General features: G+C 42.4%; 1 protein-coding gene and 1 long non-coding RNA gene across 2 annotated transcripts; both read right to left on the bottom strand.

The window, feature by feature from the left end:
• Positions 1–8,514: 8,514 nt before the first annotated feature.
• LOC109897210 (pituitary adenylate cyclase-activating polypeptide type I receptor-like) lies at positions 8,515–60,806 on the bottom strand. Its single transcript, XM_031834967.1, has 13 exons — positions 60,603–60,806; positions 58,947–59,055; positions 37,990–38,094; positions 18,705–18,805; positions 13,654–13,751; positions 13,377–13,509; positions 12,180–12,333; positions 11,930–11,990; positions 11,736–11,805; positions 11,480–11,571; positions 11,151–11,280; positions 9,687–9,728; positions 8,515–9,368 (listed from the first exon to the last, which is right to left on the bottom strand). The coding sequence occupies exons 1-13, from the start codon at positions 60,804–60,806 to the stop codon at positions 9,081–9,083; spliced, it is 1,587 nt and encodes a 528-aa protein (XP_031690827.1). The 3' UTR covers positions 8,515–9,080.
• LOC109897531 (uncharacterized) lies at positions 52,549–53,583 on the bottom strand. The gene is made up of 2 exons (XR_002256216.2): positions 53,539–53,583; positions 52,549–53,398 (listed from the first exon to the last, which is right to left on the bottom strand). It is a non-coding gene; the product is annotated as an uncharacterized LOC109897531 (long non-coding RNA).
• Positions 60,807–62,337: the final 1,531 nt, after the last annotated feature.

Genomic DNA, 62,337 nt, shown 5'->3' with positions numbered 1-62,337 from the left:
TTGTGACTTGATTGAATTTGAATTATTTGAATAATAATAATGATGATGATGGTGAGCCCTAAACCCTTTAATCATAGGCTATTGTTTCTTTTTGTCTCTAAAGTCACATTGTTTTCGTTGCTTTAATCATGTGACAAATAGTCTGTTTTAACTGAAACGTCGAAATATCAGCCATTTATAGGATATTTTATTTTCCACATGAAATGTTTATTTTCATAACTGATCAAAATTCGGTATGCTATAGCCTACATATAATTTTCTGCCAATATGTACAAATACATTTTAGGCCATATAACGAACAGCTATGCATGATTTAATGAAAAGCAGCAAACAGACACATTGTTTCACATTATTTAATAAAAGACTCATTAACAGAAACAGGCCATGTGATATATAGCTGTCTTCACAGTTTCCCGTCAAATAGGCTTACAAGGGAACTCTGTATCTCTACGAAGTTGATTGCGTGAGGGGGTCTGTGCTCATCAAAAAGACATGTAAGCTCAAAAACTGTGTTGGGAGTGTGTGGACACCAAGGAACTTGAAGCTCTCGACCTGCTCCACTACAGGCCCATCAAGGTGGATGGGGGCGTGCTTGCCTCTCCGTATCCTGTAGTCCATGATCAGGTCCTTTGTTTTGCTAAAGTTGAGTTGAGATCAACTTTAGCAAGGGTTCTGATCTTGGTGATGAGCTTGGAGGGGACTATGGTGTTGAATGCTACACTGTAGTCAATGAGCAGTATCTTTCCATAGTTATTTATTTTGTCCATGTGGGTGAGGGCAGTGTAGAATACAATAGAGATTGCATCATCTCTGGATCTGTTGGGGCGGTATGCAAATTGGAGTGGGTCCAGGGTGTCTGGAATGATGGTGTTGATGTGAGGCCTGACCAGCCTTTCAAAGCATTTAATGGCTATAGATGTGAGTGCTATGGGACGATAGTCATTTAAGCAGGTTACCTTGGCGTTCTTGGGCATGGGGACTATGGTGGTCTGCTTGAAGCAAGTTTGTATTACAGACCGGGTCAGGGATAGGTTGAAAATGTCAGTGAAGACACTTGCCAACTGGTCAACGCATGCTCTGAGTACGCGTCCTGGTATTCCGTCTGGCCCTGCGGCCCTGCGAATGTTAACCTGTTTAAAGTTCTTACTCATATCGGCTACAGAGAGCGAGATCACACAGCTGGTGCTCTCATGCATGATTCAGTGTTGCTTGCTTAGATGGCATTTATCTCCTCTGGTAGGTTTGCATCGCTGGGCAGCTCACGGCTGGGATTCCCTTTGTAATCCGTGATAGTTTGCAAATCCTGCCACATCTGTCAAGCATCAGAGCCAGCATAGTAGGATTCGATATTCGTCCTGTATTTAGACTTTGCTTGTTTGATGGCTTGTCGGAGGTCTTTGAGTTTTTTTTTATAAGCGTCCAGATTAGTGTATGGGCTCCTTGAAAGCAGCAGCCTTTACCTCAGTGTGGATGTTGCCTGTAATCCATGGCTTCTGGTTGGGGTATGTATTTACGGTCACTGTGGGGACGATGTCGTCAATGCACTTATGAATAAAACCAGTGACTGATGTGTTAAACTCCTCAATGTTATCAGATGAATCCGAGAATATATTCCAGTCTGTGCTAGCGAAACAGTCATGTACCTTAGCATCTGCTTCATCGGACCACTTCCATAATGAGTGTGTCACTAGTACTTCCTGTTTTAGTTTTTGCTTGTAAGCCGGAAGCAGGAGGATAGAGTTATCTTGTGATTTTCCAAAGGTAGGGCGAGGTAGGGCCTTGTACAGTATGTATCTTTGTGTGTGAAGTAAAGGCGATCTATGAGTTTTTTACCTCTAGTTGCAAAGGTGGCATGCTGGTAAAAAAATGAGTTTTTTCCCCCTGCATTACATTTCCCTGCATTAAAATCACTGGTCACGAGAAATGCCACCTCTGGATGTGCATTTTATTGTTTGCTTATGGCCGTATACAACTCGTTGAGTGCGGTCTTAGTGCCAGCATTGGTTTGTTGTGGTAAATAGACAGGTACGAATAATGTAGATGAAAACTCTCTTGGTAAATAGTATGGTCTGCAGCTTATCATGAGGTATTCTAACTCAAGTGAGCAAAAACTCGAGACATCCTTAACATTAGAGATCGCGCACCAGTTGTTGTTAACAAAGAGACACAAACCTCAGGTAACTTCACTGTTAAAAATGTCCTATAATTTTATGGTACACTACCAGCTACTGGTTGCCGTGAAAATACGATAAATATACAATAAATGACAGTGTTTTTTTCTGCTAAATTAAGGTGTTTTTGCTGTATGCTAATTCATTGGGATTTGAACTCAAAACCTGTTGGTTATTAACTACTTGAATTTCCTGCTGTGCCAACAGGTCAGTGAGAATCCAATATAAAAATGATATTCAAATACTCTTTGAAGAGGTAGTGTTTCAGATGTTTTCGAAAGATGGAACGGGACTCTGCTGTCCTAGCTTCAGCAGGAAGCTGCTAATCTCGCTACTCCATAGGCATGTACCATGGTCTTGTAGTGGATTCAGTGGATTGTGCGGAGCAAGATGACATTAGAGACCTTGGGAAGCTTGAGCCCCAGGAGGACGACAGCATACTGGATAAATTGCAGGGGTTTTATGGCACAAGCGAGGAGCCTAGTCTGCAGCAAGTTGCAGTAGTCCAGACGGGAGAGGACAAGTGCCTGGATTAGGACCTGCGCCACTCGTCAGTGAACTTCAGGTCGGAAGGTCGAAGCTCTAGAAAGATGCCCGACATGGAATTCTGAGTTGGATGACTGATTAAAATGACTGATTAAAATGGATTTTTCCCAGTCGGAGCTCGTTTTTCCCCTAAATTCCCAGTTGTCTTGAACATACTGACATCAGAAGTTCTGAGATCCCAGTTGTTTTGAACGCAGAATTATTTTGAGGAAGACAGGTGACAGGAGTTAAACCAGTATTTAAGTTATATTTTCTACAGTTAACTTATGCAGCAGCCAGTATTTAAGTTATATTTTCTACAGTTAACTTATGCAGCAGCATACAAGACATGTTTGGACTCACCTTGCTGTGCTCACTTGAACAGGAAGGTGGCACGACGGTCCTCCGTGGGCCAATTTTGTCATCAAAGTCTGGCATTCTCTGTGCTTTCAAGACGACAGGGAACTCGTAAAAAAACGAGGTTGAATCATGATGACGTCATTAATCTTCAGGTCATACTGTAGCTCTAGAAAGAGGCCCGAGTTCCTGACTTCGGAGAATTCGGAGTTGGATGACCGTTCACAACGTATTTCCCAGTTGGAGCTAGTTTTTTTCCCAGAATTCCCAGTTGTCGTTCCGAGTCCGTTAAGAGTTGTTTTGAGTATGGCACAAATCATGCTTCATTGACATCATGGCCATTGTTTAATGTTTATCATTTTAAACTTGGAAAAGAGACACTTAATCCCAGATTTGGGACCACACAGCCACTCCACTGAATAGCAGGCTAGTGATTGCTTTACAATGCTTGCATTTAGCTACTGCCAATGATTGTTTCCAAACCACTCATTGTTGAATTTGCGAATTCCAACTTGTTGTGTAATGTTTATGTCCAATGAGCACCGATACATTTGGTCTATAATTTCTCTTCATACGACAAGGATTAAAAAGGATTTGCCAGTAGATTGTTGACTTGATTCATGATGATGACTGCTAGCTTGCTAGCTAAGATTTTGAAAGTATGATGTTGACATGATCAGTCCAATCAAAGCTACAATAGATATAACGTGATTTGACATCATTTTATCTGTGGCCAATGACCTTGAGCCTTCTTGGATGGGCACTTCTAATTTAACTCTATGGCAGAACCCAAGGGGCTTGAATTTTCAAAGTATACCGTTAGACTTGACAGTGACGTACTCTCCCCATGATTGACAGAACACTGAGCTAATCATGGCGCAACTGCAGCTTTATTAACTCAACGGTTATTATAGCTTTTTTTTTTTTTTTACATTGTTTGCAAACTCATATGTGACATGTATTAATGCCAAAATAACATACAAAACTGTTTTAGTTTGTTTAGTTTTTTTTTAGCAAAGAAAGTGGGGCTCAATACAGGTGGGGCTCTGCCTTGAATGATGGTTCGCCACTGATCGTAATAATGTAGCTAACCAGATAGTATAACAGGCAAAAATGCTAACAATTCTTTGTGGCTATCCGGCTAGCTAACAGTAGTAGCTAGCCAGTTAGCTCTATTTACTTACTATGGGATTGCGACCTACGCACACTACAGTGGGTATAGTAGGCAGGTAACCATGTCAAAATGAACACAGCATGCATTTATTAACATATCAAGATACAATACTGTAGTCAGGCAATACATGAGATGTGAATAGTGTAAGACACAGAATTAAGCTACTATTGCAGTATCTTGTAAATGTCATACTCGTTTGAACCAGACAGCATCAGATAGTTGGCCTACATGTAGAGAGAAAGAGGGGTGCTGTTTTGCGCGCTCGGATGCTTTCTCCTTCTGAGATACATTCAGCCTCTTGCGAATTGAAGGACAATTCTGCAACACATTTTTAAGGGAAGCCTGGCTTCCTTTGACATCCATGAATACATGCCACTGCTTTCACAGCTGCAGTGTTTACGTGTCTTCTTGTTTTGATGTACATATTTAAGAGGTGTTGTATAATATTATTGCATTATTGACTTGAAATGTTTAGGACATACGTAAATGTTTCTGCATTCTTACCAATTTATGGCCACTCTCTCGCCTAAGATGAACATGCCAATAGAAGTTGGTAAGACAGCACAAACAGATCTGGCACAAGGCTAGCCCTCTATCCCTCATCCCAAATCTCACCAGATCCATTCAGAAATATTATACAATTTAAACTCCTAAATAACAAAAAAGCTGTTTACACAGGAGCTCAAGTTCAAGTGATAAATCCATTGAGCCTTTCAAGAGGTAACAATTTCTCAGTCAATCAGATCAGTTCTATTTTCTTGTCACATTTTACAGTACCAATACTTCTGACTTTGTTCTTGTTCAGAAAATGTACAAATGTACAAAAGTATGTGGACACCTGCTCGTCGAACATCTCATTCCAAAATCATGGGCATTAATATGAAGCTGGTCCCCCTTTTGCTGCTATAACAGCCTCCACTCTTCTGGGAATGTTTTCCACTAGATGTTGAAACATTGCTGCAGGGACATTCAGCCACAAGAGCATTAGTGAGGTTGGGCACTGATGTTGGGCCATTAAGCCTGGTTCCAATTCATTCCGAAGGTGTTCGATGGGGTTGAGGTCAGGGCTCTGTACAGGCCAGTCAAGTTTTTCCACACCAATCTCGACAAACCATTTCTGTATGGACCTTGCTTTGTGCACGGGGGCATTGTTATGCTGAAACAGGAAAGGGCCTTCCCTAAACTTTTGCCACAATGTTGGAAGCACAGAATTGTCTAGAATTTGTTGTATGCTGTAGAGTTAAGGGGCTTAGCCATCAAACTTTACAGTTGGCACTATGCATTTGGGCAGGACACGTTCTCCTGGCATCCCAGATTTGTCCTTTGGACTGCCAGATGGTGAAGTGTGATTCATCACTCCAGAGAATGCGTTTCCACTGCTCCAGAGTCTAATGGCGGTGAGCTTTACACCACTCCAGCCAACGCTTGGCATTGCGCTTAGTGATCTTAGGCTTGTTGTGCGGCTGCTCGGCCATGAAAACCCTCATGAAGCTTCCTGTCACGTTCTGACCCTAGTTCTTGTGTTATTTCTTTGTTTTAGTTGGTCAGGAGGTGAGTTGGATGGGTATTCTATGTTTTTTGTTTCTAGGTTGGGTTTCTTGTTTGGCCTGATATGGTTCTCAATCAGAGGCAGGTGTTAGTCATTGTCTCTGATTGGGAAAGCATACTTAGGTAGCCTGTTTTGTCATCGTGGGTTGTGGGTGATTGTCTATGTTAGTTGCTTGTGTCAGCACAGTTCTTAGTATAGCGTCACGGTCGTTTATTGGTTTGTATAGTTTGTTCAAGTGTTCTCTGTTCATTAAATTCACGATGAGCACATACCACGCTGCATTTTGGTCCACCGATCCTTCCAACTACTCCTCCTCAGACGAGGACGATCGTGACACTCCCGACAAACAGTTGTTGTGCTGATGTTACTTCCAGAGGTAGTTTGGAACTCGGGAGTGAGTTTTGCAACCGAGGATAGACGATTTTCACGCATTACGCGTTTCAGCACTCACCGGTCCCGTTCTGTGAGCTTGTGTGGCCTACCACTTCGCGGCTGAGCCGTTGTTGCTCCTAGACATTTCCACTTCACAATAACAGCGCTTACAGATGATCGGGGCAGCTCTAGCAGGGCAGAAATTTGACGAATTGACTTGTTGGAAAGGTGGCATCCTATGACGGTGCCATGTTGAATGTCACTGAGCTCTTCAGTAAGGCCATTCTACTGCTAATGTTTGTTTATGGAGATTGCATGGCTGTGTGATCAATTTTATACACCTGTCAGCTAAGGGTGTGGCTGAAATAGCCGAATCCATTAATTTGAAGGGGTGTCCACATACTTTTGTATATATATTTCATTGACAAAAATAAAATATGGCTCTACAGTGCTCCCTTGTGAGGAAATGCAATTATTGACAGCAAGAAATAAACGTTAATCGTTAAACGTTAATCCAAAGAACTCCCAACTACACAATACAAATATCTGAAAACATATGCATACTGTACAGTTTTAACGTATAGTCAAATAAATATGTTAATACAATAACCATTCTCTCAAATGTAATGATAACAAAGTATGTAACACATCTTTGCAATTGTTTAAATATAAAATGTATATATTTCTATTTCAAGTATGTCATATTTGATTTGATTAACCTACTCATTTAATTATATAAACCTATTACCTACAGTACAGTTACATATATGATACAAAAATATTTGATTGATCACAATGAAATCATTAAGATGTGTTGTCTAGGTATATACAGCGCCATGAAAAAGAATTTGCCCCATATTTGTGATACTGAATCAGAACTTCAACCAAACCTAATATTAGATCAAGGGAACCTGAGTGAACAATAACACGACAATTACATATTTATTTCATAAACAAAGTTATGCAACACTCAAGAAGTAATTGTGAAAAAGTAATTGCCCCCTTACACTCAATAGCTTTTTGCGTCACCTTATCTGCACTTCCTGTAGTTGTTGATCAGTCTCTCAAATTGCTGTGGAGGTATTTTGGCCCACTGTTCCATGCAGAACTGCTGTAACTCACTGACATTTGTGAGTTTTCAAGCATGAACTGCTCGTTTCAAGTCCTGCCACAACATCTCAATTGGGATTAGGTCTGGATTTTGACTAGGCCATTCCAAAATTTGAAATGTGTTGCTTTTTAGGCATTTTCATGTTGACTCCGTATAGGAGTTGCAGCGATGAGACAAGACTGTAACTACCAATTGGATACCACAAAAAAGGGGTAAAACTTTTTTTTAATGATAATAACAAGTATACCATTTTTTAAAACTCAGGTTCCCTTTATTTAATATTTGTTTTTGGTTGAAGATCTGATAACATTCAGTATTAAAAAAAAAATCTAAAATGTAGAAAGGGGGCAAATACTTTTTCATGGCACTGTATTGTATAGATTGCTCAAATATGATATTTTATATAAATAAGTTGAAATTGGTATTTATAAAATCTGGTTCTGTATCTCTAAATAAATGCAATGTAATCCAAGAAAACAGGAGTGCACCGTTTCAAAAACACAACCCATACTAGACTATATAATTCATTCATTCATGGCGATTTACACATCTATTGTTGATCACAAAAAACAAGAGGGTCTAAATAAATAATTGTACAGTGTAGTGCTCCAGATGTGCTAGTGCACTGTGCAACATGTTGCAATTACAATCCATAAGGTAGAAGTGGCAGTGGTGTAATGTACTTAAGTAAATATACTTGAAAGTACTACTTAATTCATTTTTTTGGGCATCTGTACTTTACTGTACCATTTATATTTTTCCACATCTTTTACTTTACTGCATTCCTACAGAAAATGATGTACTTTTTACTCCATGCATTTTCCCTGACACCCAAAAGTACTCGTTACATTTTTTATGCTTTGCAGGACAGGAAAATTGTCTAATTCACACACTTATCAAGAGAACATCCCTGGTCATCCCTACTGCCTCTGATCTGGCGGACTCACTAAACACATGCTTCGTTTGTAAATGATGTCTGAGTTTTGGAGCATGCCCCTGACTATCAGTAAATTTAAAAAAACAAATAAATGATGCTGTCTTGTTTGCTTTATATAAGGAATTTGAAATAATTTATACTTTTACTTTTGATACTTAAGTATATTTTAGCAATTACATTTACTTTTGATACTTAAGTATATTTAAAACCAAATACTTTTAGACTTTTACTCAAGTATTATTTTACTGGGTGACTTTCAAATTTACTTTAGTACTTTTCTGTTAAGGTATCGTTTACTTTACTCAAGTATGACAACTGGGTACTTTTTCCACCACTGATAAGTGGTTGTTCTTCTCTGTACACTTCAGGTTGATGAGGGGAGAGAGGTCAGTTGAACATGGATGATATAGGGAATAATTTGCCATTTCAGATGCAGGCACTGTTTGATTTCTTACTACTCTGGATACAAGCACAGTCCACTAGAGTCTACTGTAGTGACTAGAGCACACAGCCAGCAAAGCCCATGTCTGGCAAAAATACCAGCAAACAACCCAAACACAGTACAGTTCGAAATGCCCTGACACACAAGGCTGTGTATATCATTGTACTATGAAATATACTGTATATTGTAGATACTATAAGGGTTGCTTCAGTTGGGAATCTGGTCAAACTGTGGCAATTGCGATTTAGGGACTCAAGGATTTTCCTGTAGAGTTCTTCGTCAGTCTATGGAACCCCCCAGCCAAGTCAATCAGTCAACACAACAGATACCACAATCTATGGAACAACATTCAAAGAGAGACCTCTCTAGAGACAGTTCTATCTGATATTTGGGGATTGCAGGAGAAGGAGAAGGAAAAGAGAGACATTTAATTATTGTTCACTCAGACAGTGTGTGTGAGTGTGTCAGTGCAGGTGGAATCAGAGTTGTGTGTTAGGGTGTGTGTGTCATCACAGATTGAGACAGAGCTGTGTGTGAGTGTGTGTGTGTCGGTGTGTGAGAGTGTGTATGTGTCACTGATGCAGGGCATTTCCTTGGGGGAGGACTTCTCCAGCACAGAGATCTGTGTGACGGTGGAGCTCTCTGTGAATAGAGTGCGTCTTCTCCTACTGTAGCTCATATAGCCCTGGGTCTGCCACTTCCACAGACGCTTCTTCAGCTCCGCCTGCACCTAGACACACACACACGCGCACACACACACACACACACACACACACACATAGAGAGAGTGATATAGTAGTTGGGGGGAGAGAATTGATGGGGGGGGAGAGAGAGAGCGAGAGAGAAAAGCTCTCATTTAAAAGCACATTGAGAGGTCTGTACATGGCGTACAGTACTTAAAATAATCTGGACATTAGAGACTTGAGAAAGCAGTCTATTATAAGAATTTTTGATTTTCATCTTCGTCTTCACAGTAAGAACACTGAGTGTTATTCAATCAAAGTTCTAATTCTGTCATTCTAATTATGTTGGTAACCCCCTTGCTTACTTCTCCATTCAGGAAACAGTAGAGCAGAGCCACAAAAAAGCCCTAAGAAGAAGGAATAGAAAGTGAGTTGTACTGTACATCAGGCCATTTTGACTAGCTACGTCATTACAAGATCATATACAGCTGAAGTCGGAAGTTTACATACACCTCAGCCAAATACATTTAAACTCAGTTTTTCACAATTCCTGACATTTAATCCATCCAAGTAAAAATTCCCTGTCTTAGGTCGGCTAGGATCACCACTTCATTTTAAGAATGTGAAATGTCAGAATAATAGTAGAGACTGATTTATTTCAACTTTTATTTCTTTCATCACATTCCCAGTGGGTCAGAAGTTTACATACACTCAATTAGTATTTGGGTAGCAGTGACTTTCAATTGTTTAACTTGAGTCAAACGTTTCAGGTAGCCTTCCACAAGCTTCCCACAATAAGTTGTGTGAATTTTGGCCCATTCCTCCCGACAGAGCTGGTGTAACTGAGTCAGGTTTGTAGGCCTCCTTGCTCGCAAACGCTTTTTCAGTTCTTCCCACAAATGTTCTATAGGATTGAGGTCAGGGCTTTGTGATGGCCACTCCAATACCTTGACTTTGTTGTCCTTAAGCCATTTTGCCACAAGTTTGGAAGTATGCTTGGGGTCATTGTCCATTTGGAAGATTAATTTGCGACCAAGCTTTAACTTCCTGACTGATGTTTTGAGATGTGGCTTCAATCTATCCACATAATTTTCCGCCTCATGATGCCATCTATTTTGTGAAGTGCACCAGTCTCTCCTGCAACAAAGCACCCCCACAACATGATGCAGCCACCCCCGTGTTTCACGGTTGGGATGATGTTCTTCGGCTTGCAAGCCTCCCCTTTGTTCCTCCAAACATAACGATGGTCATTATGGCCAAACAGTTCTATTTTTGTTTCATCAGACTAGAGGACATTTCTCCAAAAAGTACCATCTTTGTCCCCATGTGCAGTTGCAAACTGTAGTCTGGCTTTTTTATGGCGGTTTTGGAGCAGTGGCTTCTTCCTTGCTGAGCGGCCTTTCAGGTTATGTCAATAAAGGACTTGTTTTACTGTGGATATAGATACTTTTGTACCTGTTTCCTCCAGTATCTTCACAAGGTCCTTTGCTGTTGTTCTGGGATTGATTTGCACTTTTTGCACCAAAGTACATTCATTTCTAGGAGACAGAACACGTCTCCTTCCTGAGCGGTATGACGGCTGCATGGCCCCATGGCTCCATGGTGTTTATACTTGGGTACTATTGTTTGTACAGATGAACGTTGCTCCCATTGATGAAAAACTAGCTTTAATGACTCCAACCTAAGTTTATGTAAACTTCCGACTTCAACTGTATTGCGTCAAAATACACTTATTCAGACACACGTTGCACGTCATATTCTGTATGTTGCATAAACACACACACGTGAGCAGGCACGCGATACGGGCACTCACGCACACACACATCTACCTGGAAGGATCCCAGACCCAGCTCTATGAAGATGCGTGCCTCCTCTCCTGTGTTCTCTGGTAGGAAGGCAAACACCATGTAATGCATCCCAAACAGAGGGATCAGGAACAGGGTGGACTTAGCCAGCCTCCTGCGCACACACACACACGCGGACACACAAACAGCAATTAACACTCTAGGCCAATGCGTAGGCATTTGTTGATGCGAGCCATTACAACTGTTCTGGTCTGAGATTTACTCATCACGCAAGCGTGGTTACTGAACCATCATCGTTATATGTGTGTGTGTGTATGTGAGTGTGTGTGTGAGAGGAGGAGGGGGGGGCTCACATGAAGTGGCCTGTGTTGTGTCCCCTGACACCGGGAGATTTTAGCTTCTGGACCAGAATACGGATCACATTAATGAAGATGATGAAGTTGACCTTAAGCAGTGGAGAAAGAGGATGAGTTAGGGCTGAATAATTTACAACACAGGGTGGGTTAGGTTTGGAGTTGAGGCTAAGGGTAGGTTTAGGGTGGAGACCACGGTCAGAGTTAGATTTGAGGTTAGGGTTAGGTAAGTTTAGGTGAGTGTTAGGCTATTCACCAGCAGTGATGCAGTTATAGGCCCTTTGATAATCCACCAAATGAAGGCCACATCGGTGTCGTCCCAGCAACTACATTGGGACAGAACAAGATGATATCAGACAGTACCGTATTATAACCAATCTCCAATTTTTAGGCTACATGACCATATCAATTCAGAGTAAATTCAAAGCAAATGCTAGTTTCCATACTTACCCTCTGTTATCATAGAAGTTTCGTGTCAGAACCCACACCACCAATACTGTGGTTGGGAGACCTAACAGACACAGAGAATGAACAAACATCAGCAAGATGCTGTAACAAAGCCATGCCTCTGAGTTGTTGAGGAGAGAGGGAGAAGGAAAGAGAGAGAGTGAGTGTGAAAAGAGAGATAGGTGTGTGTGCGAAAGACAGAAAGAGGGAGAGAGATAGAAAGAAAGAGGACAGATTGAGAAAGGTCACCTACCCCAGCCGATGAGTGTGTACCACCAGAAGTACTTATTGTGTGAGACAAAGGTGAGGGCAAGGAGCGTCTGGAGGTACATGCCCTCGACCAGCAACCAGAAGTAGTTAGCCAGGATGCTGAACTGGAAGAACGCCACTGCTGATTTACACGCCGTCTGCAGGAGAACACAATATACACACACAAAAAAAAATGCTGTGTTGTTTGGCTGCCCCAATTGCTGGGTAACAGGCATTGGGTCACTTAGTTGTTGAATTGTTTTCTTTAAAAAGGAAAATGTTGTGTTGTTGATGCTGGGCTATTGAGATATGACCCAGTGAGTCAGATCAGAAGACTGGAGGTGTGGCTTAGTAGGGGCGTGGCTGCCACATAGTTATTTTTGGCCAGCCGTGAGAGTAAATGTCATTCCGGTTCATCTGTTCCGGTTCACTGACACTTTTGTAGTTTTAATGAGGCTTACACAAGTGTATGAGTTCCCCAAAAACCCATGCGTATCCCAATTTCGGTATAGTTAGCACTTTGTTACAATATGTAAATAATAATGTTATTAACTTTATATTAGAATACGCAATGTGCAACAATATTCAAGGAAATTTTAAATGAGCAAATTACCTGCACACTGCCACCCCTCCCCTTCACCCTCGGGTTCCCCATCCACCATGCCAATGACTCCCTGAGACACAATCACACTTTCACACCTTTCTATAGTTGACTCTCTATTGCCTCGATTTACTTTCTAAGTATAGAATACCCCATCGCCTTGTCTGTACACACAGCCCTTTTCTCTCATCTGGACGACTCGCTCTGTTTAGAAGCATGTATCAGCATAAAATATACTGAGGAGAAATTCTCGACTCGCTCTCTCACAGACTCGTTTCAATAACTTAAAATGTGTTCCAGTGAGATTGTGTTCACCATCTCACACTGTTCCCATACAACAAGATGAGTCATACACTCTGAAGGCAATGACATTCAAAGGAGGAAAGTGCAAGGATGAAGACTTATAAAGTTTCAGGAACTTAGTATAGATCGATGGAATACTCTATGAACTTACATGAAGTTAATGTAGATACGGTATAGAATATCTAAATACTGTATATGGTGGTGTAAGAGGTAGAAGTCACAGGGAGTTAGAGACAGTTTTGGGACATTAAATCCTGTGTAGTAAGTGTCCTTTGTTGATGACATCATGGCACTCACAGTGGACATGAAGCAGTGGTCGAAGTTCTCATCAGCAAAAAGAACCCCATCCTTGATGAAGACGGCACTGGCTCTCAGGATGAACGAGGAGAAGAGGTTGATGTGGATGTAGTTCCTGGTACAGTGGAACTTCCTGTATGGGTGAGTTAACTTCTTATTAAACTGACCTCATTTCCTGTCAGGCGAGTTTAGAGGGTCCATGTTTGCAAATGTATTCCCACACAATATATAATGTACCATTATAAACTATAATACCTATATGAATGCATAGTGTTACCTGAACACAGCGAAGACAAAAATGGCTGATATGAGGGAGATGAGGGAGGTGGCGTATCCAGCAGTGTACACCTGACTGATGGTCAAAAAGTATGTTGTCTGGAAATCAACAGGAGAAAGGTCAATAAGAAACATGAAGTACTGGTTTTAGTATTGGGGGGGTCATTTATTTGCACCAAATAAAACTAGTGAAAGACAAAACAGTACAGATAGAAAAATGGTGAAAATGGTGTCCAAGAGAAGTTGGAAACCAAAAAGGGCTTACGGTGCATTTGGAAAGTATTCAGACCCCTTGACTTCATCCACATTTTGTTACGTTACAGCCTTATTCTAAAATGGATTAACTTCTTATGGGCAGGACGGTAGTGTCCCACCTGGCCAACATCCGGTGAAATTGCAGAGCGCGAAATTCAAACTACAGAATTATAAATATTTACCTTTCATAAAATCACAAGTGTAATACATAAAAATAAAGCTTAACTTCTTGTTAATCCAGCCGCTGTGTCAGATTTCAAAAAGGCTTTACGGTGAAAGCACGCCCTGCGATTATCTGAGGACAGCGCGCCGCATACAAAAGCATGAAAAACACATCCAGGCAGGTGCACCACGAAAATACTGCCCCCTACCCAAGAGGTAAAAAAAAAAAATCCCTCATCAATTTATACACAATACGCCATAATGACAAATAAAAACAGGTTTAAGAAATATCATATTTACATAAGTATTCAGAATCTTTACTCAATACATTATTGAAGGACCTTTTGCAGCGATTACAGTCTTGAGTCTTCATGGGTATGACGTTACAAACTTGGCATACCTGTATTTGGGGAGTTTCTCCCATTCTTCTCTGCAGATCCTCTAAAGTTCTGTCAGGTTGGATGGGGAGCGTCGCTGCACAGCCATTTTCAGGTCTCTCCAGAGATGTTAAATCGGGTTCAAGTCCGGGCTCTGGCTGGGCCACTCAAGGACATTCAGAGACTTACCTCGAAGCCACTCCTGTGTTGTCTTGGCTGTATGCTTAGGGTCATTGTCCTGTTGGAAGGTGAACCTTCGCACCAGTCTGAGGTCCTGATCGCTCTGGAGCAGGTTTTCATCAAGTATCTCTCTGTAAATTGCTCCGTTCATCTTTCCCTCGATCCTGACTAGTCTCCCAGTCCATGCCGCTGAAAAACATCCCCACAGCATGATGCTTCCACCACCATGCTTCACCATAGGGATGGTGCCAGGTTTCCTCCAGATGTGACACTTTGCATTCAGGCGAACGTGGTTTCATCAGACCAGAGAATCTTTTTTTTCATGATCTGAGAGTCCTTTAGGTGCTTTTTGGCAAACTCCAAACGGGTTGTCATGTGCCTTTTACTAAGAAGTGGCTTCCGTCTGGCCACTTTAAAATACAGGCCTGATTGGTAGAGTGCTGCAGAGAAGGTTGTCCTTCTGGAAGGTTCTCTCATCTCCACAGAGGAACTCTGGAGCTCTGTCAGAGTGACCATCGGGATCTTGGTCCCCTCGCTGACCAAGGCTCTTCTCCCCCAATTGCTCAGTTTGGCCGGGTGGCCAGCTCTAGGAAGAGTCTTGGTTGTTCCATGCTTCTTCTATTTAAGAATGATGGCGTCTACTGTGTTCTTGGGGACCTTCAAGCCTGCATAAATATTTTGGTACCCATCCCCAGATCTGTGCCTCAACACAATCCTGTCTCGGAGCTCTAGGACAATTTCTTCGACCTCATGGCTTGGTTTTTTGCTCTAACATGCACTGTCAACTGTGGAACCTTATATAGACAGGTGTGTGCCTTTCCAAATCATGTGCAATCAATAGAATTTACCACAGGTGGACTCCAATCAAGTTGTATAAAGAGTTAAAGGATGATCAATGGAAACAGGATGCACCTGAGCTCCATTTTTGAGTCTCATAGCAAAAGGTCTGAATACTTATGTAAATAAGGTTTTTCTGTTTGAAGTTTTTTCACATGCATGGCACGATCACACACCTTTGTCATGGCCTTGGCAAGTGTGTGTGCGTGTGTCTGGGTCTTCTATTATGTAGATGACAGAGGGTGTGTGGAGCAGTGGAGGCTCCTCAGAGGAGGAAGGGGAGGATCAACCTACTCAGTGAATTTCATAAAAGTTTAAATAGTGACACATTAAAAAAGTTAATCGTTTTTAGATAAAACAATACTAAATATATTCACATGTCACGACATAGCTGATTAAAACACTTTTTTGCAATGGTCTACAGGAGCCCCGGGAGCACTCTCTAACGTAACACAATGGAGCAGCCTGAGGACAGCTTTTTTCCCATCTGTGTAGCGGTTAGCAGTTATGGTATGAAGGTTTGGCTTGGAGAGTTTTTTTGCCTGGTCACAGACAGCAGTTGTGTTGTGCACAGATGTCCACAATTGACGGGAAAACATTCAAATTTTGTTGTGTTACAGCCTGAATTTAAAATGGATTAAATTGAGATTTTGTGTCACTGATCAACACACAATACCCCATAACGTCAAAGTGGAAATATGTTTTAGAAAACAGTAAATTTTTTCTAATTCATAAAAAAATGAAAAGCCAAAATGTCTTGAGACAATACGAATTCAACTATTTTGTTATGGCAAGCCTAAACAAGTTCAGGAGTAAAAATGCCGTTAACAAGTCACATACAGTGCATTCAAAAAATATTCAGACCCCTTGAAATGCAAACATTTCTAAAAACCTGTTTTCACTTTGTCATTATGGGGTATTGTGTGTAGGTTGATAAGGGGAAAAAACGAACTAATCTATTTTAGAATAAGGCAGTAACGTAACAAAATGTGGAAAAAGTAAAGGGGTCTGTATACTTTCCAAATGCACTGTAATAAGTTGCATGGACTCACTCTGAGTGCAATAATAGTGTTTAACATTTTAAATGACTACCCCATCTCTGTACTCCACACATACAACTATCTGTAAGGTCCCTGCACCGAGCAGTGAATTTCAAGCAATGATTCAACCACAAAGATGAGGGAACTTTCCTATGGATCGCAAAGAAGGGCACCTATTGGTTGATGGGTAAATAAAGCAGCCATTGTATATCCCTTTGAACATAATGCAGTTATTCATCTTACACTTTGGATGGTGTATTAATACATCCAGTCACTACAAAGATAGAGGAGCCCTTCCTAAATAAGTTGCCGGAGAGGAAGGAAACCACTCAGCGATTTCACAAAGAGGCCAGTGGGGATTTTAAAACAGTTACACAGTTTAATGTTTGTGATAGGAGATAACTGAGGATGGATCAACAACATTGCAGTTACTCCACAATACTAACATAAATGAATGCTGCAAAGTAAACCTTGTGTCCTGAATACAAAGCGTTATGTTTGTACACAACATTGTTCCAACACAACATTTTCAAGAATGATGGTGGTTGCATCATATTATGGGTATGCTTGTCATCGGCAAGGGATTTTTTTAGGATAAAAAAAAAGGAATAGAGCTAATCACAGGGAAAAACTGATTCAGTCATATCAATATATATTTGTGTTTTATTTTCCATGAATTAAAACAATAAATATAATTGTTCCTCCATTTTTAAAATACAGAGTATTTTGTGTAGATAGATCATTGACAAAAATTTAATAAATTTTATCCCACTTTGTAACAACAACATGTGGAAAAAAGTCAAGGGTTGTTAATACTTTCAAAAGGCACTGTAGCTATACACTGATCTCTGGAACTGGAAAAACTTTGCAGAGAATGAATGATGACAGAGGAAAACACACAAGGCTGATTGCTATAGCTTGCTCAACAAGTATATTATTCTTCTGGCTTTATCTAGCACTTTTTGTAATACTTTACCTTGCCTCGCTGGCTTGTTTAGCGTCCTAGGTGGGTTGTCCCACGAAAAGCCATCCGTTAAAGTTTTAAGTAGAACTTGTGCACCGATATTTAATTTAAAATCCTGTTATATTAAATGAATTGTGCTTTAATATAGACCACAGAGAATTCAATAAAACATTTTTGATATGAATAAAGGATTGCTTAAAGTGCCAAAATTCATTATTTTGACATGTTCCTCTGTCATCCCTGTGTCACTTCGAGGAAGATTTTAACCCACTTAATCCCAACATTTATCCACGTTTCACCATCATTGTAAAGGCTAAGTTATTTTGTTAGTTGACAGTAATTTCTTTGATTAGTGATTCATGTATGTCTGTCCCTCATTTTAAGGTCAAGACTGTTACATGAACTGTACATGAACTCTCGTTACGGTGAGACAATTCCCATTTTTCAAAGAAAAAGAAACATTGTACATCTAATAGTCTAATCATAGAGTGAAAGCAGGTGAGCTGGTTCTAACTTTTTGGACATTTTCTGGTGTTTTGTGGTGGAAAACTGAGCAGGTCGAGCATTACACGTCAACCCTGTTACCCGTAGATAGACAGGCTAGAAATGTTTTAATTTCATTTATTTTGTGAATTAGCATTCAGTTTCAACACCCTGTTGCACACAAGCTTTCATTCCCCTTGTCACAAGAGGATGTATGGCTCATTTATGAAGAAATCGTCAACCCTGGTATGGTCAACCCTGTTACTTAATAGTAATATTTTTCTCCCCTCTCTCTCACTTCTTTTACACTTTTCTAAAGGCACCGAATCGGTGGAACGACCCAGGTAATCAATGACATCTGCAATTGTTGTTAGACGATATCCATTGGATTACGTGTTTGCTTACTTGCACGAGCTGCATCTGAAGTCGGACTTGATCGCATTTACTTATATGGAAACAGACCGGTTTCTGATTCTGAACTGCAAGCGTAACTTAGTTCATGATGCGCCTGGGAAATGGGTCTGTTACAATGAGAGTACAGTACAGCCCAGATAATTCAAACAAGCACATGACTGAATAGTTCATTAGAGGTTTCCTCGTTCAATTTGTTTCTAATGGCAGAATCAACGTCCTCAACCAATCACATTCCTTCTCCCACAGAACAAAATTGAAAGTGGAACATTTCAATGAGTGACTGAATAACAGAGTGATTAAAAGAGAATGTACAGTATGTGAGTGATGTGATATCTCTAACCTCTGATCCTGTCTCTGACTCCTCTGCGAACTCACAGGCCTCCTCATATGTAGGGTACAGCTCTGTCCAGCCACCCATCGTACAGTTCCTGAAGATGTAACCTGAGAAACAGATCAACCAATCATAGGCCAGCCCTGAGGGTGTGAAGGAGGAGCCACCAGAGCTGGTAGCCTGCAGGTATTTTCTCAACTAGATTTGCTCACCTCCTGCGTCCTCTCTCCTCCGTCATCTCTCGCCTCCTTTTGAAAAGGATCAAAGGGAATCGAGGAGAGGGAACGTGGACGGAAATGCACTTGTTTGAAATGAGACGATCCTTCTCCACACGCACTCTGTCAGGCAAATTACATTTACAGGGGTGGAATCCCAAAATAACTGTGTACAGTGATAAAAACAAATTAAGAACATTTTATAGATAAAACCATATGTAGCATATTGCTCTCTGACAATACAAAAGCTGAATCAAAGAGGGTGTGGGAGATATCAAAACTCTTCCGCAGTATGATACACTGGTGCTTCCAAGCCAAAAGGAGGCTATCGAGGAGGGGAGGACCGTATTCTGTTTGCCTACTAACGATATGACAGTCCTCGACCACTCAACCACTTATTTTTCCGGGTCATGGAGGAGAGAGGAGAGACTTTTACCCAAATTCCTTATCCCAGGCAGAACTCAGGAGGGTCGCCAGTTCATTCTCCCCTCACATACAGTAGAATAATCAGACAGAACTACAGCATTGCAAAATTGCAGAATTCCTTCAGTTCTCCAGATCAGAGGCATCAGTCCCATATGGGGCACAGGGGCACTTTCCCCCTCAGAATCGTCCTGTTTTTATTTTGAACAAAAAAATGTGTTTGTTTGTTTTTTCTCTGTAATACCACTAGCCACTTAGCAATTTTATGAAGTTGGCAATAGCTAGCCCAGATTGGTTCGCAATCTCCTAACCTCATAACTAGCTACCAAGGAGCCATTTCAGGCTATCAATCAAGTTAGAGTAGCTAGCTTGTCTAACTATTTTAGCTGACATTCCTGCTGGCCAGGTTGGTAGACTTTAGAAAAGCAATAAGTAATAACTAAATGTACTGAATAAGACTCACATTCCATTCAATATGTTACCCAGATTTGAGCAGAGATGCAGAGAAGCATATTTAGTTTCTTTAAAAATAACCACCAGTCAGGAGGATAGACAGCTCAAGAGGTATGCTTAGATATGCAGAAAAAAAAGTACAGATATTTTTTACAAAGATTTAAGCATAATAATTATGGCTCTAGAACGCAAAATTCTCCAACTTACGGACGGGTAGCATGAGCACCCTCCAGAACAGCCCCCAGCCATCCTCACATACTTTGTGCCCGTTCAGATTTTTGGGTTGCATGATGCCCCTGATACAGTGCGTTGCAATAGTTCAAGAACAAAGACACAATGCAATGAAAGTTTACAGTAAAACAGTGTTCAATACTTTATCATACTAGACAGTGAAATACTGTAGTTCAGAATGCAGCAGGCTAATTAATTGCCTAGGGACCTGTCTTCTCTCTGTTCTGTTTATTTCTTTATGATCATACTCATGTATATGATTGCATGTGTTGGTGCTGTTGGTGTGTGTGTGCATATGTGCGTGCGTGTGCATCTGTGTGTGTATGTGTGTGTGTTTTTTTTGTCATGTTGTTATGGGCTAAGGGATCAGAGGGCTGTGTGTTATTATTTCTACAGACTGATTAGATAGAGGATTAGATGCACCACAGAGTGCAATGACAGAAGAGGAGAGAGAGAGATAAGGGCCATAGTGGCAGGAAATAATGAACACAATGAAACACACACCAAACACATAGAGACTAGGGTTCAACTCCTGGCCAGGGCTACTCACAGAACTCCCAACAATATACTTGCATGGTTGATTTCATTGACTCTTCCCTTTAACGGCCCCTAATTGACCCATTTTTGACTACAACTTCTTGGAGATGATTAGCTTGAGGTGTATTATCACTGATCTATCAAGGGACTCCCGAGTGTCACAGTGGTCTAAGGCACTGCATCTCAGTGGTTCGATTCCAGTCTGTTTTACAACCAGCTGTAATTGGGAGCCCCATAGCGCGGCACACAATTGGCCCAGCACCATTAGGTTTCGGCCAGGGAAGGTCATTGTAAATAAGATTTTTTCTTAACTGACTTGACTAGTTAAATAAAGGTTAAATAAAAAATCTACAAATACGATTCCTTGCCAAATAATAGGTTTTGTGTGATTAAGATTCGCAGAGCTACACCTCTCCTGGCACAGGCGACCCCCCTGGCAAACACACAAGCACAATCAAACATTGATTGATTGGAGACAGCTTATGTCAATTACAGAACATTTACCATTGATTTTCTACCTGTAGCTACAGTAGTGGATAATGTTGGAAATACTGGTAAAAGCCCAGTGCCTCCCAGGGCCTCCAGCACTGAGCTAGCCACGGCATGCCTTCACCATGAGGTAGCTGCTTGCTAGCTAACGCCCCACTAGCCTCACGTCTATAGAGTTATACTGTGCTCACCCCCTCAGGTCGTGTCACTAACAACACCAGCGCTTCAATCCCTGGAAAGTCAGAGGGCTTTACTGCTTCCATTTTTCAGAAATGTACAAAGACTCAGCCCAAGTAAGTAGAGACCTCAACATGACCTCTTTATTGTTGGCTTATCAGGCTGAGTTACTGGAGGAGGTGGGGAAGCATCTGGACTCGGACACCCTAGATCCGGATGCTTGGGAGGAGACCTGTATGATTACAGACCTGAGCCTCCGTTCCTCCCATAGTACCATCCAAGGCTGTGGTCATATCATGAGCCTAGTGGAGGTGGGGGAAAGGGTACTTTGGCTAAGCTTATCCAGCCTCAAAGAGAAAGTGCACTATACAGATTATGTGTTCAACAAGGGTTCTTCTAAGATCCTCAAAGTTCTTCGAAGAATCTAAGGGTTCTTGGCACCGAAAAATGGACCCCAAAAGGTTCAACCAAGAAGGGAAAGGGGGATACCTAGTCAGTTGTACAACTGAATGGGATTCATCAAGGAACCTCCTTAGCTGGTGGGGGTTCTTGCAGGCACCTAACTGCCCAACTGAAACATTTTGATTTGAACAGGGACAACAAGGACAGCAGGTTAAGGCACTTACCTTAAATTGAGTAGATCTTTACATTTTTCAGTTAAGGTTTGTCCCTTATATGATCTAAATTGATATTGTTTAATGATGATACCACCTATCTTTTCATATTTGTGCAAATCTTTCTAAAACAGAGACTGGACACATTTCAATGGATATCAATCAACAAAGAGGTAAGAATATGTAGGCTATAAGAATATGTTGAAGGCTAGCTGTATTGGCTGCAGATGACTGAACTGCTCACGTTTGTGTCAGGACCCGGTAACGAACCCGGGTCTCCGGAGTGAGAAACAGTCACTTAACCAACTGAACCACGAGTAGTCGGCAGAACCCAGAAGATGAGGCAGACACAGCAGTACTTGATTGGAGTATTTAATAAAGTAAAAAAGGAAAGTCCTTCAGGCAAACATATAACTCCACAACGTCAAAAGTAATTCCACGAGAACAAAGGTAATCCTCCAAGACAAAAAGGTAAATCCACAGGGTGGTAGGTATAGAATGAAAAAACCTCAAAGGATACTAAAAAATGTATGAATTCCACAAGAGAGTCCAACGGGAGCCACAAAAGTTCACAGCATACTAGGGCTGGGTGCTAACATACAAACACAGAGCAAAGAACTGAGGAAAACTAAGGGTTAAATACAATCAGGGGAAATGAGGCACAGGTGCAAATAATAACAGGGAACAAGGGGGCATCTAGTGACCAAAGACTGGAACAACCCTGGCCAAATCCTAACAGTTTGTGTCTGCAGGTATGCAGACGAGGATGCATACAAAGGTATGTCAATTGGTATTGGTATGTTATGCAGATCACATTTACCAACCACCTCCCTTATCTCTTCAATTAATATCCCATAGGCCTCTACATTATGGAGAAGGTATGTGTATGAAAACCATTATCAAAACAGATTTTTTCATTCACATTCACCACAAAAACCAAGGTATGAATACTGTTGTGTGTTCTGTTAATCTTATACAGTTTTGGGGATTCACAGACTTCACCCTTCCTACCTCTCTGAATATTGATGGATTCTGGGTACTAACTCTTAAACTTGGGATAGGGTTAATTATCAGGTATCATATTTAAATATTGAGTGCTTAGGTTTAGAGGGTCTACATCAGAAGTTAATGGTTATCTGTAGGAGGAAAATATATGGTGTGGGGAATTAAGCTTGGAATGTACTGAGTGTTGGGAAAGTGATCACATATGGCAGACATTGATAAGCGGAGAGAACCATGGATTAGTGATGAAGGGGGTCGAGGTCAGGTCATGTTAAGGGACAAAGAAAAGTCTATGGCCCATATCACTTATAACGATACGATACATGAAGATACAATGTTTGTTCAGATGAGTAGGAGGAGACTCAGCCAAGGAGGAAGGGTTAAATATCAGTGCTTGTACAGATGAGTAGGAGGAGACTCAGCCAAGGAGGAAGGGTTAAATATCAGTGCTTGTTCAGATGAGTAGGAGGAGACTCAGCCAAGGAGGAAGAGTTAAATATCAGTGCTTGTTCAGATGAGTAGGAGGAGACTCAGCCAAGGAGGAAGAGTTAAATATCAGTGCTTGTTCAGATGAGTAGGAGGAGACTCAGCCAAGGAGGAAGAGTTAAATATCAGTGCTTGTTCAGATCAGTAGGAGGAGACTCAGTCAAGGAGGAAGAGTTAAATATCAGTGCTTGTTCAGATGAGTTTGAGGAGACTCAGCCAAGGAGGAAGGGTTAAATGTCAGTGTTTGTACAGATGAGTAGGAGGAGACTCAGCCAAGGAGGAAGGGTTAAATATCAGTGCTTGTTCAGATGAGTAGGAGGAGACTCAGCCAAGGAGGAAGAGTTAAATATCAGTGCTTGTTCAGATGAGTAGGAGGAGACTCAGCCAAGGAGGAAGAGTTAAATATCAGTGCTTGTTCAGATGAGTAGGAGGAGACTCAGCCAAGGAGGAAGAGTTAAATATCAGTGCTTGTTCAGATGAGTAGGAGGAGACTCAGCCAAGGAGGAAGAGTTAAATATCAGTGCTTGTTCAGATGAGTAGGAGGAGACTCAGCCAAGGAGGAAGGGTTAAATGTCAGTGTTTGTACAGATGAGTAGGAGGAGACTCAGCCAAGGAGGAAGGGTTAAATATCAGGGGTTGTGTAAAATGTTGTTGTCTGATGCAGCTGTATTGACCCTCTGGGAAGAGTAAACTTGGTTTGAGCTTTCGTAGTGTCCGTTGTATTTTATACTCTGAGAATTAGAACCTCACAATATAACAAACAACCTGTTCAATCACCACGCACTGCAAAATCATTCTGGCTATGGATAGAACATCAACACATTAACATCAACACACCAGAGGAAATACCCACTGGACTTGGGGCTCTGCAGATTATGATTTTTCTATTCTACGTTGCCACTAAAATCATAAAAAACTGAGAAATAAAATATTGTGTTATTGTTATGCATATTATTATCATTAAAAATAATAATATCAGGGGTATTTCAAAAAATGTACCCCAAAAAGTAATTCAAAAGGTTCTTTGAGGATCCATTAAAAGAGGTTATTTGAAGAATTTATAGGGGTTCCCCCACAGTTTCAATTTGAAGAACCCCTAAAGGGTACTCCAGGAACCTTTTCTTTTTAGAGTGTGGACCTCCTGGATGCCCCAGGGACACACAAGGAATTGTTCATCCCCACTGTGACATGTGCAAAAGGGGAAACAAAGGTCCCAAACTGTCATTCTGATTCCTATGTACCATGGGATGAGCATGAGGGGGGCTGGGCAATGGGTTCAACCAAATATGAGCTAGTATACTGTTGCAGGTATCATCCGGATATTGAGAACCGGTAAGTAACTGTAAGTGCTGTAGTCTTACTGGTACAGTAATATGTATTGTACTTCCATAATGGGAAGGATCACTAAAACCATTCAAATGTTTTTACAGAACTGCAAGAAAACCAGTATCTGGTGCAAGAGTGTTTACCCCAGAGCAGGAGACCCACATTGTAAATATGGTCATTGCAAATAACTGCATCAGACTCAGAGAACTGCAGGACCACATAATGGCAGCTAGCACCATATTCCAAAACGTTAACAGAGTGAGTCTCTCTGCACTGTCTCGTCTACTGAAACGCAACATAATTAGGATGATGGGCTGCTGTGGTCCGCAATTGGTTCACAGGTCACCCACTTTTCATTGCACTCAATCCCCCCCCCCCCCCCCCCCATACTCTCCGTTCTTGAATCTTATTGAAGAATTATTCTCTGCATGGCGTCGGAAGGTGTATGATCTCCAGCCCCACCAACGCATACCCTTTCTATAGGCAATGGAGGAGGCTTGTGGAGACATCGGTCAGGGGTCATGCCAAGCCTGGATAAGGCACTCCAGGCGATACTTTCCACGCTGCCTAGCTCAAGACAACATCGCATGTGATGTGGGATTGTCTTTTTTTCTACTGCTTTTTTTTGTTTGAGAAGTGTTAGAACATTTAGAGAATAAAAAACAACAACTTTTCCCTCTTATTTGTTGTAACGATCTGGGTGTAGTGGGTGCGAAGTCAGGCGCAGGAAACAGAGAGTTCAGGGTAGTGCTATTTAATGCACAAACAGCGAACATAAGCCACCCCACGAAAACACAGGGCGCACACAAAACCAAATGCCCCAAACACGGGGACTAAAACAGTCCAGCAAAAAACCCACGAACAGGAAAACACGTTAACCTCTAACGTGCACGCTAGTCACACAAACAATCCCACACAAAGAGCAGGCGGGCCGGCTGGCTAATAAAGCCCAACTAATCATCAAATAAACAACAGGTGTAACCAATAAACAGACAAGGGGGGGAGAATCAGTGGCAGCTAGTAGGCAGGTGACGACGACCGCAGAGCGTCACCCGAACAGGAAGGGGAGCCACCTTCGGTAGGAGTCGTGACATTTGTATTAATAGTGTGTTATGTTCGGAAAACACATCCATACTTTACACATTTGGATACCTATGTGTGTTTGTATGACTATACTTTATTGCAAACCGCTATACCCTGCACACAGTTAAGTGTTTTTCATTTAAACTATCAGTGAGTAGTTGGTGCTTCGTGTGCTTATTCAAATGGTTTGTGTGTACTGTATTGATGCAAAAACATCATTTTTAAAAGAGTTAAGAGTTTTGCAATAATTGTTTGCTTTTGCCAGAGATGTATACTGTTTTGCTGGTTTGGTGTAAGGTTTTGTGGTTAGTGTGTAGAGTTTTGCAAAAAATAGCCTATAGTTTCAAAGATAGTGCCTAAGCAATCAGAAAAAAATGTAATTCAATTTCTGTGCATTTTGTTATTCTCATGTTTTATGTATTAGTTATATTATGTGTTTATGCTGCAACTCTTATTTGGGTGTGAATACTCGTACATTCAGATGTTAGCTGATATTCTTTGCTTCGTTTTCTACACACAGTAAGCACATGGCATGGCTGCCAATATTGCATTATGGGAGTGCGTGCTGGTTAGGCTCCGTAAACATCATCTACAGAAGGTGGATGTTGTGTTATTCATGCCTGGCTGTATGTTCTGTATCATCTGCACATAGTGTTATGGCATGGTTGCTATTATTGCAAGAGCACACAGTGAGGTTGTGGTTGCCTAGAGGTGAACACTAGCTACTCCTTCCACGGCATCTGCTGGAGCATTGCAGTACGATGACACATCATTTTAGGATAATAGTAAGCCATTTTATGTGCGTAGTGCGTATTGCAGGCATCGTATACCCTGATGCAGCTCACTGAGCGTGACTCATATCTACCAACTTGTGCTGTTCCAAATGTGTGGGTTCTACATGAACAGTTCAGCAGTCAAGTAGCAGGATCTCTTGTGCTACTTGAATGGTGTTTAGTCTGCCATCGGCTAAACATTACTGGGTCTTTTCAGTATATTCAAAGAGGTACAGCCTCATTTTAAATGGATACTTCTGCCTAATCCTCACCTCTCTTCCTCAGATTTTAAGTTATCACACTGGACCTTAGTGGGGAAGCTGACGCGTATAGCTGTGCGATGACTAATCAAGGCTTGCTTTAGTTTCAGCGTGTTGGGATGGGCTGTTGACACTACCATTATCTAGCATGTGCTGTGCTTGCTAAACACCCACATGGTGATCAGTGTTGACGATCAAGCGTTCATTGCCTCTAACGGGAAGGTCTGTTAACGGTTATTCAGGAAATGCAGGCTGATCTAGTAATCTATGGGGTCTGTTTCTTTCGTTGTCAGGTCATCATTTTATTCTACTCTCATGGCTTACCAGCGTATACCATTAGACATTAGCTATCAGCTCAGGTAAACTATTTGTAGGTCTAGATTTTGATTATCAGGTCACTCTCCCTCTGCACACTGTGCATGCTGCAGATGCATCAGCGACTGTTGAGCAATTTCAGTAAGACAATAGGCTGTTTAGATGAGGTAGATACGTAGCTAATGTTAGTTGTGGTTTTGGGGGATTGTTAGTAATACTGTATGTTTTATGCTATGTGATGGTATGTCATGGCTGAGTTGTGCCGCTCTGCAGAAGTCTACTGTATGGTCTTCTCTCTGTAAAATGTCCTCTGTTATTTAAGCACATACAGTGGAGAGAACAAGTATTTGATACACTGCCGATTTTGCAGGTTTTCCTACTTACAAAGCATGTAGAGGTCTGTAATTTTTATCATAGGTACACTTCAACTGTGAGAGACGGAATCTAAATCAAAAATCCAGAAAATCACATTGGATGATTTTTAAGTAATTCATTTGCATTTTATTGCATGACATAAGTATTTGATCACCTACCAACCAGTAAGAATTCCAGCTCTCACAGACCTGTTAGTTTTTCTTTTTGAAGCCCTCCTCTTCCCCACTCATTACCTGTATTAACTGCACTGGTTTGAACTCGTTACCTGTATAAAAGATACCTGTCCACACACTCAAACAGACTCCAACCTCTCCACAATGGCCAAGACCAGAGAGCTGTGTAAGGACATCAGGGTTAAATTAATAATTAATAATTAATAATAATTAATAAGGAAAGCCCATAAAACTGTCAGAGACTCCAGGCACCCAAGTCAAAGACTGTTTTCTCTGCTACCGCACAGCAAGCAATACTGGAGCGCCAAGTCTAGGACCAAAAGATTCCTTAACAGCTTCTACCCCCAAGCCATTAGACTGCTGAAGAATTAATCAAATGGCCACAGGACTATTACATTTGTATTGTACACTGCTGCTACTCGCTGTTTATTATCTATGCATAGTCACTTCACCCCTAAATACATGTACAAATTCAGTCTCGACCCCGCCCTGTGGAACTGGGTACTGGACTTCCTGACGGGCCGCCCCCCAGGTGGTGAGGGTAGGCAACAACATTTCCACCCCGCTGATCCTCAACACTGGGGCCCCACAAGGGTGCGTTCTGAGCCCTCTCCTGTACTCCCTGTTCACCCACGACTGCGTGGGCATGCACACCTCCAACTCAATCATCAAGTTTGCGGACGACACAACAGTGGTAGGCTTGATTACCAACAACGACGACACGGCCTACAGGGAGGAGGTGAGGGCCCTCGGAGTGTGGTGTCAGGAAAATAACCTCACACTCAACGTCAACAAAACTAAGGAGATTATTGTGGACTTCAGGAAACAGCAGAGGGAACACCCCCCTATCCACATTGATGGAACAGTAGTGGAGAGGGTAGTAAGTTTTAAGTTCCTCGGCGTACACATCACAGACAAACTGAATTGGTCGACCCACACAGACAGCAGCGCCTCTTCAACCTCAGGAGGCTGAAGAAATTCGGCTTGTCACCAAAAGCACTCACAAACTTCTACAGATGCACAATCGAGAGCATCCTGTCGGGCTGTATCACCGCCTGGTACGGCAACTGCTCCGCAGGTCTGCACAACGCGTCACCGGGGGCAAACTACCTGCCCTCCAGGACACCTACACCACCCGATGTCACAGGAAGGCCATAAAGATCATCAAGGACAACAACCACCCGAGCCACTGCCTGTTCACCCCGCTATCATCCAGAAGGCGAGGTCAGTACAGGTGCATCAAAGCTGGGACCGAGAGACTGAAACACAGCTTCTATCTCAAGGCCATCAGACTGTTAAACAGCCACCACTAACATTGAGTGGCTGCTGCCAACACACTGACTCAACTCCAGCCACTTTAATAATGGGAATTGATGGGAAATGATGTAAAATATATCACTAGCCACTTTAAACAATGATACCTAATATAATGTTTACATACCCTACATTATTCATCTCATATGTATATGTATATACTGTACTCCATATCATCTGTATATCATCTACTGCATCTTTATGTAATACATGTATCACTAGCCACTTTAACTATGCCACTTTGTTTACATACTCATCTCATATGTATATACTGCACTCAATACCATCTACTGTATCTTGCCTATGCCGCTCTGTACCATCACTCACTCATATATCTTTATGTACATATTCTTTATCCCCTTACACTTGTGTCTATAAGGTAGTAGTTTTGGAATTGTTAGCTAGATTACTTGTTGGTTATTACTGCATTGTCGGAACTAGAAGCACAAGCATTTCGCTACACTCGCATTAACATCTGCTAACCATGTGTATGTGACAAATAAAATTTGATTTGATTTGAAAAATTACCTCTAACCTGTACCCCCACACACTCGGTACTGGTACCCTCTGTATATAGCGTCGTTATTGTTATGTTATTGTGTTACTTTTTATTGTTTTTTTACTTTAGTTTTTTTGGCAAATATTTTCTTAACTCTTCTTGAACTGCACTGTTGGTTAAGGGCTTGTAAGTAAGCATTTCACGGTAAGGTCTACACTTGTATTCGGTGCATGTGACAAATACAGTTTGATTTGATTTGCATTTGTTTAAGCTGTTTTCTAGTGACATTTATTTGGATACATCCATAACAATGAGCTAATGAGGCACGATTTCACCTGGCATAGAAAATGTGCTCTCTCTTTAGGACACTGTTATTCAGAGGAGCCAATAACAAAGCTAACACAATCACTTCAAACTGAAGCTGGAAAGACTGCAAACTAGCTGCACTTCTTTTCGTTGGACCTTTTTTTCAATTTACATTTCTTTGAATGTATCCATAAAAAGGATACCAGCTGACTCATGATTATGACTGGCTGAGAAATGCTGCCTGCCTGTCTCTCGTTCCGACTCCCGACACATTCATTACTATGGGACAGCCGGAGATCGAATTTGAATATTGAAACAATGTTGCAAATATCAGAGAGACAGGCAGCGAGGTTTGTACAAATCTCCGCTGTTAAAAACTAAATGGTTGTCACGATGGTCGTAAGAAGCGGACCAAAGCGCAGCGTGGTGTGAATGCATCATTTTAATGGATGAGGAAAACACGAAGTAAACTGTACAAAACAATAAAATAAACAACGACCGTGAAGCTATATACCAAATGTGCTGACACAAGCATCTAACATAGACAATCACCCACAATCCCCAATGACAAAACAGGCTACATAAATATGGTTCCCAATCAGAGAACCATATCAGGCCAAACACAGAGACAAACTAGACATACAACATAGAATGCCCACTCAGATCACACCCTGACCAAACAAAACCTATAAACATACAAAGCAAACTATGGTCAGGGCGTGACAATGTTAGTCTAAAAGAAATGTGAGTTAATGTCTCGATGCTTTTTATAGTGGAGATCAAGTTTATAAATTGTCTGGCAGGGCTGATGAAAAAGTGGATTGCGCAATCAGATGGAACAGAGTAAATAGGCATTTTACCGTTTTAGATTTAGCCGGTGGTAACTTGTAGAATAGACACTGGCTGGAATGTGGTTTTAACCAATCAGCATTCAGGATTAGCACCACCCATTGTATAACAATGAACTACGAGAACTACACGTTGATTGAATTTGGGTAATCTGACCAGAGTTGAATGCCTTGGTCCACACTCCCAGTTTTGCGTTGATGTTGCTATTTACCCACGCATGAGATTTGATTATGGCTTTGAGAATAGGTGTTGTGTTTATTTTGTAGACTAAGCATCTTCCACTATGCTATCTCCTTGCCCCCTCTCTCCTGCCTCTGGCCTCCCACTGTAGAAGTAGTGAATTACTATCCACTAATGACCCCTTCATAACAGCTCAGTAGCCCTGTATCAACACAGCAGCTTACTGAGAAAAAGAGGTTAAAGAGGGTTTAACACAATGGGATCGTGAAGCTGTCTATTGGCTGTTATGGATAATAAATTATAACTGCACCCATCCAGTACCTTGCTCCACAGTGAGACGGTGAGCGGTAGTAGAATGAATGTGGGGTATTGAACAGTATAGTGAAGAGTGGGCGGCTTGACTGATAAGATGCCAGTGAGATTTTAGATATTGTATTAGCATTAGCATAAAGTGGCTAGTGGCCATAGCATGGAGGCCTGTAGCCCTGCAGCCATGGTAAGACAGGGTTGGTGGGTGAGTGGATGGCTCAGCAGTACTATCTAGCCTAGCGGTAGCATAGCATAACTGAGGGCTAAGGCTAAAACTCCAGGGACAGTAGAGACTGAACAACTGTGGCTAACAAGCTTCAATAATGCTCATCCTCACACTCCTCCTCACTCTCACAGTTGAACCCTTTGATTTTTGATTATTTCTTTATTTTTCCCTCCGTGGCTCTAAGTGCCTCTGGTGTACTTATCGTTGACTGAGTCTGCGGGGGAGGGGATCCAGGGAGTGCTCTGTAGGCTAGCTCCCACTCTTAATTGAGTTATGAGGTCATCGTTCACATTGACAACCCCCGCCCTTTACTCCCACTCACTCTTAAAGTTTAAGTCCAAGCTCAAGTTTCACTGAGATAATGCTTCAAGGGTTTTTTTCCCTTTCGCTTGTTCTTTACATTTTTTTTTAAATATTTATCTCCCTCTCTCACACACACACACACACACACACACACACACACACACACTCCGTCTTTTGCTCTTCCTGTCATTGAGAAGTACAAGCCATATACACAAACCTCCACACCAAAAACACTGAATATTTCCCTAAACTTGCCCATTAATGTTGGTTAACACATATCAAACCAATACAGACTACATATTTCCCTGCATTCACACATTAATTTTGGTCAACACACACATACTTCCACAGAGTGTGTTTCTGACTCCATGGAGACGTTCTTAGTGTAGTCGTTTTAAGAACATACAACACACACACAGTGATGAATGTATCATGTTTAAACACCTTATCCAATGTCAACCATTTTAGGAGCCATGAGAGATGCCATAACAGTGTTTGTTTTCTTTGGTGTACACTCCTAGAATTAGTGGTCACTCAAGGAACACTGGAGATCCTCAAGGAACCCCTGCAGTCAATGGATTCATATTGGCATCTTTGGTTAGTTGTGGCATTCTTTGAGAAACCTTTAACATTTCGATGTAGCAAAAGGTTCTTAGAGGAACCCTGGACTGGAGGCGTGGCTTAGTAAGGGTGTGGTTTTCAGCTAGATCTTTTTACCCGACCTGTGGGAGTAAATGTCATTCCTGTTCATATGTTCGGTTGCATTTTCATCCCATTGTATGATTGAATGCTATCAGTTTTGTTGTTTTGGTGAGGCTTACAGTGGTGTATGAGTTCCTCGAGTCCCTTTATTACTATATATAATCAGCAATTGTAAAATGCTTTAATATTTAAGGTAAATTGAAATTTTGCCGTGTACAAACTTGACATGATGAGATTTAATCTAACGGGTGGCCAAAAAAAAACTATCTGAAAGCCTGGCCTCCAATAAGCCACACCTTCAATAATATGATAGGCTTCCACCTCTACAGTATAATATTAAAGGTCCTGAACAGTCATTCTGAAAATATTTTGTTCTCTCATTGCTAACTACCAGAACGTTTGAAAAGAAAGGGTGAGTGGGCGGGAACTTATATTCATGAGCTCACCTTGACTGACAGCCCTTTGAAACGCCTATGTCAAGCTGTGTGTGGTCCTCCCACTATGACTTGGGAAAGCATGCAGTTTATTAGGGAACAGATTCAATAAGATATGATGAACTTCACAGGGTGGTGAATTTGGAAGGTGATGAGCTTGATGCTCCTTTCCAAAATTCTTATTCTTATTCTGGTGATATGATGATCGATGCTTGGCTGACGTTTGACAAAAACAAATGATATCCCTCTTATCCATAACAATCTCATAATGTAGGTAGCCTACCCGCACTGTATGATGCTAGCTGTTTGCTAGAGTGCATGTGCCAAGACCAGAGTGGGCACATTTGCTTGACAATGCAACAGTTTTTATGACAAAACCATCAGTATAGTTGAAAATGCGATTGAAACCCAATTAACCCAAAACAGTCTAAGCCCTGTCTAAGCCTGGGTGGTTCTACTTGTTTTACGAAGGTCATACCAAGGATCATTTAGCAATTTGATTTAGATTATTAAGACCCCTTGAAGTATAAAAAAAGTCTACAAAAACTATTTTACAAAATAATATGTTGGTCCTTATTGCTATTATCCCATACAAATGAATGGAATTACAGATTCACTACATGGAACAACAGATAGTTCCCCCCCCCAACAACAAAAAAATCCCCAAAAAGTTGTTTCTGAGGTGTCTGTCCTATATCTGAGAGATAAAAGATCAGGAAACATTTTTATTTAATGTATTTATTTGACATATATTGAACCTCTTATATTTGGGACTCCATTATACTTCCATACATTTATTCAGCTGGTACCGGGGGACTGTCAGAGTCTTATGAGGCCTGCGAGCGTCCTAGAGCAAAACAACTTGTACGTATTTGTGAGAGTCTCACCTTTTCACAGAGGGGTCATATTAGTATGTAGCCCAAACTGTTCAGACACTACTGAAGAAGTTTGTCAGATCGGTTGTCCCGACTTCGGATGAGTCCCAAGACGCTTGTGCGCACATCCAGTGCAAAACCCCCCCAGATATCTATAGCTTTCACCCGACAGATTTTGATGGGGATTTTTTTATTATGATAATTAGATTTCCGCGGGGTGCTTTGGGTTAACGTGTATTTAAACTATAAACTACCGGCCCTCCAGGACACCTACAGCACCCGATGTCACAGGAAGGCCAAAGAGATCATCACGGACAACAACCACCTGAGCCACTGCCTGTTCACCCCGCTACCATCCAGAAGGCAAGTTCAGTACAGGTGAATCAAAGCTGGGACCGAGTGACTGAAAAAAGGCTTTTATCTCTAGGCCATCAGACTGTTAAACAGCCATCACTAACACAGAGAGCCTGCTGCCTACATACAGACTTGAAATCATTGGCCACGTTAATAAATGGATCACTAGTCACTTTAATAATGCCACTTTAACAATGTTTACATATCTTGCATTACTCATCTCATATGTGCACGTATATACTGTATTTTTTTAATATATATTTTTTATTTATTTACATTTTACATTTTACATTTTACCCCATTTACTCCCCAATTTCGTGGTATCCAATTGTTTAGTAGCTACTATCTTGCTACAACTCCCGTACAGGCTTGGGAGAGACGAAGGTCATGCATCCTCCGATACACAACCCAACCAAGCCGCACTGCTTCTTAACACAGCGCGCATCCAACCCGTGTACAGATTTGTGTAAGGCAAACGTCATTTCCGGTCACAACTTGCAGACTTGTTTTCGAGTTGCTGTGGGTTTTGTTGCCAACCTATTTTGCTACCTGACAACTTTACGGTTTTTACTTTTTAATTACCGTTTATATATATATATATTTTTTTTTTTCCCTCAACTTTTTCACTCCGGACGCTTTATCTGGACACACGATTCGTCAGGACCTCCAACAGCCGAAGCTAAGTAGTAACATTAACATGATGCCTTTTAATGCAGTCGCTGTACTCGCCTTACGGCGAGGATAGCTGTGCTACAAGCCCAGCTTCAGACGCAATCGTTAAGGCAAGGGTAATTTCAGTGTAGGAAAGGATGAAACAGCGTCTGTGCCACCAGTAAGTACAGATAGTAGTATAAATCCCCTGGCACAGTCCCCGCAGCCGGACAACTTTCTCACGGTTTCTGGAAGGAAATGCTGTAGGAACGCTCAACCGGTGTCGCTCATTCAGTCGACAGAAACTTTCAACCGGTTTTCCCCATTAAGCAGCGAGTCGGAGTCAGAGGCCGAGTCTTCTCTGGTCTCTACTCCTCCCGTTACGGGGTCTGAGATGCCGAAGCTTCCCACCATTAGCTCCGACAAATTGAAAACTCTAGTCATTGGCGACTCCATTACCCGCAGTATTAGACTTAAAACCAATCATCCAGCGATCATACACTGTTTACCAGGGGGCAGGGCTACCGACGTTAAGGCTAATCTTTTTATTTTTCCAGGTAGGCTAGTTGAGAACAAGTTCTCATTTGCAACTGCGACCTGGCCAAGATAAAGCATAGCAGTGTGAGCATACAACAAAGAGTTACACATGGAGTAAACAATTAACAAGTCAATAACACAGTAGAAAACAAAGGGGGGGTCTATATACAATGTGTGCAAAAGGCATGAGGAGGTAGGCAAATAATTACAATTTTGCAGATTAACACTGGAGTGATAAAAGATCAGATGGTCATGTACAGGTAGAGATATTGGTGTGCAGAAGAGCAGAAAAGTAAATAAATAAAAACAGTATGGGGATGAGGTAGGTGAAAAGGGTGGGCTATTTACCAATAGACTATGTACAGCTGCAGCGATCGGTTAGCTGCTCAGATAGCTGATGTTTGAAGTTGGTGAGGGAGATAAAAGTCTCCAACTTCAGCGATTTTTGCAATTCGTTCCAGTCACAGGCAGCAGAGTACTGGAACGAAAGGCGGCCAAATGAGGTGTTGGCTTTAGGGATGATCAGTGAGATACACCTGCTGGAGCGCGTGCTACGGATGGGTGTTGCCATCGTGACCAGTGAGCTGAGATAAGGCGGAGCTTTACCTAGCATAGACTTGTAGATGACCTGGAGCCAGTGGGTCTGGCGACGAATATGTAGCGAGGGCCAGCCGACTAGAGCATACAAGTCGCAGTGGTGGGTGGTATAAGGTGCTTTAGTGACAAAACGGATGGCAATCTGAAGATGGTGCTGGCTAAAGCTAAAACTGGCGAGTGTAGAGAGTATAGAGATATTGTTATCCACGTCGGCACCAACGATGTTAGGATGAAACAGTCAGAGATCACCAAGCGCAACATAGCTTCTGGGTGTAAATCAGCTAGAAAGATGTGTCGGCATCGAGTAATTGTCTCTGGCCCCCTCCCAGTTAGGGGGAGTGATGAGCTCTACAGCAGAGTCTCACAACTCAATCGCTGGTTGAAAACTGATTTCTGCCCCTCCCAAAAGATAGAATTGGCCCTCTTTCTGGGACTCACCCACAAACAGAACCAACGTCACGTCACCTGAGTGGGTTGATTCACTGATGTGGTCATCCTGTCTGGGTTGGCGCCCCCCCTTGGGTTGTGCCATGGTGGAGATCTTTGTGGGCTATACTCAGCCTTGTCTTAGGATGGTAAGTTGGTGGTTGAAGATATCCCTCTAGTGGTGTGGGGGCTGTGCTTTGGCAAAGTGGGTGGGGTTATAACCTTCCTGTTTGGCCCTGTCTGGGGGTGTCTTCGGATGGGGCCACCGTGCTTCTACACCTGCATTGCTTGCTGTTTGGGGTTTTAGGCTGGGTTTCTGTACAGCACTTTGAGATATCAGCTGATGTACGAAGGGCTATATAAATAAATTTGATTTGATTAGATTTGAACCCAGAAGCCAGCCGCACCAATGTGTCGGAGGAAACACAGAGTCTCTGGTGCACCTGGCAACCTTGGTTAGCGCGCACTGCACCCGGCCGCCACAGGAGTCGCTGGTGCGCGATGAGACAAGGATATCCCTCCCGGTCGCGGCCGGTTACGACAGAGCCTGGGCGCGAGTCTCTGTTGGCACAGCTGGCGCTGCAGTACAGCACCCTTAACCACTGCGCCACCCGGGAGACTATATACTGTATTTTATACCATCTTTTGCATCTTGCCTATGTCGCTCTGTCATTGATCATTCACATATTTATATTCATATATTCTTATTCCAATCCTTCACTTAGATTTGTGTGTATTAGGTAGTTGTTGTGGAATTGTTAGATTACTTGTTAGATATTGCTGCACTGTCGGAACTAGAAGCACAAGCATTTCGCAACACCCACAATAACATCTGCTAACCATGTGTATGTAACCAATCAAATTTGATTTGATCATTTTCCATTGAATTTAACGGCAAAAGTAATTTTTATGTGCAATATGTTATCACGCACAGTCTTTCAACCGCAAAAAGTCAGCTTGATGGAAACACCACTATGGAAAGCGGAGACTCTCACAAACATGATGGTGTTCTCCATTTTTCTCTACAACCCCTCTACAACCCCCACAAGTGTCACGGGACTCGTCTGACGGTAACCCGTACAAACCAATGGAAGTATGGAGGTAGTTTTGTGCCAAAGGAGCATAAAGAAATGCTCAGGCGGTTAACCTATACGAGTTTGGGTATGCGCCCGTCAAACTGAATCATGCAGAAGCCTTTATTCGCCAACTGATTCATATCTTTAGTGTTTGCGTGCGCTATTAATGACCCAACTAATAGCAATAGTAGAAGCTCTCACCTATATCTTTCAATATACATCAGTGGATTGATCAGGAAACACACACATACTGACATCCTTCCTTACACCTCTACAGAAGCTACATTGGTTCTGCTTATATAAACTTCTCCCCACTTTTTATGTTTACCTTTATTTAACTAGGCAAGTCAGTTAAGAACAAATTCTTATTTTCAATGACAGCCTATGAACAGTGGGTTAACTGCCTGTTCAGGGGGTTTGAACTTGCAACCTTCCGGTTACTAGTCCACCGCTCTAACCACTAGGCTACCCTGCCGCCCCACACTGTGATGTGTGTGTTAAGGCCAGGTTTAAAGGTCAATCAATCCATCTATGAAAAGTATTGATAAAGTTATTTTTTACATCAGCAGTTGTCACACAATGCATATGCCATTACCCAGCCTATAGACCCTAAAGGGGAAGCAGAAGCAGATGCATATTGTCTAGGAAAAACTGCTCAGGGACAAATCGCTCAAAGGTCAAAGGAGAGTGCCAAAGTTAAAGGTGAAAGGTTGGACATCGTTACCTTTGTTGGCGAAGAGCTGGGAGATGTCTGAGCAAGACACATTGACAATCTGGCCCACATCAGCCCGGTACCAGCACCTGACCTCATCCCACTCCGTACGACACCCTGAGAAATGCACACAGAGGCAAGCATGCACACACACACGCACCCACACAGAAAGAATGGATGTTAGCACCTCACTTCATCCCACTCAATACGACACCCTGAGAGACACACACACATGCATGCATGCACGCACGCATAACACACACACAGGAGGAAGGAGGAAAGGATATGAACACAGTTTGTTACTGGATACCACGAAATTGGGGAGAAAAGGGGGTAAAATAAATAAATAAATAAAAAAGGCTTCTGAGGTTTGTAATTTCCACTTCTAAATTTCAGACTTGATTTTCTCTTACGAAAAATGTATCCATTCAATCATTCACATAATTATTCACATATCCTGGTGATGGAAGATTATTTTCTTGCTGTAGCAAACTGGCTCAAATGATATTATATATATATATATATATATATATATATATATATATATATATATATATATATATATATATATATATATATATATATATATCCTATATATGTACACTCAGCTTATTTACCAATCTAATTCCACCACTCTCTCAAACCAGATCAGGTGCACTGTAAACCCCAACGTGCTGATAAAACCTGTTGCACTTAATATATAGTAGTTACTTAAAGTGATTTTGTACTCATTACTCTAACCTATAGAGTCACTGTGACCCTGTAGGTGGTTCAGATTTGAGTTCAACTCAACGTTTTTCAGAAAGTCTACAGATGTTGTATTCCGCGAATCTGACTAATAACATTTGATTTGATGCACATCTCTCTCTCTCTCTGTCTCTGTCTCTCTCTCTCTCTTCTGTCTCAAGCATATGGGTCTTTCTATAAACTAGGATACCAGTGAGGATTTCCTACACTGGACAACTTGTAACAGCTGTTGATAAGTCATTGATAATAATCTGCCAATTTGTTCACGTCATTACATTAAAATATAAGGGGGAATCATAACTATATTCAATAAAATTCACCAATTCATAAGTTCTCCAGCTCCCTTATAATTATTTGTGATTATATTTTTTTATCCGTTTTTGCAAGAGACGTGGCCACTTTCATTTGTTTCCCACCGCTTCAATTGAAGGGGGTTGTGCTACTCTGCTGCAGTAAAACCATGTGTGGTTATTATGAGGACGATAACGTCTAATGTTGGCTTCAACTTGGCTTTCCAAACAAATCCTTCCATTGAAAAAGGAACCTGGTTTTTGGTCACTTTCTCATAATAAAAACAACGATGGTGAGATTAATGATACAGCTATTCATGTCTTTATTATGTGTGCCTGTGTTGGCCAAATACTGTAGATTACAGAAATATCTCCATGCATGCATCCAATCTATGTATTTAGTCAGGCAATATCCACATTATTTGCACATATTTTAGAATGTAAAAATAATTTCAACATCAAGGCTTAAAAAATGCATTATTCTTAAAGTGGTGAAGTGGTACACTTCATGCAGGCTTTTTGGGGAGGTGGGTTCTACAGTATATTAGGCCCTATATGTACAATTATATAAATTATACAATTGTATTACATTGAGGTCCTTGATAATTACAATTAAGTGCTTGAAAAAGTCCCTGAAAGTCCTTGAATTTGACTTGCCAATGTCTGTATGAACCCTGCTTAAAGGATGTATAATCCTAGGTCTATGTTGTTGTACAGGTGGAGCTATGGGCTACTTTGCATATATTCACTTTTATTTCTTTAAGTACACATGAAGAACTGCATTTAAAAACGTTTTTTTTTTTTCAAACCATTTTGAAATGTTTATCCCAATGTCACACATTGGCCCCATTTATGTATAGAAAGACCCATATGCACACATGATATTAGTGTTCTGTTATTAAAAGGGACTTTGTGTCTCATGGCCAGGAGTTGGTTATGATTACACACTGTCCTTACTTTCCCTGTTCCTCCAGTCCCACTGTGATCTACATTCTGATCTACATCCTGACGGGTTGCATCACCACCTGGTATGGAAACTGCTCGGCCTCAGACCGCAAGGCACTATAGAGCGTAGTGCGTATGGCCCAGTAAATTGCTGGGGACAAGCTTCCTGCCATCCAGGACCTCTATACCAGGTGGTGTCAGAGGAAGGCCCTAAAAAATTGTCCAATTCCAACCACTCTCTGCTACGGCAAGTGGTACCGGAGTACCAAGTCTAGGTCCAAAAGGCTTCTTATTAACAGCTTCTACCCCCAAGCCATAAGACTCCTGAACAGCTAATCAAAGGGCTACCCAGACCCCTCTTCTACGCTGCTGCTACTCTGTTTATTATCTATCCATGGTCACTTTTACTCTGCCTGCATGTGCATATTACCTCAATTACCTCGACTAACCGGTGCCCCCGCATATTGACTCTGTAGTGGTACCCCCTGTATATAGCCTCCCTATTGCTATTGTTATTTTACTGCTTTTTGTTATTTTAAATGTTTTTTTGCTTATCTATTTTTTACTTAACTGTGTGCACCTGCATTGTAAACTTTCTTTTAATAATAGGCTAGGTTGTAGCAACCTCATGATGAGTTCAGGGAAAATTTGAGCATCATGTAGTAGCCTAAACCTGTCGATGTTACATTAAGCTGGGTGAATATAATATGAATGACAGTACGCTGTAATAGAAATAAGGTCATGTTCATAAAATAAAGTATCATCCTCCCTCACCTTAAACAGCACGGACCGCCATTGGTGCGTATGTAGTGTATGTGAATGTGTGTGGGTTTTGTGTGGGAGTGTCAATGTGGTGTGCATGAGTGAGTGTTTATATGGTGTATATATACAGTGCATTCGGAAAGTATTCAGACCCCTTGACATTTTGTTAGGTTACAGCCTTCTTCTAAAATTGCTAAAAGTTTTTTTTCCATCAATCTACACACAATGCCCCATAATTACAAAGCAAAAATTGTTTTTTTAGGTACCCTTCCCCAGATCTATGCCTTGACAAAATCCTGTCTCGGAGCTCTATGGACAATTCCTAAAAACCTAAACAATCACACAGAATTACAGATACACAGGATGGGTCATATATTGATTACTAATTATGTCATGAAAGAAAACGTCCCTCGCGGAAGGAACAGATATGACGCTGGTTACACAAAGAAAGGGGGTTGGGGGGTTTGAATGAAAGCGCGGGATGACTGAGGAACAAAGGATTTGGACTCTGTACAGACCTTGTAAAGCTATGCTATCGTAAATACAGAATCTTATGCATTCTAAATAACCGCCCAATTGGAAAAGGAAAATGCAAGAAATATTTACTCTGAGCTGCGCTTCAATAGGTTGGTCGTAGATGGAAGGCCATCTTTGTCCCCATGTGCAGTTGCAAACCGTAGTCTGTTTGTTTTAATGGCGGTTTTGGAGCAGTGGCTTCTTCCTTGCTGAGTGGCCTTTTAGGTTATGTCGATATCGGACTCGTGTTACTGTGGATATACAGTGGGGCAAAAAAGTATTTAGTCAGCCACCAATTGTGCAAGTTCTCCCACTTAAAAAGTTGAGATAGGCCTGTAATTTTCATCATAGGTACACTTCAACTATGACAGACAAAATGAGAAAAATAATCCAGAAAATCACATTGTAGGATTTTTAATGAATTTATTTGAAAATTATGGTGGAAAATAAGTATTGGGTCACCTACAAACAAGCAAGATTTCTGGCTCTCGCAGACCTGTAACTTCTTCTTTAAGAGGTTCCTCTGTCCTCCACTCGTTACCTGTATTAATGGCACCTGTTTGAACTTGTTATCTGTATAAAAGACACCTGTCCACAACCTCAAACACTCCAAACTCCACTATGGCCAAGACCAAAGAGCTGTCAAAGGACACCAGAAACAAAATGAGTGTGAGGTTATTTTCATGCCACCACACTCTGAGGGCCCTAACCTCCTCCCTGTTGTTGGTAATCAAGCCTACCACTGTAGTGTCGTCTGCAAACTTGATGATTGAGTTGGAGGCGTGCATGGCCACACAGTCGTGGGTGAACAGGGAGTACAGGAGATGGCTGAGAACGCACCCTTGTGGGGCCCCAGTGTTGAGGATCAGCGGGGTGGAGATGTTGTTACCCGTCAGGAAGTCCAGGACTCAGTTGCACAGGGCGGGGTCTAGACCCGAGCTTAATGACGAGTTTGGAGGGTACTATGGTGTTAAATGCTGAGCTGTAGTCGATGAACAGCATTCTCACATAGGTCTTGTCCAGATAGTTCAGGGCAGTGTGCAGTGTGATTGGGTCGTCTGTGGACCTGTTGGGGCGGTAAGCAAATTGGAGTGGGTCTAGGGTGTCAGGTAGGGTGGAGGTGATATGGTCCTTGACTTGTCTCTCAAAGCACTTCATGATGACAGAAGTGAGTGCTATGGGGTGGTAGTCATTTAGCTCAGTTACCTTTGCCTTCTTGGGAACAGGAACAATCTTGAAGCATGTGGGGACAGCAGACTGGGATAAGGATTGATTGAATATGTCCATAAACACACCAGCCAGCTGGTCTGCACATGCTCTGAGGACGTGGCTGGGGATGCCTTCTGGGCCTGCAGCCTTGCGAGGGTTGACACGTTTAAATGTTTTGCTCACCTCGGCTGCAGTGAAGGAGACCCGGCAGGTTTTGGTAGCGGGCCATATCAGTGGTACTGTAGTGTCTTCAAAGCGAGCAAAGAAGTTGTTTAGTCTGTCTGGGAGCAAGACATCCTGGTCCGCAATGGAGCTGGTTTTCCTTCTATAGTCCGTGATTGTGTCATGTTCTGACCTTTATTTCCTTTGTTTTGTATTTATTTAGTATGGTCAGGGCGTGAGTTGGGTGGGCAGTCTATGTTTGTTTTTCTATGATTTGGGTATTTCTATGTTTCGGCCTAGTATGGTTCTCAATCAGAGGCAGGTGTCATTAGTTGTCTCTGATTGAGAATCATACTTAGGTAGCGTGGGTAGCACTGTTTGTTTGTGGGTGATTGTCTATGTTGTAGCTTCACGGTCGTCATTTGTTTATTGTTTTGTATACAGTGTCAGTACTTTCGGTATTAAAGATTTACCATGGACACTTACGACGCCGCATTTTGGTCCAATCCTTCTCGCCTCTCCTCTTCAGATGAAGAGGAGGACGACCGTGACAGATTGACTGTAGATCCTGCCACATACCTCTCGTGTCTGAGCCGTTGAATTACAACTCTACTTTGTCTCTATACAGACGCTTAACACAGCTAATAGAACTAATGCGTTAGTAAACCCGCTACAATCATGCAGTACAGTGTACAGTCAGTAAGCAATTTAGCAGTTAATTAGTAAAACCCAAAACATACCTTGACTTGGAAGAGTTCCAGTGTTGGATAGTCATAACCAGCTAGCTAACATAGCATCCCTCGGTTTGTGCTGGCTGTTTGTGTAAACTAGACTAGCTACCTGCATTCGCTAGCAAAGTAAGTGAAAGTGGAAAAAATCTCTCTGTGTTTCTCTCTCTCTCTCTTGCATCTCCTTCATGTTTGAAGAAATGAATTTGTCAAAACTGTTCAACTATAATCTTGCTCTCGCTTTGAGTAAACTACTCACCACATTTTATGCATTTATGCATTGCAGTGCTAGCTAGCTGTAGGTTATGCATTCAGTATTAGACTCATTCTATGATCCTTTGATTGGGTGGACAACATGTCAGTTCATGATGCAAGTGCTCTGATAGGTTGGAGAACATCCTCCGGAAGTTGTCATAATTACTGTGTACTGTAAGTCTATGGAAGGGGGTGAGAACCACGAGCGTCCTAGGTTTTGTATTGAAGTCAAAAACACCCAGAGGAGGACAAAGTTAGCTGACCTCCGACAGAATGCTGTCAAGGCTACTGTAGACCTTCATTGCAAAACAGGGTGTATAAACTCAACATGTAAAGTGTTGGTCCCATGTTTCATGAGCAGAAATAAAAGATCCCAGAAATGTTCCATACGCACAAAAAGCTTATTTCTCTAAAACGTTATGGACAAATTTGTTTACATCCCTGTTAGTGAGCATTTCTCCTTTGCCAAGACAATCCATCCATCTGACAAATGTGGCATATCAAGAAGCAGATTAAATAGCAAGATCATTACACAGTAGCACCTTGTGCTGGGCACAATAAAAGGCCACTCTAAAATGTTCATATTTTGTCACACAACACAATGCAACAGATGTTGAGGGAGCATGCAATTGGCATTCTGACTGCAGGAATGTCCACCAGAGCTTTTGCCAGATAATTTAATGTGATTTTCTCTACCATAAGCTGCCTCTAACGTCATTTTAGAGAACTTGGGAGTACGTTCAACCAGCCTCACAACCGCAGATCACATGTAACCACACCAGCCCAGGACCTCCACATCCAGCTTCCTCAATTGTGGGATGGTCGGAGACCAGCCACCCGGACAGGTGGTGAAACTCATTCTGATTGGCTGGGCCTGGCTCCCCAGTGGGTGGGTCTGGCTCCCCAGTGGGTGGGTCTATGCCCTCCCAGGCCCACCCATGGCTGCGCCCCTGCCCAGTCATGTGAAATCCCTAGATTAGGGCTAATTTATTTTAATTGACTGATTTCCTGATATGAACTGTAACTCAGTAAAATTGTTTCAATTGTTGCATGTTGTGTTTATATTATTGATCAGTATATTTGTATCTAAATAATGGTTGAGCACTCCTTCACACACACTGTAGAAGGCTTACACCAAGGTTTCCCAAATTCAGTCCTCTGAACCCCATTTTGGTTTTTGACCTAGCACTACAAAGCTGATCTTTTTTTTGTGTGTGTGTTAGGGCAAAAAAACAACTCAGTCCTTGGGGTTCCGTAGGCCGAGTTTGGCTTAGCCTGAAATAAATATATTTCACCATGCGCCTCCAAACAAGAAAAGAAACACAGTAAAAGTCACAAAATGAAAATTTTGGAGTTTGTCTGTTTTGTGTGTGAACTGTGAACTGCCCTCTATTTGACTGAATCATTTTTTATTTTAACGCACCAATCTATGTTGATGGAACTCAATGTTATCATCTTTCATCCCTACTCTAGAGGAGATATGGGCGCACTTAGGATGCCCATAGACACACACACACACCTGGATGAGGGGATATGGGCACATTTAGGATGCCCACAGACACACACACACCTGGATGAGGGGATATGGGGGCACTTAGGAGGCCCAGGACCAGTAGGAGCTCAGGCCCTTGGGCGTCTGTAATGGTGTCAGCCAGGATGAAGACACACACACAGTAAACTGTCGTCAGCACTTCAGAATTTCTCACCTACCCCAGTTATAACTAACCCGATTCAGCTTATAAACTAACTAATTATTAGAATCAGGTGCGGTAGATTAGGGTTGGACTGAAAATCTACAGGATGGTAGGACTCCAAGAACAGGGTTGAAGAGCCCTGACAGACAAACAGACTCCTACCTCACAGATAAGCTACCTTTCATGTTCACCTTTTCCAAGGCGGCTGTCAAAGGAAACTGGAGGAATTTGATGACCCTTAGACGTTATCATATGTCTCACAAAGCTCTCTATAAAAATTGATTATTTTGAAACACAAACGGGTCACTATAGAGAAACAGACTTACAAAAAATTGAATTTAACTCTTAAATGTAATATAATGTAATTGAAAATGTAATCTACCTAATTTCCAAAAGTAATTATTTAAACAATAACTAGTAATGCTAGTTATTAGTAATAGTCCAAGAAAGGTTAACATCTCACCTTTCTGGTAAAATTAGTTGTAAATTGCAGAGGGGTAGTCACATTTGAGGACACAAGCTCAAGTACACAGTACTCAAGTACACGTATTATTATTGAAGTGACATTTTTGTCTAAATATAGTATTTATAAAATTACTAAGTATAAGATTTCACCTTCCTTATAATTGTAAAATACATATTTGTTTATTTATTGTTAGAGAAAATGTGCATATTTTCTAAACGTCTCTCTTGATCAAAACTTCTGCCCCGATTGCTGTGAATGTCTCACAGAGCTCTAGCTTGGCTTCCTGAAATCTCATTAATCTTGTCCGTCTTTAACAAAGAGAAAGTGTTGTTTTGTTTAAAATCTGTGAAATATTTTAAATTACTGGCTATAAATCAATCTGTATATGTGCTACAGTAACAAAACCACTCTCTCCTGCTGCATTATGATGTATGGATTCCAGGCATATTTGCTTTTAGTGGCTGTGATATAAGGTTCAGCCATGAGTTGATGGACAGTCGGAAGAGCGAATTAAATGATAAGATTGACATCCCAGCTTCAAGTGGTGTCAGATTTCATATCCTGCTTCACACAGGTAACAGACCAGGGTTGGGTAGGTTACTTTCTAAATGTAATCCGTTATAGTTACTAGTTACCTGTCTAGTTACCGTTTTTTTATTAGTAACGTAACTTTTGGATTACCCAAACTCAGTAATGTAATCTGATTACATTCAGTTACTTTTAGATTACTTTCCCCTTAAGAGACAGTAGAAGAACACAAACATGTATGTTACCAATTGAGCGACATCTATTGCAGGATAAATCAATATCAAAATTGACATATGGATGCTAAGTTTTACTTCAATGGTTGGTTATGTAGGCTTCTTCTCACTCATCGCTTTCAACTACATATAATAATACATTGCAGCTGTTTAAAGGGAAAATACACAGATGAGACAATAACAAAACAACCACCCCGCCTCTGTTTTGGTAAAAAGCTGAGGGATGGGCCTGGATAAATGTAACCACTCTCAGATTACAGTTTTTCACAATCGCTTACACACTAAAAGTGGTACTTGAGGCACACTCAGTGAAACCATTTACTCATGTCCTGATCTTCAAACCAAGTCTGCAAAACTGCAAGCACATTATCTGCTTTACACTCAGTTTGCAATTGTAAAACACACTTTTGCAAAACACTAAACACAGTTCTCTACATTAGACACATCATTCAAAACTAACAGGTCTTGTGTTTCGTTTGGAAAACACTGCCATTCCAAATGCCACACTCATTTACAGATTACCTACCCCAGTGCTGACGTGTGACAACACCTAGCTAATTTCTTCACTTAGAAATCAGAGCTTGAGCACTATAAATAGGCAACAATGGAAGCCAATTTTGGAGAGAGAGTTAGAGGAAGAGGAGTGAGAGTAAGAAGGGGACGAGGGCAAGGACAAACCTATTTATTTATCTTCTACTGTATTTGTTTTTTTTTACTCTGGCAGCTCCGGACAGGAGGGAGACTCTGGCAGCTCCAGACAGGAGGGAGACTCTGGCAGCTCCGGACAGGAGGGAGACTCTGGCAGCTCCAGACAGGAGGGAGACTCTGGCAGCTCCGGACAGGAGGGAGACTCTGGCAGCTCCAGACAGGAGGGAGACTCTGGCAGCTCCGGACAGGAGGGAGACTCTGGCAGCTCCAGACAGGAGGGAGACTCTGGCAGCTCCGGACAGGAGGGAGGCACAGGACTCACCGGACTGGGGAGACGCACAGGAGACCTGGCTCTGGGAGCAGTCACAGGACTCACCTGGCTGGGGAGACATCCAGGAGGCCTCTTCCTTGGCCGAGGCACCGGATACACTGGGCCGTGGAGGCGCACTGGTGGTCTCGAGCGCAGAGCTGGCCCCACCCGTTCTGGCTGGATGCCAGCTTCCACCCGGCAAATGCGGGACGCTGGCCCCGAGCCCACCGGCCTGTGACTGCTCCGCCTCGACACCGTGAACATCACCCCATAGCACGGAGCCTGATCAGTCCCATGCTCTCCATGGTAAGCACGGGGAGTTGGTTCAGGTCTGCTTCCTGCCTCTGCCACACTCCCCGTGTGCCCCCCCAAAAAATTCTTTGGGGCTGCCTCTCGGGCTTCCTTGCCAGCCGTGTTCCCACATACCGCTGGTTCCTTTCTCCGACTGCCTCTGCTCTCCTAGCTGCCTCCACCTCTTCCCATGGAAGGTGATCTCTTCCCGCCAGGATCTCCTCCCATGTGTAGACTCCCTTGCCATCCAGAACGTCCTCCCATGTCCAGGAGTCCACCTTACCATGCTGATTGGTCCGTTGGTGGTGGGAAGTTCTGTCACGGCTGGCTGAAGGACTGGACCAAGGTGCAGCATGGTAAGCGTACGTTTTCTCTTTTTTTTAAATGACGCCGACAAAACAAAGAACAAAGCCAAACCGTGAAGCTTTAGGCTATGTGCCCACAGGTGGGGGAAACGGGTACCTAAATATGGTTCTCAATCAGAGACAACGATAGACAGCTGCCTCTGATTGAGAACCACACAACGGCCAAACACATAGAAATAGAAAATCATAGAACATAGACTACCCACCCAAATCACACACTGACCAAACCAAAATTGAGACAGAAAACACTCTCTACGGTCAGGGCAGGACAGCTGTGATGGTTGTGAAGAACCATCCTGTTCTTTACCTCTCTGACATGTTTCCTTTTATGCCATGAAATACACAGTCATGACGTTGCACTCTTTGGGTACAGCGAGTTTAATGAAGGAAAACACCAAAGTGAATTGGAGTTAACTAAATCATAGGTCTGCCCCATGAGCACATACATTGATCTGGCGTCGTGGGACAGCCCCTTTCTGTTCTTACGAATATAACCCCCACCTTGGGAATTTATCTTCAGACCATGCTTCTCTCAATTGCGAGAGGGCTTGGTTTGAGTGGTTTGAGTAGAGACCAGCTTACCTCGATAACCACGAGAGGGCTAAGGTTTCAGACGATTGCTGAATTCTTAACCATACCACGTGGTTAAACTCTGAGACTATCGAACAGACAGAATAAGAACAGATCTTTGATACGAATTACTATTCTGCAGCTAGGAATTCAGTATCATTGAACGCGAAGACCCTCAACCGCTGAAACATCTATTCTATAACAACATTGCTGAATGTTACTCTGAACTATCCATTCTAACCACAGCAGAGAGTGAGAGGGTGGACAAACTCTCCAACAGAAACAAACTTTCCAACAGAGACCACGACGACACACTGAGCGTAAATATATATATTGATTGCAATTATTCCCGAATGAGTGAGCGTTCATGTGCAAAGGGTTAGCATTTCAATTGTTATAATTATCAACATTGTAGTGTCTTTTTTGTCCACCAAGCCGCGATACCGGTTTATCCACTAAGGAAACTCCGCTATCATTTCCTTGTAACTATATCTACTTGTCACGCCCTGGTCTAAGTATTTTTGTGTTTTTCTTCATGTATTGGGTCAGGCCAGGGTGTGGCATGGGGTTTTTGTATTGTGGTGTGTTTTGTCTTGGGGTTTTGGTGTGTATGTATTGGGATTGTAGCTAGTGGGGTTATCTAGCAAAGTCTATGGCTGTCTGGAGTGGTTCTCAATCAGAGGCAGGTGTTTATCATTGTCTCTGATTGGGAACCATATTACAAGGAAGAACTGGAGGCGAAGAGGCGCTGGTATGAGGAGGCAGCACGGCGACGCGGATGGAAGCCTGAGAGTCAGCCCCAAAAATGTATTGGGGGGGGGCTCACAGGGAGCATGGCTATGCCAGGTAGGAGACCTGCGCAAACTCCCTGTGCTTACCGGGGGGCTAGAGAGACCGGGCAGGCACCGTGTTATGCTGTGGTGCGCACGGTGTCTCCAGTGCGGGTGCATAGCCCGGTGCGGTATATTCCAGCTCTGCCTATCGGCCGGGCTAGATTGAGCGTCGAGCCAAATGCCATGAAGCCGGCTCTACGCATCTGGTCCCCAGTGCGTCTCCTTGGGCCGGCTTACATGGCACCAGCCTTGCGCTCGGTGTCTCCGGTTCGCCTGCATAGCCCAGTGCGGGCTATTCCACCTCGCCGCACTGGCAGGGCGACCGAGAGCATTCAACCAGGTAAGGTTGGACGGGCTCGGTGCTCAGGAGCTCCAGTGCGCCTGCACGGCCCGGTCTATCCGTCACCACCTCCACGCACCAGCCCTCCGGTGGCAGCCCCCCCGCACCAGGCTGTCTCTCCGGCCCATCCTTACGGGGGCTCCCTCCTCTCCAGCGCTGCCAGAGCCTTTCTCCTCTACAGCGCTGCTGGAATCTCCCGCCTGTTCAGCGCAGCCAGAGCTGCCAGCATGCATGGAGAAGCCAGAGCTGCCAGCCTGCATGGAGCAGCCAGAGCTGCCAGTCTGCATGGAGCAGCCAGAGCTGTCAGTCTGCATGGAGCAGCCAGAGCTGTCAGTCTGCGTGAAGCAGCCCGAGCTGCCAGTCTACAAGGAGCTGCCAGTCTGCAAGGAGCTGCCAGTCTGCAAGGAGCTGTCAGTCTGCATGGAGCTGTCAGTCTGCAAGGAGCTGTCCGTCTGCAAGGAGCTGTCCGTCTGCAAGGAGCTGCCAGTCTGCAAGGAGCTGCTAGTCTGCACGGAGCCGCCAGAGCTGCCAGTCTGTAAGAAGCCGCCAGAGCTGTCAGCCTACATGGAGCAGCCAGAGCCGCCAGTCAGCATGGAGCAGCCAGAGCCGCCAGTCAGCATGGAGCAGCCAGATCTTTCAGTCTGCCAGGATCCGCCAGTCAGCCAGACTCTTCCAGATCTGCCAGTCAGCCAGACTCTTCCAGATCTGCCAGTCAGCCAGACTCTTCCAGACCTGCCAGTCAGCCAGACTCTTCCAGATCTGCCAGTCAGCCAGACTCTTCCAGATCAGCCAGTCAACCAGACTCTTCCAGATCTGCCAGTCAACCAGACTCTTCCAGATCTGCCAGTCAACCAGACTCTTCCAGATCTGCCAGTCAACCAGACTCTTCCAGATCTGCCAGTCAACCAGACTCTTCCAGATCTGCCAGTCAACCAGACTCTTCCAGATCCGCCAGTCAGCCGGGATCTGCCAGCCATTCACAAGGCCGCAGGGCAAGATGGATTACCAGGACGTGTACTGCGAGCATGCACTGACCAATTGGCAAGTGTCTTCACTGACATTTTCAACCTCTCCCTGTCCGAGTCTGTAATACCAACATGTTTTAAGCAGACCACCATAGTCCCTGTGCCCAAGAACACTAAGGTAACCTGCCTAAATGACTACCGACCCGTAGCACTCACGTCTGTAGCTATGAAGTGCTTTGAAAGGCTGGTCATGGCTCACATCAACACCATCATCCCAGAAACCCTAGACCCACTCCAATTTGCATACCGCCCCAACAGATCCACACCTTTGTGAGAATGCTATTCATTGACTACAGCTCAGCATTTAACACAATAGTGCCCTCAAAGCTCATCAATAAGTTAAGGACCCTGGGAATAAACACCTCCCTCTGCAACTGGATCCTGGACGTCATGATGGGCTGCCCCATAGGTGGTAAGGGTAGGTAATAACACATCCGCCACGCTGATCCTCAACACAGGGGCCCCTCAGGAGTGCGTGCTCGGTCCCCTCCTGTACTCCGTGTTCACTCATGACTGCACGGCCAGGCACGACTCCAACACCATCAATACATTTGCAGAGGACACAAGTGGTAGGCCTGATCACCGACAATGACGAGACAGCCTATAGGGAGGAGGTCAGAGACCTGGCCATGTGGTGCCAGGACAACCACCTCTACCTCGAAGTAATCAAGACAAAGGAGATGATTGTGGACGACAGGAAAAAGAGGACAGAGTAAGCCCCCATTCTCATCAACGGGCTGCAGTGGAGCAGGTTGACAGCTTCAAGTTCCTTGGTGTCCACATCACCAACAAACTAACATGGTCCAAGCACACCAAGACAGTCATGAAGAGGGCATGACAAAACCTATTCCCCCTCAGGAGACTGAAAATATTTTGCATGGGTCCTCAGATCCTCAAAAGATTCTACAGCTGCACCATCTGACTGGTTGCATCACTGCCTGGTATGGAAACTGCTCGGCCTCCAAACGTAAGGCACGACAGAGGGTTGTGCCTACGACCCAGTTCATCACTGGGGACAAGCTTCCTGCCATCCAGGACCTCTATACCAGGCGGTGTCAGAGGAAGGCCCTAAAAATTGTCAAAGACTCCAGCCACCCTAGTCATAGACTGTTCTCTCTGCTATTGCACGGCAAGTGGTACTGGAGCATCAAGTCTAAGTCTAAGAGGCTTCTAAACAGCTTCTACCCCCAAGCCATAAGACTCCTGAACATCTAGTCAAATGGTTACCCAGACTATTTGCAGTGCCCCCCACCACCTCCTCACCCCCTCTTTACACCACTGCTACTCTTGTCATCTATGCAGTCACTTTAATAACACTACCTACATGTACATACTACCTCAACTTACCGGTGCCTCCGCACATTGACTCTGTATCATTACCCCCTTGTATATAGTCTCGCTATTGTTATTTTACAGTTTCTCTTTAATTACTTGTTACTTTTATCTATTATTCGTATTCTTATTTATTTTTGTAACTGCATTTTTGGTTAGTAAGCATTTAACTGTTAAGTCTGCACTTGTTGTATTCGGCGCATGTGACTAATACAATATGATTTGATTTGGACACAACACCGATCAAACAACTGCCACCTCAATCCAGGAACTGCCAGCCCATACGTCGCCCCTTCCCCAACAGAAAGACACATAAACCGTATTTCCAATTTAACATTTTTATTCACTTGCAACTTGCTGTTGCAGAGTATGCTGGGAGATATGATAATGATGGGAGTGGTTTTGTTGAAAGTGATGTGTATGAGTTTCAAGATCCTGTATTAGGGTAAAACTAGGCCCTCAAAATAAGGCCTTATGAAATACGTCTGGTATTGAAAATAATCGTACAACATCTGCAAACCAGCAGTTGGGGCAGCCTAGCATTTTTTTTGAGTGTACATCAATGGTGTAAAAAATATACGCCATGTGAAATATTTGTTATCACATAACATCCAGTTGTCTATAATGACCATATTTTCTGTTTTCCCCCTCTTAAACAGGGATACATTCAGTGCAGCTCCAAAAATACTAGCTATTGAGAGAATTTGAAAAAAGTATCTCTCATTTGGGTTGCCGATCCATGGTTTAGAAGATAGAACTGAAGGACCAGCTGAACTGATAGAACTGAAGGACAGCTGAAGGACCAGCTGAGGGAAAATAGGGCTGAGGAAATATAGGGCTGTGGGAACTGATACAACACGTTGCTGAGGGAACAGACATGGTCCCCATTATTCTGTCAGTGGTTGGGAGTAGAACTTGAATCTCCTTCTTCCACTGAAATGTGCAGTGTTGCTTTTTGTGGCAACTCTTCAATGATCATCAAGCAGGTAAGTTGTCCATCAATGTCAGGGTCTTCATACTGCAAGAGGAAGTCGTGGTTCAACTCAAAATGTTCCTTCAAAATGTTTACGTCAACAGCGGCTGCTGGATGGGAGATGAGGTTTATCTTCCTTGTATGGCCAGCATTAACAATGCAAAGTAACATTGCTTGAGGGTCTGAGGCTGCCATTGCTCTGTGGAAGAATAAAACATTTTAAGAGGGTGCACTTGCAATTTCAAAATTGTGGTAACACAATGACATTGGAATCATGTTGTAACCAATTTTTTTTTTAAACAAATCCAAATATATTTTAGTTTCTTCAAAGTAGCCAACCTTTGCCTTGATAACGGCTTTGCACACTGCTTTTCCTTCACTCTGCGGTCCAACTCCTCCCAAACCATCTCAATTGGGTTGAGGTCGGATGATTGTGGAGGCCAGGTCATCTGATGCAGCGCCATCACTTTCCTTGGTCAAATAGCCCTTACACAGCCTGGAGGTGTGTTTTGGGTCATTGTCCTGTTGAAAAACAAATTATAGTGGGACTATGTGCAAACCAGATGGTATGGGGTATTGCTGCAGAATGCTGTGGTAGCCATGCTGGTTAAGTGTGCCTTGAATTCTAAATAAATCACAGACCGTGTCACTAGCGAAGCACCCCCACACCATCTCCATGCTTCACAGTGGGAACTACACATGTGGAGATCATCCATTCAAATACTCTGCGTCTCACAAAGACACGGCAGTTGGAATCAAACATCTTAAACCAATGGAAAGATTTCCACCAGTCTAATGTCAATTGCTCGTATTTCTTGGCCCAAGCAAGTCTCTTCTTATTGGTGTCCTTTAGTACTTGTTTCTTTGCAGCAATTCGACCATGAAGGCCTAATTCACACAGTCTCTGAAGCATTTATTTGGGGTGCAGTTAACGCTAATGAACTTATCCTCTGCAGAAGAGGTAACTCTGGGTCTACCTTTCCTGTGGAGGTCCTCATGAGAACTAGTTTCATCATGGCGCTTGATGGTTTTTGCGAGTGAACTTGAAGAAACTTTCAGTTCTTGAAATTTGTTGACTGTTGTTTCTCTTTGCTAATCTGAGCTGTTCTTGCCATAATATGGACTTGGTCTTTTACCAAATAGGGTGATCTTCTGTATACCAACCCTACCTTGTCACGTCACAACTGATTGGCTCAAATGCATTAAGGAAAGAAATTCCACAAATTAACTTAACAAAGACACACCTGTTAATTGAAATGCATTCCACGTGACTACCTCATGAAGCTGGTTGAGAGAATGCCAAGAGTGTGCAAAGCTGTCTTCAACGCAAAGGGTGGCTACTTTTAAGAATCTCAAATATAAAATCTATTTTGATTTGTTTAACACTTTGTTGGTTACTACATGATTCCATATGTGTTATTTCGTAGTTTTGATGTCTTCACTATTATTCTACAATTTAGAAAATATTCTAAAAAAAGAAAAACCCTTGAATGAGTAGGAGATAGATAGATAAGATAGCCAACATACATACAGTACTATCCAAAAGTTTGTGGTCACATAGAAATGTCCTTGTTTTTGAAAGAAAGCATATTTTTTTGTTCATTAAAATAACATCAAATTTATCAGAAATACAGTGTATACATTGATAATTTTGTAAATGACTATTGTAGCTGGAAACAACTGATTTTTTGAGGGAATATCTACAGGTGTACAGAGGCTCATTATCAGCAACCATCACAACGGCGTTCCAATGGCATGTTGTGCTAGCTAGTCCAGGTTTATCATTTTAAAAAGGCTAATTGATCATTGGCAACCCTTTTGCAATTATGTTAGTACAGCTGAAAACTGTTGTGCTGATTATAGAAGCAATAAAACTGGCCTTCTTTAGACAAGTTGAGTATCTGGAGCATCAGTATTTAGGGGTTCAACTACAGACTCAAAATGGCCAGAAACAAAGAACTTTCCTCTGAAACTCGTCAGTCTGTTCTTGTTCTGAGAAATGAAGGCTATTCCATGCGAGAAATTGCCAAGAAACTGAAGATCTCATACAACGCTGTGTACTACTCCCTTCACTGAACAGCGCAAACTGGCTCTAACCATAATAGAAAGAGGAGTGGGAGGCCCCGGTGCACATCTGAGCAAGAGGACAAGTACATTAGAGTGTCTAGTTTGAGAAACCGATGCCTCACAAGTCCTCAAATGGCAGCTTCATTAAATAGTATCCGCAAAACACCAGTCTCAACATCAACAGTGAAGAGGTGACTCCGGGAGGCTGGCCTTCTAGGCAGAGTTGCAAGGAAAAAGTCATATCTCAGACTTGCCAAAAAATAATAAAAGATTGAGATGGGCAAAAGAACACAGACACTGGACAGAGGAAGATTGAGAAAGTGTTATGGACATATGAATCTAAATTTGAGGTGTTCATGTCACAAAGAAGAACATTTGTGAGGCGCAGAAAAAACAAATAGATGCTGGAGGAATGCTTGACGCCATCTGTCAAGCATGGTGGAGGCAACGTGATGGTCTGGGGGTGCTTTGGTGGTGGTAAAGTGGGAGATTTGTACAGGGTAAAATGTATCTTGAAGAAGGAAGGCTATCACTCAATTTTGCAATGCCATGCCATGTGGATGGCGCTTAATTGGAGCCAATTTCCTCCTTCAACAGGACAATGACCCAAAGCACAACTCCAAACTATGCATTAACTATTCAGGGAAGAAGCAGTAACCTGGTATTCTGTCTATAATAGAGTGGCCAGCACAGTCACCAGATCAACCCTAATTGAGCTGTTGTGGGAGCAGCTTGACCGTATAGTACGTAAGAAGTGCCCATCAAGCCAATCCAACTTGTGGGAGGTGCTTCAGAAAGCATGGGGTGAAAACTAGAATGGCAAAGCTTGCAAGGCTGTAATTGCTGCAAATGGAGGATTATTTGACGAAAGCAAAGTTTGAAGGACACAATTATTATTTCAATTACACATAATTATTTATAATCATGTCAACGTTTTCACTATATTTCCTATTCATTTTGCAACTCATTTCATGTATGTTTTCATGGAAAACAAGGACATTTCTAAGTTATCCCAAACTTTTGTAAGGTAGTAATACATATATATATATATATATATATATATATATATATATATATATATATATATATATATATATATATATATATATATATTGTATTATACAACGGGAGGTTCTAATCCTGATTGGTTAAAACCGCATTCCAGCCAGAGTCTATTCCACAAGTTACTCCCGGCTAAATTTATGATGTTAAAATGCCTATTTACTCTGTTCCATCTCTGCGAAATTCACTGTCTCATCAGCCCAGCCAGGCAATTTAAAAACTGGATCTCCACTATAAAAAAGCATCTACACATTATGTCACATTTCTTTTAGACTAACATTTAGTTTTCAACAGGAGATAATTGTATAAACCTTGCTGTCTGTCTCTCTGACATTTGCAACATTGTTTCAATATTAAAATTCGATCTCAAGCTGTCCCATAGTAATGAACATGTCCAGAGTCCGGACAAGACAGACAGCGTTTCTCAGTCGAAATCATGAATCAGCTGGCATCATTTTTATAGATATATACAAAGATTAGTGTAGGGACTATATTTGTTGGAAGGATGAAATAGTATGAATAAATTCATCAAAATAATGTGTTTATTTGAATATGTTGGAATATGTTGGTAACCCGTTGTATCGTGCCAATATATCCTCGAGGGCATTATCACTTAATTATTCAGGGTGCATTAAGAAAAGAGACCTTTTTATAAACATGTCTTCCCTGTCAAAATAAAGTTGAAATAAAATACATCCAACATTTCACATGACTGGGAATACAGATATGCACCTGTTGGTCACAGATACCTTTAACAAAATGGACCTCACAATGAGCCTCAGGAATCTCTGTGCATTCAAATTGCCATGGATAAAAATACAATTGTGTTCGTAGCTTATGCCTGCCCACACCATAACCCCACTGCCACAATGGGGCACTCTATTCACAACATTGACATCAGCTAACCGCTCACCCACATGTGGTCTGTGGTTGTAAGGCCAGTTGGACGTACTGCTAAATTCTCTATAACGACGTCGGAGATGGCTTATGGTAGAGAAATTAACATTATAGTTTTTCTCAATTGCTAAAACACTAAAAACCCATTGGCTGAACAAAGTTCTCAGTTGCCTGGACTCATTTAGCTAATTATGCAGTCTGTTGTCAATACGTTAAACAATTTCACATGGTAAAACACAATTTGCAGATCTCACACATTCTCATTCTCAAAACACATTGTGCACTATAATGCATGTCATCCATACTGGTAAACACAAGTGGCAACAATCAAATACAAATAGAGAAGACATGTCATTGATTGAACACAACCACTCAAAATTTATTTAACCTGTTTCAAATGATGCGACACAACCAATATAAGCCAGTTCAGAGAGCAAACAGGTTGTTGAAGGTGGGAAGGAGAAAGTCTGAGAATGGATACTGTAGTACAGTGCATTGTAGACTGTATACTGTACAATGGACAAATTGTATGGCCCTGAACATTGTGCTTTCTATTTATTAACAGTACTGACTGCTCAATAGATATCAACAAAGAACAAGAATTACAGTATCACAGAGACAAAGGACAAGTTTGTGAGATGCAGGGTACAGTACTGTAAAAATAGGGGTACAAGGAGGAGGAAGAACAAAAAACAAAATTGCAAAGAGTAAAGCAGAGTAGTAATTTCGGATCAATTTTGAGCTACTATGATAGAACATGTTTCCGTTCATCAAAAGACGATGACGGAAAAATATGAATATTTTTTTAGATTAAAAATGTACTTCTCCCTGAGGATTGTAATGTTTTGAACAATGTGTTTTCTATTTTTCAGTGTATTGCTTACTGACTGCTTGAGAGTGTATATCATTTTGATAACTTTGTTTATGATTTGAGAGCAGTGTTTGATTTTGAACACAGGTAAAACTGTTTTGAGGCGAATGTTTCATTTTGCAAGAGGAGTCAGAGGTTATGTAAATAGTGCTTGAAGATGAGGTTTTGTGTTGAATGTTTTCAGGAAATGGAGCAAGGTTTCAGAAATTGTGTTTTAGCAATTGAGAAAAACGGTAAATTATCTGGCAACAGCTCTGGTGGACATTCCTGCTGTCAGCATGCTAATTGCATGCTCCCTCAAAACTTGAGACATCTGTGGCATTATGTGACAAAACTGAACACTTTAGAGTGGCCTTTTATTGTTCCCAGCACAGGTGCACCTGTGTAATATTCATGCTGTTTAATCAGCTTCTTGATATGACACAACTGTCAGGTGAATGGATTATCTTGTCAAAGAAGAAATGGTCACTAACAGATTTAAACATTTTACCATTAAGAAAGTTTACACTGACGCCAACAATAGATAAAAGCTTGCTACGTAGATAATTCCAATTTGTGCCACCATTTTTGGAAATGTTTTTTTCTGAACATAAACGTGCAGTCATCGTTTAGGAGGTCAGATGTAATTAAGGTCAAACTTGAAAGACGTATTTGTAAATCTATTACCACAAGGCCTGTTCACCTAAAACCTCTGGTAAATTTCATCTGAATCAAAAATAGTCTCACAAAATCAAGACTGAATATGCATGTTAAGGGAACCTAAAACATTTGTGACTACAAAGTTTTCACATCGATTATGTTTACAGAACTTAATCCAATAAATGAATAGTACTGTTTGGGTTTACAGTACCTGTCCTGGCAGAACGGTTGCGACCCTCCTGTCTGCGTGTGTGGATACAGCTCTGCTGGGCCTTCATGTGTTGGGACACCAAGGCACAGTCTGGATGGATGGCCTCCACCTGGAGGGGGGAGGGAGGGAGGGAGTATGAGAGAGAGGGAGGGAAGGAAGGGGATATTTTTTTTATCTATGAAAAAGCACAGAACTTGTGTAATGTGAAAACATATTCCTGCATCTTTACCGAGACGACAAGTGACACCATACAACATTGTCCCTTTACGGACACTGTATCATTAACTTATTCAACACATACTGTAGAGAGTTACACACTCATTATCACCCTGTCTTCAACCATCTCTCCCCTCATGTCCCATCTGTAGGGCAGTGAAAAACAGTCCCACCAAAGTGACTTGTTTACTTCATTATAGACACCATCTGCTACTGATGCTGTTTAGGTTAGGGCTCTGTTTATATACCCACACCCACACACCCATGGGAGAGGGTGACAGTTCTCCAAAGACAGTGACAGTATCTATAACTACAGTAGAAACTGAAGTTTCGGGAGAAAGTTTGTGTGCTTGCTCAACTGGATGAAAGTATTATTAATGACAGTGGAAGAAGTGTACATAGTGAGATAGGTCTATATCTTTGAGATATATTACAGTAAAGCCAACGTCTTTAAAGGGAAATTCCACCACTTTTCAACCTCATATTCATCAACATATTCATTCAACCTCATATTCATCAAGACAGTGAATAGTGAATGGAGGAAGCTCTTCCTGTGGATAAGTTTTTAATTTGCCAGATAGGCTACACTGGTTGTCTCGATTCATGTGCTTAATTTTAAGAGTTGAGCAATACATGTCGCAGTCCAAGAAAGCTGGGATCCTTTTTTTCAATAGTGGCCAGTCAAAACTCTGTTTTCACACGTGATTGCGCAATAACTTTATAAGAACACGTGAACAGACTGGAGGTGGAGGCTGCACTGTAAAACCCAATGTGCTGTCATTACTCAAAACCTTTAAGGAAACCCGCTGCACGTAACATAACGTAAAGTGATTTTGTTGTCATTTATCAAACCGATAGAGTCACTGCGACCCTGTAGGGGTCCAAATTTGAGTGGTATCATCTTGAACATTGCCCCCACCATGCCACACCTCCAATATAATTTCCCAGGTCGCCTTGCCTTTTCAAGTGAATTGCAGAGTTATTACCCATGACTGTATTTGTTAGTGACAGAGACAATGTTGCTGAATTCGTTCATTTTTAGTCCTGTCGCTTTCATCAAGTGAATTTCTAAGTAAATGTTATATATGTGGGAGACAGGGAACATCAGGATCTACCAGCAACAAACGGTGGAATGAACGACTGAGGAGGAGGGTGACAAGATGGAAGTCGAAATCTTCACTGACCCCCGAGCTGCCCAGACCAAGACAAAGCTCAGACCCGGTTTTTAGCCTTCAGCCTGGCTGCCGCGTCGCTTTGCTTTTTACGTGACAACCAAGGCTCCAGCACCAGCAAATGCCGATGAACACATTTTCTACTACCACCCACCGTTTCTGTCTCTCTCGATTTCTACCTACACCTACCTCCCACTATCACACTCACGGAACCAACCCGGAACCCTCCACCACCAAAAGAGGATGGAGGGGAAACCAAACATCACACCTTGACCCGGAGCAAGCGGACCCCAGTGGAGGGCCATCCCTGATCCCTGGGTCTAGGGCTCCCTTGTGTGTCTGCTTGCTCTTCAAGTTGTCTTTCCTCCTGGTTCCCGGTTCCTGTTGCTTCCAGGCCCACAGTCCCAGCACCAGACGCAGCACCAACCCCTGGTTTTCCAGCCCTGGTAGCAGCAGATCTATGGCTGCTCATGGTTGCCTCCACATAGACAGCACAAGGTACGTACAGAGATCTGCCCCCATGGAGTCACTCACAATGAACACACATACTGTTGGTGAGTGCACCAAAGCCAGGCGGGTCTGAGTCCTGTTTGTTCACTCTATCCTCCAGCACCAGCCCGATAGACATACCCTCCACTACTCCCACCCACCTTCTCCCTCTCCATCGCTCTTCCCCCTCCCCCCACTACACATATCACTCTCACAGAACTAGACCAGAAACCATTCATCACCACATCAGAAGAGGTGTGACGGAAGGACCAAAGATTTAGACCTGCGCTCGGAACGAGTAGACCACATGAGAGTACCATCACTGACTTCTGGGTTCTTTGTTTCTGGCTCACAATGTTCAGAAACAAAGCACTTTCTTCTGAAACTCATCAGTCTATTCTTGTTCTGATGAATTAAGGCTATTCAATGAGAGAAATTGCCAAGAAACTGAAGATCTCATACAACGCTTTATACTACTCCCTTCACAAGACAGCACAAACTGTCTCTAACCAGAATAGAAAGAAGAGTGGGAGGCCCCAGTGCACAAGCAAGTACATTAAAGTGTCTAGTTTGAGAAACAGACACCTCACAAGTCCTCAACTGGCAGCTTCAAACCAGTTAAGCCTAGGGCTGAATACTGCCCCCTTTGGAGGAAGTGCGTGCCCATAGTAAACTGAATATATTTTTTCCAAAAATTGCTAATATATGCATATAATAATTATTATTGAATAGAAAACACTCTAAAGTTTCTAAAACCGTTTAAATTATGTCTGTATGTAAAGCAGAACTCCCAGGGCAGCCTTTCTTCCAAACACCCTCTTGGCAACAGAAAAGTTGGGACAACTTTGACGTCATCGCCCCCACCCTTCCCAACCAGCTACGGATCCAGGAACAGTTTCTATGTGTTCAGCGCGATGTCTGCTTTCAAATGATGCGTTCTTTGTGAGAATCTCGCACGCCCCCGTCCTTTGGCGGGCTAAAACATTCGGGTCACGCGAAAATACATGCACTCTATTGATGCTGGGATGCTGGCCTTCTAATTGCAAAATGGTTTTCTAATGATCAATTAGCCTTTTAAATGATAAACTTAGATTAGCTAACACAATGTGCCACTGGAACACAGGAATGATGATTGCTGATAATGGGCCTCTGTGTCAAGGCTGTGGGCAACTGGTGAAAGGAGTCAGGCGCAGGAGAGCTGAGATGCGTGGACAAGGTATGTAATACAAGATACACCAATATAAACACAATACTACGGTGCGGGAAAATACCGGTACCATGAAATAAACGGGCGTAATAACAAAACCCGGCAACAAAATACCAGCAGTCAGAAACAGCCTGAACAATAAAACAAACACACACACAAACATGGAGGAAACCAGAGGGTTAAATAATGAACATGTATGTAATGTGGGAATTGAAACCAGGTGTGTAGAAAACAAAAACAAAACAAATGGAAAATGAAAAGTGGATCGGCGATGGCTAGAAAGCATGTGACGTTGACCGCCGAACGC

This window comes from Oncorhynchus kisutch, linkage group LG10 (genome assembly GCF_002021735.2).
Source record: "Oncorhynchus kisutch isolate 150728-3 linkage group LG10, Okis_V2, whole genome shotgun sequence".
Classification (NCBI taxonomy): domain Eukaryota; kingdom Metazoa; phylum Chordata; class Actinopteri; order Salmoniformes; family Salmonidae; genus Oncorhynchus; species Oncorhynchus kisutch.
Note: the sequence above shows the minus strand (reverse complement) of the source record. Positions and strands in the feature narration are given on the sequence as shown.

Coding starts and splice junctions, on each gene's coding strand:
- LOC109897210 (XM_031834967.1), bottom strand. CDS start 60,806: ATGAGCAGCCATAGATCTGCTGCTACCAGGGCTGGAAAACCAGGGGTT. Junction 38,095..58,946: donor CAACCGTTCTGCCAGGACAG/GTACTGTAAACC, acceptor TGCATTTCTCAG/GGTGTCGTACGGAGTGGGAT. Junction 11,991..12,179: donor GTACACACTCATCGGCTGGG/GTAGGTGACCTT, acceptor TGTGTCTGTTAG/GTCTCCCAACCACAGTATTG.